The following is a 72,089-nucleotide window of genomic DNA, read 5'->3' on the forward strand; positions in this document are numbered from 1 at the left end:
ATTATGGAAATAATATAAGACATACTAACCATGCATCCTCACTTCTGTGTTCAGTTCTTCCACCTAAGGTAGAAATAAATCACTTTATGGTAAGAAGGCAAAGCACTTTAGCTCTTTTATTCTGCCTATTGTTACAATAATACTTCTCCTCACTATCAGTATTTTCAGTTGCCCATCTTGGGGCCAAAGCAGGAAAATCTAATCATCCTTTTCTAAAGAGTTTAGGCTAAGGTTGCAGAGATTGACTCCTGTCACAGAAATCCCCTTTTATTCTCTACTAATTTTGACAGCCCAGCTCTGTAGATATCTTAGTTTTGTCATTAGGTTATCAAGCCTTTGAATTTATATTCATCCCATTAACTCAACTGGGACCATAAACGAGCCATACCAAACTGTTATATATCCTGTATGCCCAGCTCTAAAAGAAGTACATAGCAGGTGATCTCATACACCTCCATAAGACAGCTAACCCTAAGATCACCATTGATTCCACCCCCACCCTACACCTGTGCCACCACATCCCTAACCACTTCCTGTCTGTAATAAATCTTTGTGTATGAATATAACAGGAAAGCCATGCCTAGAGATATGGCTCTATATCATGGCAAACAACAAAGACCCACTGCCTATCACAGCCTATTTCTTGATAAATTAGCCGAAACTTATCTTCCCCCGATAGCTCAGCTGGTAAAAAATCTACCTGCAATGCAGGAGACCCCGGTTCAATTTCTGGGTCAGGAAGCTCCACTGGAGAAGGTATAGGCTACCCACTCTAGTATTCTTGGGCTTCTCCTGTGGCTCAGATGGTAAAGAATCTGCCTGCAATGCGGGAGACCTGGGTTCGATCTCCAGGTTGGGAAGATCCCCTAGAGAAGGGAAAGGTTATCCACTCCAGTATTCTGGCCTGGAAAATCCATGGACAGTATAGTCCATGGGGTCACAAAGAGTCAGACATTACTGAGTGACTTTCACTTCACTGTTCACTTCACATCTTCCTGTCTCAGTAATGACAGCCTCAGCGAAATTGTTTGAAGAATCTTTAGATTTTGAAGTGGAATCTCTATTAAGTTTAATGGAACCACATACAGTAGGAATTGTTCTCTAATTTAAAAACACCCAACTTTTTCTAACAACTGGTTGACTAAATATGAAATATCATTCATTTCTCTTCATATTATTTAAGTCTTTTAAACTTCTCAATTAAAGGATCTCATGACTGTATTCTGTTACTCAAAATATATCCCTACCCAGAACAATTCTTTGGAAAGTCTCATATCAAACTCTGAATTTATATTTTTTTAATTTTTGAAATGAGTTAGGAATGGGGGGGGGGTGCTTCCCTGGTAGCTCAGCTGCTAAAGAATCTGCCTGCAATGCAGGAGACCCCAGTTCATTTCCTGGGTTGGGAAGGTGTCCTGGAGAAGGGATAGGCTACCCACTCCAATATTCATGGGCTTCCCTGGTACTTCAGTCAATAATCTGCCTGCAATGCGGGAAATCTGAGTTTGATCCCTTGGTGGAAAGATCCCCTTTAGGAGGGCGTGACAACCCACTCCAATATTCTTGCTTGGAGAATCCCCATGGACAGAGGAGACTGGGCGGGCTACAGGCCGTGGGGTTGAGAAGAGTCGGACACAACTGAGTGACTAAGCATAGCACAGCACAGGAATGGGGAGTTTTTCGTTACAAAAGGAGAGCACAGGGGAGTTTTGGGGAGCAGTGAAACTGTTCCGTGTCATTATCCTATTATGGCTTCATGATCTCTACAATGGATTAAAATTCAAAATAAACAGAAATATAAATAAAAAATAGTCAAATTTTCTATGTAATTACTTAGGAATTAAGATTTAAAATATTGAACTCAAAATAGCAAAATGGGAACCTTCTACCATCTTTTCACCCCACCAAAAACACCAATTTTCACAGTCATACTCCAAGAGAGCTTTGAGAAGTCCAGAAATCCAGCAGAGAAGTTCCAGCTCACCGCCTGAGGTCAGACACACTGAAGAGGGTTAGGGGAACAATTTCACATTACCTTCATCACTCCTCCCCTCAAAGCACACAGCTGGGCTCTGGAGGAAACATTCTTGACCTGCAATTTCTCTACAGAGGAAAGTGAGGGCCCGTGAGTGAGCATCTGCTCTCCAGCTTTAGGAGAACCTACAGAAAAGCCTTGCCCCTTTCTCACCTCACCCAGAATACTTAGGTGTGCTACTCAGCTGGGGAGTGGGAAACACCTGGGAACAGCAGCCAGGTCTCCAGGAGGGCATTAAAATGGACATGTTTCCTACGACCAGGGCACTGGCTCCATCAGGACTGCCCACCAGTCACTGGGGATGCCTTGCCTGCCAATCATCAAAAGTGGCCCAGGGGTACCAGCCATCACACAATGTCTGACTCTAACACCACCTCACCCTGTCACTGCTCCCAGATTGCAAGGAACAGCCAGAGTGAGGCTTTGCAGATGCCTAGTGAGCATTTGCAGAAGGCGGCCCCACTCTGCTGGCCTGGAAGAAACAAGACATGTGTAAGCAGCCAGCATTCCCCTAAGGAAAGGAAGAAAAATGGAGGCTATCAACGCCCAGACTGGCCTCCTAGGATCAAGAGAAGGCCATGAAGTTTGCATTAAATTGTCCAGAGACAGGAGAAAGGAAATACACCATTTGATTTGCAATCATTTGAATGTGACATTGTCACATACTTTTCCTCAAATACACAAAAAATATATACTATTACTGGGCACTGAAGGAAAACACATGTCACATTTTCTCAATTAGAAAGTGGTCAATGTGCATATAAGGGATGTCAAACAATGTAAAATTGTAATTTATTAATATTTCTCATAGAGCTATTTCAAAGCTGATGTTTGGGAACAAGACAATGAAATGGGGAATGCTCAGTTCAATATTTAATATTAAGTGGAAAAAGATACTAATTAAGATAGGAATTTATAAAAAGAGTAAACTGAATATTAGCAACATTGTGTGATCATAGAATTGTCAATATCATGTTAATTATATAAAGCATTTTCTTATATTTGGCATGTAATTTGTATAATCAGAAAAATATGCTGTTTTCAAAGCACAATATTTTTAAAATCCATTCATAATAAGGATTGTGATATGGATAACAGGGGGAGTATTTATAGAAGAGGAGTCTGAATGGCAAAATGTAAATTTGGTCTTACAATTTAAAAATAAATCAGTAAATTACTAACTCTCTTCAAGAATTCAGTAAGCAACAGGTATCCAACAACATGTTCTAACCCTTTCTAGCTACCCTTGAGCCTAATATTCTTATCCAATGCTTTTTATGGCTTCCCTGATAACTCAGTTGGTAAAGAATTGCCTGCAATGCTGGAGACCCCGGTTCGATTCCTGGGTCTGGAAGATCCCCTGGAGAAGGGATAGGCTACACACTACAGTATTCTTGGGCTTCCCCTGTGGCTCAGCTGGTAAAGGATCTGCCTGCAATGTGGGAGACCTGGGTTTGATCCTTGCGTTGGGAAGATCCCCTGGAGAAGGGAAAGGCTACCCATTCCAGTATTCTGGCCTGGAGAATTTCATGGACTGTATAGTCCATATGTAGGAAAGAGTTGGACACGACTGAGTGACTTTCACCTTCTTTCACATGTTTTTTATGACTAGCACATCCGTTTCCACCTGCAGACAAACAATATAACATTTGTCATATTTGAAGGTTGCACCAAAGGAAGGGGGCTGCCCAAGGCACAGGTTTGAATACAGACAGAAGATGCCTGGGAAGCACTGTGTACTTGCTGCACAGAAGTAGACAGCTGAGTCTCCAGCTTCAGTGGTTGCGATGTGCAGGGAGAGACGTTTGGTTGTCTTATTCAATAAAACAGTTAGTCTCTGGTCTTCCTCTTTGCCCTTATTTGAACGAATAGCTATAAGGAACTGGGGACCTTTCCCAGGTTCTTGCTTATACCAAGGGAAATACACTGAGTTACCATCTGTATAAGTGCAGGTGATAACAGAGCTGTTTCCTTCCTGGACACTCAGGGTAGGACTCTGCTCCACCTTGTTCCCAAGGCTGACACCTATGGAGAAAGTAGAAGTCAGAGAAAGGAGAAGGGTTGTCAGATTATTTAGCTATAGAGTTTACTTTTCCTTTTCGACAATAACTAGAAGAAACCTGAATAAATTCAGTCTTGGCATCTAAAGAATATCTACTAACACACTCTATTTTCCTTAAATCCTTAACTCACAGTCCAGCTGTAGCCACAAGAATGTGATTAAAGCTCCAATGGATGTCTTCATTGTTTTTCCCATTTAGGATCAATTGTGGATCTGCAGTCTCCAGCCAGAAGAGCTGCTTCTGTTACCAAGTGATCCCTTCTTTTCTCTAGTGGTTTCTTTCACTGTCTACCCAGCCAATAAGAAAAAGACTCTGCTTCTGCCCCAAGCCTATCCATTCAGAACCCTCTCAATGAATCCTCCACGTGTCCTGATCAGCAGAGGTGCACCACCATCTGGTGGTCACATCTCTACCTACTGAACTCTCTGGTTAAATGTCTTTCTTGTACCTGTGCCTATGAGGGACTCTGATGCATAAAGACAGCAAAGATCAAACAAATTATGTCTTAGATTGAAAATGTAAATGCACAGTAAGAATGTAGAGATCAAGATTTACACCTCTGCACACAACTGAGTCCTTTTTAGTAAGTTAGAAGGAGGCAGATGCTGTTGCTCTTCATCCAATGATGGGCCTGATATTAGTTTTGAAATTAGAAAAGCATGATGATTCACTCTTAAACATAAAAATATAAAACTTTCCTTTTCAGCCCGTATACCATGCTCTTTTGTCTACTACGGGGAGAAAATCTTTCTAAAAGGAACATGTAAGCCAAAGAAGAGTATAAGAGAAAAAAGATCATTTGATATTCCGAATGCCTATTTTTTTTAATTTTATTTTATTTAACTTTACAATATTGTATTGGTTTTGCCATATATCAAAATGAATATGCCACAGGTATACATGTGTTCCCCATCCTGAACCCTCCTCCCTCCTCCCTCCCTATACCATCCCTCTGGGTCGTCCCAGTGCACTTGCCTGTCAACTGTGACTGTAGTTAACAACACTGTACTTTTCATTTGAAAGTTACTGGGAGTGCAGACCTTAAATAACTCACCATAATAACAACAAGACAAAAACCCTGGTAATTATGTGCAGTGAAAAATGTGTTCACTAACCTTATCAGTGTTATCACTTCAAAATATATACATATATCAAATCATTATATTAGACACCTCAAACTCACACATAACTTAAAAGCAGTGAGTGACTCAGCCTTAGAGGAATTTCCTTCAGAGTATGAGTATGAGTCAATTCTACTGGCATGCTTCTGCTGCCTTGGCCATCGCTGGCTCAGAGTCTATATTCTATTATTGTTCTTCCAAACTCCACTACAATGTTGTTTCCCCAAGACAATGACATTGACATTTCCCCAATAAAATGTTCTTTCCCCAAGACATTTCCCCTCAACTTCTGTGAGTTTCCAGAATTATCTTCCTCTGCCAAAACCACTTTGATTACTTGGAATTTTCTGGTTACCTCTGTGAGAATAAAGCCAAGAAAGCCTCAATATTGCCTGTGTCTCCTAGAGAAATAGTGCAAATAGAAGATTGACCCTAAAGAACCTGTCATAAGAAACGGTCCCTGGGCAACCAAGACTACCTCATTTCCAGAAGTAGAAGCCCCTCTCCCGTGATTTGGATTCTCTGGCCCTGTGGATTACAAAGAATAATAAACCTCTGTTCCATATCTCATACCTTTAAAAATTTACACAGCTATGGTGAAGAATATCTACTCAATATATAAATATGTATATTTATTAAAATGTGTGGGTTTTATGTGTGTTAAACTTCTTGCATTGCAGGCAGATTATTTACCATCTGAGCCACCAGGGAAGCCCAGGTAATACACAAAGTTTGGAACAATTTTTTATGTAACGTTCTTAATTCATCAAAGACTAACTTCCACTTTTCTTCTGGATTTAGAAAGCAATTATTGCTTGTTATAAATTCCCTGGAGTCTCAAGCAGTAAAGAATCCGCCTGCAATGAGGGAGACCTGGATTTGATCCCTGGGTCAGGAAGATCCCCTGGAGAAGGGAATGGCAACCCGCTCCAGTATTCTTGCCTGGAAAAATCCCATGAACAGAGGAGCCTGGCAGGCTACAGTCCACGGGGTCACAAAGAGTCAGACATGACCGATCGACTAACACTACTATAAAGAATTGTGGAGAGCACTGGTGTTCTTTACTTATAAGTAATCTCACTCAGGCCTCCTATTTTAGTGCCCACCACAAACCTTCCACCCACACATACACAGGCACTCGCAAAAGCAACACCATCTTTCTCAACTATTCAAAGATAACTGGTCCTTCTTTTTAAAACTCTTCCACAGCACACATTGTGACACCTCTCGCACTAAACCTAGGTTTCTTCTTCGTCTAGTCTGTAACACAAGCTTTAATTCTTCCTTACACTTCTCACCTTCTGAAATTTTGTTGACATCAGTATGTGCTGTGATCTCCTTATCTATTCTTTTTGTGGTTGCAGGTTTATACCCTTTCTGATTTCTTTACTATCTTAGAGAAAAATGTGTATTATTAATCTACTATGTTTATACAAATTTCAGAGAAAACATTTTATTGTACAACATTTTGTATTGTTTAAAGTATACTTTGACAAGCATTTTATTTATAGAAATTTAAAAATAAAATTTGCATTTAAACCAATCCAATAAAAAATTAGCTAGATTTGAACCAACAATGCATAATTAATACATACTAGATTTATACCAACAGTGCATAACAAAAATATATTAATGTTATGACTATAGCTCATTCATAAAGCCTACAAATACAGCCTTTGAAAAAAGTAGAAGAAAATTTTCATGAAGGTGGAAGGATGAAGCAAAGAAAAATATTTTAAAGCAGCAGGCATTTCAAGGTCAATAACATTTTTAATCATTCTTAGCATAATAGCCGCTGCAGAACCAGAAAACATATGTTGTTCACTTCGGTGCTTAAAAGTTTCTCCCAAGCAACAAAAGTACTCCTAGTGAGCCAATAAACAGATGTTAATTAAATAGGATTGCACCAATATTTGCAAAGACCAGCAGTATATTTGCAGTGCAATACAGAGATTGATTGCTCTATTATTCTTTTCAATACACCATCTTCTCTTACTTCCTTATCTCTCACAACTTCAAGATTGTTACAAAATACTCAATGTTTTGCAAAAATCTATAAGGGAAAATCTGAAAAAGAATACATATACTATGTATATACATATTATACTCATGTACATAACAATTACTTTGCTGTACACCTGACACTAATACAACATTGAATATCAACTATACTTCAATTTAAAATTAAAGTTTTTAAAAGGTCATGGTTTTTGAAGGCTGTAGCTCTCCTATTTGGAGAAGGCAATGGCAACCCACTCCAGGACTCTTGCCTGGAAAATCCCATGGACAGAGGAGCCTGGTAAGCTGCAGTCTATGGGGTCGCTAAGAGTCGGACACGACTGAGTGGTTTCACTTTCACTTTTCACTTTCAGGCATTGGAGAAGGAAATGGCAATCCACTCCAGTGTTCTTGCCTGGAGAATCCCAGGAATGGGGGAGCCTGGTGGGCTGCCATCTATGGGGTCGCACAGAGTCAGACACGACTGAAGGGACCTGGCAGCAGCAGCAGCAGCAGCAGCTCTCCTATTACTTCTCCTGCATGCTCCATCAGGAAGACACTATGCAAATGACACCTTCTCTGGTGCACTCTGGCTCTCTAAAAGTATATTGTATACTGAAAGTATAATAAAACTCAGTAAAGCAAACCCCATCAAGTTGGCCTGGAACAACCTGCATGGCATGGATTTTGACTGCAAGGATGAGCAAGGGACTATTACATTGTTTATGTGGTTTAACCTTGAAATTATTTTGGTCTTTGATAAGGAACCATTGGTGTCAGACAGTTTTTAGCTTCACTAATAAGAGGTTCGGAGAAGGCAATGGCACCCCACTCCAGTACTTTTACCTGGAAAATCCCATGGACAGAGGAGCCTGGTAGGCTGAAGTCCATGGGGTCGCTAGAGTCGGACATGACTGAGCGACTTGACTTTCACTTTTCCCTTTCATGCATTGAAGAAGGAAATGGCAACCCACTCCAGTGTTCTTGCCTGGAGAATCCCAGGGATGGGGGAGCCTGGTGGGCTGCCATCTATGGGGTCGCACAGAGTAGGACATGACTGAAGCGACTTAGTGGCAGCAGCAGCAGCAATAAGAGGTTGAGTAAAGGGAACATTTCCCAGTGATGCAGTGGTTAAGAATCCACCTACAATGCAACAGACCCAGGTTCAATCCTTGGGTCAGGAAGATCCCCTGGAGGAGGGCATGGCAACCCACTCCAGTATTCTTGCCTGAAGAATTCCATGGACAGAGGAGCCTGGTGGGCTACAGTCCATGGGGTCTCAAAGAGTCAGACATGACTGAAGTGACTGAGCACTCATACAAGGGAAATGTTTACTTATTGTTCTTATGCTCGAGACATTGGTATGATTTTTGTATCAACCAGAAACTGAGAGACAAACCACCATAAACTCTGCTGGGAGCAGAGGGGATCAGAGACACTCAGCAGCCAGGGCCCATTGCTGCTCAGAGTTTGTGCTCAGCTCCCCCTCCAGTTTCTGTCACTGTGTCACTCAGGGCACAGTAGTACACAGCCGAGTCTGACTCTTGGGCTGAAGCTTTCTCCAAGTGGAAGGAGGTAGTTTCTGTATTGTATGTGGCTTCAAAGCCTTTGTTGGTTCCCTTCTCATTGGCCTTCGTGGCTTTCAGGAGGAGCTGTGGACCTTCTCCAGGATACTGGACATACCAGAAAAGATAAGGGTACCCAGAGCTTGAATAAGTGCAGTTTATAGTCACAGAAGTCCCTTCTGAACGACTCACTTGGCCATCCATCTGGGTCACTGAGTTTCCATGGGTTCGTCCTGGGCAAGTTATAAACAAAAATTTTGTGTCACCTTGGGCATATTTTTCTGGGATAAAATTATGGTTAAAGATTTTGCTGACATAATAGAAGGAAGAATCCATGTTTTAAGAGGCATTTTACTTACCAAGCATTAAGAGTATCACAGTCACTAAGCCTGGAGAAGAGCTCATCTCTGGAGTGTCACCTGAATAAAGAGATGACACCTGACACTTGTTCTTTTAAGAGGAAGAAAGGTTGAAATCACAGTGAAGTGACAAATCGAAGCCTGCATTTCACACAGGAAATGTGTTGGTGTCAGGAAGCTGCACCCTCTCGTGGACAGAGAGAGGAATGGGATGCTTATAACCTAGCCTCCCAAACATGTTCTCATCCTCAGCTTTATTTTTGAGACATATAACAGTCTTCAGATGGCACTTGGAAATCTGAACAAGTTGCTCTAACCTCTTAGGTCTATTTTGTTGTTAGGCCTCTACCTGACAAAAGTCCTTTAACAGAACATCCCTAGGGTATGTCTGTAACTAAAAAGATACCAGTTTCCTTGAGCATGTTAAAACAGTCCTTTATTCAGTGTGAGCTAGCCATAATTCATCAAATACCAGAAAAGCATTTGCGGTTGAACTTAGAAGAAGTAATAAAAAATCAAGTCATTACTGAGTGATTCTTTACTTTTCAACACTGTATCTTAATATGTAGAGCAGTAAACTGAGATTTATTACATCACAAAATATCTGTCCAATTAAACAAAAATGATGAATAAACAATCTTTGAGGAATCACTACTTTTTGAAATGCACTGTTTCCTTGGTTGGTTGGTTTAGTCACTAAGTCTTGTCCAATTCTTGCAACCCCACGGAGCCTGCAAGGCTCCTCTGCCCATGGGACTCTCAGGCAAGAAAACTGGAGTGGTTTGCCATTTCCTTCTCCAGGGGATTTTCCTGACCCAGGAATCAAAACTGGATCTCCTGCTTTACAGGCAGATTCTTTACCAACTGAGCTGTGAGGGACTAGTCCTAAATTATATCAATTGTAAGGAATTCTATCTTTTAATAAAAGCTTTTAAGGAGGAAAAGTCACATGTCTTACTAATAGTCATATATTCCTGAATATAAAAATCATTTGAAAATGAAAATATGAATCCTAGTCATAAAGAAACACCATAATTGAATTTATGAAATTCTACTTGAAATTCTACTGATATGAATATCTTATTCTCTCACAGTTTCAAGCTGGCTAAGTATTAGTCATTTGGTCATGTCTGATTCTTTGTGACCCCACTGACTGTAGCCCGCCAGGCTCCTCTGTCCATGAAATTCTCCAGGCAAGAATACCAGAGTGGGTTGCCATTCCCTTCTGCAGGAGATCTTCCCAACCTGGGGATCAAACCTGTGTCTCTCATTGCTGGCAGATTTTTTACTGTCTGAGCAACAAATACTAATCTTACTAAATCTTACTAATAATACACTCAGTAGATATCTAATCTCAAGTACACTTTTTATTACTTAATGTAATAAGTAATAAGCAAAATGTTATATCAACATTTTGATGCCAAATTTTAACCTTATTTGGCATCAAAATGTTGGTATAACATTTTGCTTATTTTAACCTTATTTGGTTAAAATTTGGCATCAAAATGTTGGTATAACATTTTGCTGGGGTCCAGCCCTGGCTGATCCAGGGAGTTCAGAGCGGGGATGGCGTCGGTGAGGATCAGGATACAATAGCTTCAATTAGATATTAATTAGAGATGTAAAGAATAATAGAATGAGGATAGCTCAGTAGGAAAATTCAGTGGAGAAAAGAGGCTGAGTAGCTTGGTTTACATGGGAGACCAATAAAACTTCAAGACAAGAAGCTTGCACCACCTATGTGGGCCGCAGGCATCCTTCCGTTCTCCCAAAGGAGAGGGGACACTGAGGCCTACCCAGTCGGATCTTAGAAGCCCAGGCAAAATTAGTAAGCTTGGTGGGTTCCGTGCTCCAGATGGAGACTCAGCCAGAGCAAGAGAGAGAGTGACATGGGGAGACCAGTCTTTCAAGGAACTGATCCCAATTCTTTATTTTCCATGGTCTACTTTTATACACTGAGATGTTATGCAAAAGTCACGTGGGGTCAGCAGTCCTGACTTTTATCAAAGTCAGGTGCTTCATACAAATGTATACAGAGGTCTTAGGGGTGTTACATCATCTTCTGGCCAGGGGCCTGCTGACAATTTATGACCCTCTCCTTGTGACAGCGGTCAGTCAACCAGGACACTTATTTCTCCAGGGGTGATTATTCTTAAAACAGATGCCACCCAAATAAAGTTACATTCATATAGGGTGATGAGAGAGTCATTTCCTAGGCAGGTTGATAGGAAATCTAGGGGTCCCCAAGGAGAGAGGGGTCTCCAAATGGAGAAAATAGCCTGCAAGTGTCAGACATTTTTATCTTTCTTAAGCGGCAGGAGGAAACAAACTAGCAATATTTTTTCCTTCTCTATACAAATTTAAATAAAGGTTTCTCTTAAAATACTGTGTTGCCATAATGACACCTGGTTTCGCCTGAAGTTAGCTATTCTTGAGCCTAGAGATAACCAATGCCTTTTTCTTATGGAAATGTTTGTCTTAAGTTATGCTAATGTACTATGCCTTTACCACAAACTCTGTCTCCAAGTTGGTTCCGCCTCTTGGCCCAGAACCTATTTGACAAACCAATATGTTATACTCAGATATTGTTCCCCTAATCTATGTAAATGAAACTATTTGTATGGTGGTGTGCCCTTCTTTAAGATTCAAGTTAATCATTTTATGGCCCAGGATAAACCATTTGGTGCCATTCTGAATTTTAAGACATTCCTTTCTTTCATTAACAGACTGCTAGTGACTATATAACATCCAGCTGAAGACTAGCAGGGGGGGTACTCTTTCTGCCCCCTTCTGATGCCTATGTCAGAAGCTTTCTCTATCTCCTTTACACGTTAATAAAACTTTATTACACAAAAGCTCTGAGCGATCAAGCCTCGTCTCTGGCCCCGGATTTAATTCTTCTCCTCTGGGGGCCAAGAATCCCGGTGTATTCGTGTGATTCAACAACAACCTTTCGGTGAGGGTGTAGTGGGTTTTAGTTAAGGAAAGAATTTACTTAGCCTAAGGTCTAACGTGATTTATATCAAAGGTTAATACTTATTTCTTCTATATATTCATTAATGTGTATAAGGGCAGGGGATGTGGAGACTTAGCAACAAACATTGGCTCAACAAATGAAAAACCCTTCACCAATACAATTTCTAATCAGCCCATTATACTTATACTAATAGTTTTCTAACTTTTCTAAGGAACCTGTTTTTAGAAGGTTTAAAGCATCTCATGCCTCTCACAGTTGGGAGGCTGTGAGCAATCACATGCGGCCGGACAAGCCTGTCAGGCAGGCTACAGAACCTTCAGAGGAGTTTGTAGGTTAAAACACCCTTGTCACACCCAGGAGTTTTTATTAACTGGAGCTCTAAGTTAACTCCTTCCCCGAAAGAGGTGGTGGGAGACAGCCCCCCATAAAGTCAGAGGTGTAGGTGAGAGCACAAAGCAGTAAAATAGGCAGGCTCTGGTTATGGGGGTAGATGCTCGAGGATTTCCACGGGGACTCCTGAGGCTCGATTCCGCCTTTGCGTATGTCAAGCCTCCTTCCTCATGACCTTTGCCATGGGCGGAGTGCCTCATGCTGGCCCCCAACAAAATAATTTTCCTCCACCGTGTCAGGAACCCTAAAGATGTGAATTTCTGTCAAAAGCCTGGACCTTGGGTTAGGACTGTTCTTTCCCAGCTTTTCAAATCATTAAAGACTTATAAATTGATATTTATACAACAGCTGATGATAGAATCAATATGTGCATGATTTAAATTTACAGATTCTGGACGCACCACAAACTTCATGAATCATTTTTTCCAGAATTGAGACTTGTGAATTTGTAATTTTGAAAGCTCCCTAAGAGGTTTTGTTGAAACCAGTCCAACAAAATTTCATTTGTGATCCATGTCTAGACAAAGCTAGTTGCCAAAGTTCAGGGAGAAAGCTCTGGAATCAGAATGGAAAAATGTTTCCATGACTATACTGTGCTAAGTCACTTTAGTTGTGTCGGACTCTTGGCGACTGTATAGACTGTAGCCCACCAGGCTCTTCTGTCTATGGGATCCTCCAGGCAAGAATACTGGAGTGCACTGCCATATCCTCCTCCAGAGGATCTTCCTGACCCAGGGATTGAACCCACGTCTCTTATGTTTTCTGCACTGGTGGGTTGGTTCTTTACCACTAGAGCCACCTGGGAAGCCCATGACTATAAAAGTTGTGTTAAATGATCTTTCTCTGTGAAGTACCAGCAGCAAAAAGAAGTCCTCTTTAGCTCACTTTTTTTAAGCTGGCTTTTTATGAATGTTCATTTTATTTAAAAAAAATTAAAAGAGACCAAAAATCCTGAGGGCTATCAGGATAAAGTTCTGGAGAAGGAAACAGTCCCTAAAGCCCCTGTAATCATTAGTCCCTAGACACATAGATGGAAGCTTAGCTCAGTTTCTTTCAGAGAGTTGACTCTCCACAGTTTCAGATCAGAGAGTTCCATGAGTTCAAAGTCAATGCGTGACGGGTTTCCCATATTCTGATTAAGTAGGGAAAGCAGATTCAGATACTGTTTGGCCTCACATATTTCTTCCTTTCTCCTTCACCTTCCAAATCGCATTGTCAGAACCTGCCTCAAAATTATGCTAGAAAGGAATTCAGGGAAAGCAGCTAAAAACTTTTATTCTGATATAAAGAGGGAAAACAATACAGGTTTGATGACCCTGAGTTGAAAAAATAAGTATAGAATGCACGGATGCAGAAAGTTCTTATCCACAATTTTTTTTTTAAATTTTATTTTATTTTTTAACTTTACAAGATTGTATTAGTTTTGCCAAATATCAAAATGAATCCGCCACAGGTATACATGTGTTCCCCATCCTGAACCCTCCTCCCTCCTCCCTCCTCGTACCATCCCTCTGGGTCATCCCAGTGCACCAGCCCCAAGCATCCAGTATCGTGCATCGAACCTGGACTGGCAACTCGTTTCATACATGATATTTTACATGTTTCAATGCCATTCTCCCAAATCTTCCCACCCTCTCCCTCTCCCACAGAGTCCATAAGACTGTTCTATACATCAGTGTCTCTTTTGCTGTCTCATACACAGGGTTTTTGTTACCATCTTTCTAAATTCCATATATATGTGTTAGTTTACTGTATTGGTGTTTTTCTTTCTGGCTTACTTCACTCTGTATAATAGGCTCCAGTTTCATCCACCTCATTAGAACTGATTCAAATGCATTCTTTTTAATGGCTGAGTAATACTCCATTGTGTATATGTACCTCAGCTTTCTTATCCATTCATCTGCTGATGGACATCTAGGTTGCTTCCATGTCCTGGCTATTATAAACAGTGCTGCAATGAACATTGGGGTACACGTGTCTCTTTCCCTTCTGGTTTCCTCAGTGTGTATGCCCAGCACTGGGATTGCTGGATCATAAGGCAGTTCTATTTCCAGTTTTTTAAGGAATCTCCACACTGTTCTCCATAGTGGCCGTATTAGTTTGCATTCCCACCAACAGTGTAAGAGGGTTCCCTTTTCTCCACACCCTCTCCAGCATTTATTACTTGTAGACTTTTGGATCGCAGCCATTCTGACTGGTGTGAAATGGTACCTCATAGTGGTTTTGATTTGCATTTCTCTGATAATGAGTGATGTTGAGCATCTTTTCATGTGTTTGTTAGCCATCTGTATGTCTTCTTTGGAGAAATGTCTATTTAGTTCTTTGGCCCATTTTTTGATTGGGTCATTTATTTTTCTGGAGTTGAGCTGTAGGAGTTGCTTGTATATTTTTGAGATTAGTTGTTTGTCAGTTGCTTCATTTGCTATTATTCTCTCCCGTTCTGAAGGCTGTCTTTTCACCTTGCTAATAGTTTCCTTTGATGTGCAGAAGCTTTTAAGGTTAATTAGGTCCCATTTGTTTATTTTTGCTTTTATTTCCAATATTCTGGGAGGTGGGTCATAGAGGATCCTGCTGTGATGTATGTCAGAGAGTGTTTTGCCTATGTTCTCCTCTAGGAGTTTTATAGTTTCTGGTCTTACGTTTAGATCTTTAATCCATTTTGAGTTTATTTTTGTGTGTGGTGTTAGAAAGTGTTCTAGTTTCATTCTTTTATGAGTGGTTGACCAGATTTCCCAGCACCACTTGTTAAAGAGATTGTCTTTAATCCATTGTATATTCTTGCCTCCTTTGTCAAAGATAAGGTGTCCATATGTGCATGGATTTATCTCTGGGCTTTCTATTTTGTTCCATTGATCTCTACTTCTGTCTTTGTGCCAGTACCATACTGTCTTGATAACTGTGGCTTTGTAGTAGAGCCTGAAGTCTGGTAGGTTGATTCCTCCAGTTCCATTCTTCTTTCTCAAGATCACTTTGGCCATTCGAGGTTTTAAAAAAAAAAATATTTTAAGGCCAGTAAAAATGTAGAAGAGAAATATTTGCATTTGAGTCACACCAGAAGTCTTGTACAACAATGAAGAAAGATATTTGTTAAATTTGGATTTTAATGCCATTATTAAAGCATAATTTTCATAAAAATATACTGCACTTATTTAAAGTAAGCTTACATAAGATTAGGCAAATATGTATGTACATATATATGCATAATCGTGAAACCATCATCACAATCAAGACAATGAACTGTGCATCACCACCAAAAATTTCCTCACATCTCTTTGTGGTCCTCTTGACCCTCTCCCCACCTTCTACTCCCATTTTCATGCAAAACTTGTTATTAATTAGTTTACATATTTTATAACATGATAAAAATGGGATAATGTATACTTTTTGCCTAGCTTCCTGCATTCAGCATAATTATTTTAAGTGGCTCAGACAGTAAAGCATCTGTCTGCAATGCAGGAGACCGCGGTTCAATCTCTGGATTGGGAAGATCCCCTGGAGAAGGAAATGGCAGCCCACTCCAGTATTCTTGCCTGAAAAATCCCATGGACCGCGGAGCCTGGTAGGCTACCGTCCATGAGGTCGCAAAGACTCAGACACGACTGAGCGACTTCACTTTCACTAAGACACCATCAGGCCCACTCACAGAACAAAAGACTGACTAGAGCTATGCGAAAAGCCCTAACCTAAGACACCGTCAAGCCCTCTCACAGAACAAAGCAGAGCCAGCCAGCTGCAGACCGGCCCATCCCCTCCTCCCTCCGGTGACAGGCAGGCAAGGGCAGCCAGAGCCCGAAGGGGGCAGTCGCGGCCCCAGAGAGGCTTCATCTACCAAACTGCAAGCAGACTTTGTTACTAACCAAAACTTCTTGGGATTCTGGACGGTCAACATCCTCCTGAGAAGGTGCGCCAGTTGTACACCCAGAAAACTGAGCGGCAGGGATGGGGGAGGCGATAAGTCGCAGCAACCACGTTCGCCAAACACCTGGTCACCTGAGCTTCTTGGACCTGGGAAGGGCACAAAATATAGGCCCAAACGAGCCTGCACCTCTGAGGAGTACCCAATTACCTGAACCTGAGCGGCTTACACCTGGGAAGTGCATACAACCCAGGGCCAGCCTCAGACAGTTCCCAGCACAGCAACCTAGACCCTAAGAAGTGTTGACAGGGAAAGCACACACGCCGTGAGTGGGAAAAACCCAGTGTGGCCAAGACACTGCGAACACACCCCAGTGTTATTTGTTTGCAGCGTCCCTCCCTCCCCACAGCAAGATTGAACAAGTGAGCCTAAAAAAGTGTCCACCACCGCCCCCTTGTGTCAGGGTGGAAATTAGACACTGAAGAGACCAGCAAACAGAAAAAGCTAAAACAGAGGGAACCTCCTTGGAAGTGACAGATGCAATAGATTTAAACCCTGTAGTTAGTACTGACTACATAGGAAGGGGCCTATATATCTGGAGAAATAGAAGCCGGATCAAGGAATTATCCGAAAATGAACTGACCCCACACTGCCCACAACAACAGCAGAGAAAGTTCTAGATATATTTTACTACTTTTACTATCATTCTTTATTTTTTTTAAATTTTAAGTCCTCTATTACTCCTTTAATTTTCATTTTTTATAATCTACTATTACTTAAAAAAAAGAGACCTTATTTTTTAAAGCAAACTTTACATATATATATATATATATATATATATATATATTATAATTTTGTGACTTTTTTTTCTTTAATATTGTATTTTTGAAAATCTAACCTCTACTCTAGATTTTTAATCTTTGATTTTTGGTATTTGTTATCAATTTTGTACCTTTAAGAACCCAATCTTCAGTACCTATTTTTACTTGGGAGAGAGAATACTGACTTGACTGGTCTCTTCTCTTTGGACTCTCCTTTTTCTCCACCAGGTCGCCTCTATCTCCTCCCTCCCCCTTCTCTTCTCTACCCAACTCTGTGAATCTCTTTGTGTGTTCCAGACGGTGGAGAACACTTAGGGAACTGATTACTGGATGGATCTGTCTCTCTACTTTTGAGTCCCCCCTTTATCCTCCTGGCTACCTCTGTCTCCTTCCTCCCTCTTCTCTTCTCTGTATAACTCTGTGAACATCTCTGAGTGGTCCAGACTGTGGAGCACACATAAGGAAGTGATTAGTGGCTACCTTACTGTCTCATCTTTTGATTCCACCTCATCTCATTTGGGTCACCTCTATCTCCCTCCTCCCTCTGCTCTTCTCCATGTAACTCTGTGAACCTCTCTGGGTGTCCCTCACTGTGGAGAAACTTTTGATCTTTAACCTAGATTATTTATCAATGGTGCTGTATAGAAGGAGAAGTCTTGAGGCTACAGTAAAAATAAGACTGAAAACCAGAAGCAGGAGGCTTAAGTCCAAATCCTGAGAACACCAGAGAACGCCTGACTCCAGGGAACATTAATCGACAGGAGCTCATCAAACGCCTCCATACCTACACTGAAACAAAGCACCACCCAAGGGCCAACAAGTTCCAGAGCAAGACATACCACACAAATTCTCCAGCAACACAGGAACACAGTCCTGAGCTTCAATATACAGGCTGCCCAAAGTCACTCTAAACCCACTGACATCTCATAACTCATTACTGGACACTTCATTGCACCCCAGAGAGAAGAAATCCAGCTCCACCCACCAGAACACCGACACAAGCTTCCCAAACCAGGAAACCTTGACACACCATGCGTACAACCCCACCCATAGCAAGGAAATTCCACAATAAAGACAATTCCACAAACTGATGGAATACAGAAAGGCCACCCCAAACACAGCAATATAAACAAGATGAAGAGACAGAGGAATACCCAGCAGGTAAAGGAACAAGATAAATGCCCACCAAACCAAACAAAAGAGGAAGAGATAGGGAATCTACCCGATAAAGAATTCCAAATAATGATAGTGAAAATGATCCAAAATCTTGAAAACAAAATGGAATCACAGATAAATAGCCTAGAGACAAGGATTGAGAAGATGCAAGAAAGGTTTAACAAGGACCTAGAAGACATAAAAAAGACTCAATATATAATGAGTAATGCAATAAATGAGATCAAAAACACTCTGGAGGCAACAAATAGTAGAATAAATGAGGCAGAAGATAGGATTAGTGAAGTAGAAGATAGAATGGTAGAAATAAATGAATCAGAGAGAAAAAAAAAAACGAATTAAAAGAAATGAGGACAATCTCAGAGACTTCTGGGACAATGTTAAACACCCCAACATTCGAATCATAGGAGTCCCAGAAGAAGAAGACAAAAAGAAAGACCATGAGGAAATACTTGAGGAGATAACAGTTGAAAACTTCTCTAAAATGGGGAAGGAAATAATCACCCAAGTCCACGAAACCCAGAGAATCCCAAACAGGATAAACCCAAGGCAAAACACCCCAAGACACATATTAATCAAATTAACAAAGAGAAAACACAAAGAACAAATATTAAAAGCAGCAAGGGAAAAACAACAAATAACACACAAGGGAATTCCCATAAGGATAACAGCTGATCTTTCAATAGAAACTCTTCAGGCCAGGAGGGAATGGCAGGACATACTTAAAGATAGAAAGATGATGAAAGAAAATAACCTACAGCCCAGATTACTGTACCCAGCAAGGATCTCATTCCAATAGGAAGGAGAAATCAAAAGCTTTACAGACAAGCAAAAGCTGAGAGAATTCAGCACCACCAAACCAGCTCTCCAACAAATGCTAAAGGATCTTCTCTGGATAGGAAACACAAAAGGGGTGTATAAACTCGAACCCAAAACAATAAAGTAAATGGCAATGGGATCATACTTATCAATAATTACCTTGAACATAAATGGGTCGAATGCCCCAACCAAAAGACAAAGACTGGCTGAATGGATACAAAAACAAGACCCCTATATATGTTGTCTACAAGAGACCCACCTCAAAACAAAGGACACACACGGACTGAAAGTGAAAGGCTGGAAAAAGATATTCCATGCAAATAGAGACCAAAAGAAAGCAGGACTAGCAATACTCATATCAGATAAAATAGACTCTAAAACAAAGGCTGTGAAAAGAGACAAAGAAGGACACTACATAATGATCAAAGGATCAATCCAAGAAGAAGATATAACAATTATAAATATATATTAACCCAACATAGGAGCACCACAATATATAAGACAAATGCTAACAAGTATGAAAGGGGAAATTAACACAATACTAGTGGGAGACTTTAATACCTCACTCACACCTATGGATAGATCAACTAAACAGAAAATTAACAAGGAAACACAAACTTCAAATGATACAATAGACCAGTCAGACCTAATTGATATCTATAGGACGTTTCACCCCAAAACAATGAATTTCACCTTTTTCTCAAGTGCACATGGAACCTGCTCCAGGATAGATCACATCCTGGGCCATAAATCTATCCTTGGGAGATTCAAAAAAATTGAAATCATTCCAAGCATCTTTTATGACCACAGGGCAGTAAGAGTAGATCTCAATTACAGGAGAAAAACTATTAAAAATTCCAACATATGGAGGCTGAACAACACGCTGCTGAATAACCAACAAATCACAGAAGAAATCAAAAAAGAAATCAAAATTTGCATAGAAACGAATGAAAATGAAAACACAACAACCCAAAACCTGTGGGACACGGTAAAAGCAGTGCTAAGGGGAAGGTTCATAGCAATACAGGCATACCTCAAGAAACAAGAAAAAAGTCAAATAAATAACCTAACTCTACACCTAAAGCAACTAGAAAAGGAAGAAATGAAGAACCCCAGGGTTAGTAGAAGGAAAAAAATCTTAAAAATTAGGGCAGAAATAAATGCAAAAGAAACAAAGGAGACCATAGCAAAAATCAACAAAGCCAAAAGCTGGTTCTTTGAAAGGATAAATAAAATTGACAAACCATTAGCCAGACTCATCAAGAAACAAAGGGAGAAAAATCAAATCAATAAAATTAGAAACGAAAATGGAGAGATCACAAAAGATAACACAGAAATACAAAGGATCATAAGAGACTACTATCAGCAATTATATGTTAATAAAATGGACAACATGGAAGAAATGTACAAATTCTTAGAAAAGTACAACTTTCCAAAACTGAACCAGGAAGAAATAGAAAATCTTAACAGACCCATCACAAGCACAGAAATTGAAACTGTAATCAGAAATCTTCCAGCAAACAAAAGCCCAGGTCCAGACGGCTTCACAGCTGAATTCTACCAAAAATTTAGAGAAGAGCTAACACCTATCCTACTCAAACTCTTCCAAAAAATTGCAGAGGAAGGTAAACTTCCAAACTCATTCTATAAGGCCATCATCTCCCTAATACCAAAACCTGACAAAGATGCCACAAAAAAAGAAAACTGCAGGCCAATATCACTGATGAACATAGATGCAAAAATCCTTAACAAAATTCTAGCAATCAGAATCCAACAGCACATTAAAAAGACCATATATCATGACCAAGTGGGCTTTATCCCAGGGATGCAAGGATTCTTCAATATCCGCAAATCAATGTAATACACCACATTAACAAATTGGTTATCTCAATCATTATCAATATGGTTATCTCAATAGATGCAGAGAAAGTCTTTGACAAAATTCAACATCCATTTATGATTAAAAAACTCTCCAGAAAACAGGAATAGAAGGAACATACCTCAACATAATAAAAGCTATATATGACAAACCCACAGAAAACATTATCCTCAATGGTGAACAATTGAAAGCATTTCCCCTAATGTCAAGGACAAGACAAGGATGCCCACTTCACCGCTACTATTCAACATAGTTTTGGAAGTTTTGGCCACAGCAATCAGAGCAGAAAAAGAAATAAAAGAAATCCAAATTGGAAAAGAAGAAGTAAAACTCTCACTGTTTGCAGATGACATGGTCCTCTACATAGAAAACCCTAAACACTCCACCAGAAAATTACTAGAGCTAATCAATAAATATAGTAAAGTTGCAGGATATAAAATCAACACACAGAAATCCCTTGCATTCCTATACACTAATAATGAGAAAATAGAAAGAGAAATTAAGGAAACAATTCCATTCACCATTGCAACAAAAAGAATAAAATACTTAGGAATATATCTACCTAAAGAAACAAAAGACCTGTATATAGAAAACTATAAAACCCTGGTGAAAGAAATCAAAGAGGACACTAATAGATGGAGAAATATACCGTGTTCGTGGATCGGAAGAATCCATATAGTGAAAATGAGTATACTACCCAAAGCAATCTATAGATTCAATGCAATACCTATCAAACTACCAACGGTACTTTTCACAGAGATAGAACAAATAATTTCACAATTTGTATGGAAATACAAAAAGCCTCGAATAGCCAAAGCAAACTTGAGGAAGAAGAATGGAACTGGAGGAATCAACTTGCCTGACTTCAGGCTCTACTACAAAGCCACAGTTATCAAGACAGTATGATACTGGCACAAAGACAGAAGTATAGATCAATGGAACAAAATCGAAAGCCCAGAGATAAATCCATGCACATATGGACACCTTATCTTTGACAAAGGAGGCAAGAATATACAATGGATTAAAGACAATCTCTTTAACAAGTGGTGCTGGGAAAACTGGTCAACCACTTGTAAAAGAATGAAACTAGAACACTTTCTAACACCATACACAAAAATAAACTCAAAATGGATTAAAGATCTAAACATAAGACCATAAACTATAAAACTCCTAGAGGAGAACATAGGCAAAACACTCTCCGACATAAATCACAGCAGAATCCTCTATGACCCACCTCCCAGAATACTGGAAATAAAAGCAAAAATAAACAAATGGGACCTAATTAAAATTAAAAGCTTCTGCACAAGAAAGGAAATTATAATCAAGGTGAAAAGACAGCCTTCAGAATTCGAGAAAATAATAACAAATGAAGCAACTGACAAGGAATTCATTTCCAAAATATACAAGCAACTCCTTCAGCTCAATTCCAGAAAAATAAATGGCCCAATTTAAAAAAATGGGCCAAAGAACTAAACAGACAGTTCTCCAAATAAGATATACAGATGGCTAACAAACACATGAAAAGATGCTCAACATCACTCATTATCAGAGAAATGCAAATCAAAACCACAATGAGGTACCATTTCATGCCAGAATGGCTGCTATCCAAAAGTCTACAAGCAATAAATGCTGGAGAGGGTGCGGAGAAAAGGAAACCCTCTTACACTGTTGGTGGGAATGCAATTAGTACAGCCACTGTGGAAAACAGTGCAGAGATTCCTTAAAAAACTGGAAATAGAACTGCCATATGACCCAACAAACCCGCTGCTGGGCATACACTCTGAGGAAACCACAATTGAAAGAGGCACGTGTACCCCAGTGTTCATCGCAACACTGTGTATAATAGGCAGGACACGGAAGCAACCTAGGTGTCCATCAGCAGACGAATGAATAAGAAAGCTGAGATACATATACGCAATGGAGTATTACTCAGCCATTAAAAAGAATACATTTGAGTCAGTTCTAATGAGGTGGATGAACCTGGAGCCTATTATACAGAGTGAAGTAAGCCAGAAAGAAAAACTTCAATACAGTATACTAACGCATATATATGGAATTTAGAAAGATGGTAACGATAACCCTGTATGCGAGACAGCCAAAGAGACACAGATGTATAGAACAGTCTTTTGGACTCTGGGAGAGGGCGAGGGTGGGATGATTTGGGAGAATGGCATTGAAACATGTAAATTATCATATGTGAAACGAATCACCAGTCCAGGTTCGATGCATGATACCAGATGCTTGCGGCTGATGCACTGGTATGACACAGAGAGATGGGATGGGGAGGGAGGTGGGAGGGGGGTTCAGGATGGGGAACACGTGTACACCGTGGTGGATTCATGTTAATGTATGGCAGAACCAATACAAGATTGTAAAGTAATTAGCCTCCATTAAAATAAATAAATTTATATTAAAAAATAAGAATAAATGAACACTAAATACATGAATTATTTGATGTCATCATTCTACTTAAAGAAATTTTGTGATAAAGACAAAGTCTCTCAGCATGAAAGACTTTGCAGAGTATGGGGAAAAAAATGATCGAGCAGATCATTACATTAAATGTAACTTTCTGAGTAAAGTCCTTATGCAAGAACCTCTTCTAGAACATAAAGGCAAATCCATGGAAAGACTCAAAAATTCCATGTTAGGTTCAGAATGCCAGACTCTGATTTTGTAAGGAATGAGTAGGAATGATTGATTTGTTTGATCCATGAGGACACAATATATCAAAGCCAAGACAGCTGTCTGGTGAAGCCAAATGATCTCCACTGAACTCTTACTCAAATGTTGAGATATGGCATTAGGGAAATATTGGCTGCAACATTTAGAAAAATATTGTGGGAAAACTTTTTGAGATTTGTAGATATTGGGGTCAGTTCATGCATTTCTTGGAAGCCATAAAATCCCATAAAATTTGTAAAAGTCAAATATGAACTAGAATACTATACCAAGGAAATATTTGGGTATTTCCAAAAGAAATTTAAACAATTTCACATCTCCATGGGTTATCAGTAGGTACTAGTAACAGTATTTTTATTCTTCACATGGGTGGAAGCAATCTTTTGATAAACCACAACACTCACCATAATTAAAAATGAACTTGATGCTGTGTTTACTACCTGTGTCGTTTCAAATTGTATCTATATAAGGAAGCAGTTTCTCTGAGATAGTTATATAAAGTTTTGCCCTCACTCAGAAATTTTACTACTCTTATTGTCCCTCTATGTTCTGAAGAAGTGGAAAGAACAAGTGGAATATTAGAACTGAAATGAATTACAGTATCAGACACCCTTGAACTACTGTGGCCTAATACATTATTAATTAGTCTTGGCCCCCATGGCCCTGCTTCCTTCCTTCACAAAGTCATACGTTGTCTCACTACCAGCTGGTCCCTGATATGCCCAGGTAATTCACAAGGGCCCACATCACACATATTCCAATCCTTCACCAACTGAACTAAATAAATAAACCCATTATAATCAGTCCTTTAATCACAGGCACAGGTTGATTTCCTAGCCTTTCATTTAATCAGTTTTTTCATGACAACCTGGGTGACCTAGTGCTGGCAAAATACCCAGAGAAAAACTGCCATTGAACTTGTGGAAATGACTTTAATATGTTCTATTTGTTATCAATTCAGCAGGTAAAGTACAAGAAATTGATCCTTCATCGCATGTGTACCAACTACTATAACATCATGCATCCCTAATTGACAAGAATTGTAAAGTTACTTACATTAGCGATATTAAACCGAGGTTCTCCAGAGAATGGTCAGAAGCAGATAGTCCACAGAAGATGAGGTTGACCCAAGATCCTTGAAACAAATATACAACTGCCTAAAGTGGATATCTCCATCCAAGACCACTAGAGAATTCTCTAAGATATCTGGAACCCACTGGATACCCACTGGATACCCACTCTAAGATATAATTTGGTTCAACAAGCCCATTGATTGTGCAACAATGTTAAAGAATTGTAGGAGATGTTATTTAGTGTCAACTCCTATAAACACCAAGTAATAAACATACCCCAATTAGTACTGCTAAAGTGAAATCTGACCAATAAAATTTGTCTTAAAAATATTAGAAAAATTCATAATGGAGTTGGTACAATTAGCTTTGCATGAAGAATATGTCTTAACTTGATTATGAGTTGGTCCAACACTCCAATGAATCTGCTCATTATCAGTTGCCATAATGTTTCTTTTGTAGAAATACAAATAAAATTTTAAAGAAATTCAAACACTTGAAATGATGAGTTATTTATGTAAAATAACTTAAAAGTTCAAAACAATTGGGTTAAAAAATAGTGAGAGTGGTGGCAGGGAAAGCGATCATACATGCCTAGTACAATATGCTCCACCTCACAAAGATGCAGACTTCTCAAAGGTTTTTTTATTGTATGACTTTATTCATATGAGGCTTCCCTCATAACTCAGAGGGTAAAGAATCTTTCTGCAATGCAGAAGACCTTGGTTCGATTCCTGGGTCAAGAAGATCTGCTGGAGAAGGAATAGGCTACCCACTCCAGTATTCTTGGGCTTCCCTTGTGGCTCAGCTAGTAAAGCATCTGCCTGCAATGCAGAAGACCTGGGTTCAATCCCTGGGTTAGGAAGATCCCCTGGAGAAGGGAAAGTCTACCCACTCCAGTATTCTGGCCTGGAGAGTCGGACACAACTGAGCAACTTTGACTTATATAAAATTCCTGAAAAGATAAAAATATAAAATCAAGGTTTGCATGGAGTTAATATATGTTAGGGTGTGATTCACTCCAGTACTCTTGCCTGGAAAACCCATGGACGGAGGAGCCTGGTGGGCTGCAAGCCATGGGGTCGCTAAGAGTCGGACATGACTGAGCGACTTCACTTTCACTTTTCACTTTCCTGCACTGGAGAAGGAAATGGCAACCCACTCCAGTGTTCTTGCCTGGAGAATCCCAGGGACGAGGGAGCCTGGTGGGTTGCCGTCTATGGGGGTCGCACAGAGTCGGACATGACTGAAGTGACTTAGCAGCAGCAGCAGCAGCAGGGTGTGATTACAAAATTACATCACAAGGGAATTTGATTAAAAGACACAACTCTCCCTTCTAACTTACATGAGAGTAAACGTGAATACTAATAACATTTTGAAAAGAAGAATAGATTTGTGAGCCTAATCCTCAAATTATATTCTTGAATAAATCACTTTCTATTTTGATTTCCCTCAAACATACAAAACTATATATGCTCCATCACTGGGCTCTAAAGAAAACCCAAGTCACATTTTCAACAAGAAAGTAGTCAGAATATATAGAAAGGACAGTCCAATTTTGCCAGAAATATAGAAATAAAATTTTAAATATAATTGTGAGAAAAGCCTCTCATGAAGCCATTAAAAAGTAAGTGTTAGAGATGAAGATAACGAAATTGAAAATGTTTATTTCAAGATACAATATTAAGTGAAAAAAATCAGAATTCTAATCATACTAGAATTTAAAAAGACAGTAAATAAAATATTAGCAATAAATTATCTGGATGCAGAATTATAAATTTTACATTTTTGTATTAGACACATTTTCTACATTTAGAACATACTTTTTACAGTAAGTGAAAAATAACATACACAATTTTCAAAACACAAGCATTAAGAACCCATCCATAATAGGAATGTAGTATTGTTCCCAAGCATTCATTTATAGAAAAGGAGTCTGAAAGCAAATATAAAGTCATTTTTAAAGCCTGAATTTTATTTTTATCTCATCTTTTATTTTACCTAATTTTTCTAAAATTATGGCAACAATGATACCACTTAAACAAGTGAGCTAAATATTTTTTTTTATTTTACTTTACAATATTGTATTGGTTTTGCCATACATTGACATGAATCTGCCATGGGTGTACATGTGTTCCCCATCCTGAACCCCCCTCCCACCTCCCTCCTCATCCCATCCCTCTGGGTCATCCCAGTGCTCCAGCCCTGAGCATCCTGTATCATGCATTGAATCTGGTTCGTTTCACATAAGATAATTTACATGTTTCACTGCCATTCTTCCATATCATCCTGCCCTCGCCATCTCCCACGGAGTCCAAAAGACTGTTCTATACATCTGTGTCTCTTTTGCTGTCTGGCATACAGGGTTATCGTTACCATCTGTCTAAATTCCATATATATGCGTTGGTATACTGTATTGGTGTTTTTCTTTCTGGCTTACTTCACTCTATATAATAGGCCCCAGTTTCATCCACCTCATTAGAAATGATTCAGATGTATTCTTTTTAATGGCTGAGTTACCTCATGTGAAGAGTTGACTCATTGGAAAAGACTCTGATGCTGGGAGGGATTGGGGGCAGGAGGAGAAGGGGACGACAGAGGATGAGATGGCTGGATGGCATCACCGACTCGATGGACGTGAGTTTGAGTGAAACCCGGGAGTTGGTGATGGACAGGGAGGCCTAGAGTGCTGCAATTCATGGGGTTGCAAAGAGTCGGACACGACTGAGCGACTGAACTGAACTGAATACTCCATTGTGTATATGTACCTCAGCTTTCTAATCCATTCATCTTCTGATGGACATCTAGGTTTCTTCCATGTCCTGGCTATTATAAACAGTGTTACAATGAACATTGGGGTACACGTGCCTCTTTTAATTCTGGTTTCCTTGGTGTGTATGCCCAGCAGTGGGATTGCTGGGTCATATGACAGTTCTCTTTCCAGTTTTTTAAGGAATCTCCACACCATTCTCCTTAGTGGCTGTACTAGTTTGCATTCCCACTAACAGTGTAAGAGGGTTCCCTTTCTCCACACCCTCTCCAGCATTTATTGCTTGTAGGCTTTTGGATAGCAGCCATTCTGACTGGCATGAAATGATACCTCATTGTGGTTTTGATTTACATTTCTCTGATAATGAGTGATGTTGAACATAATTTCAGGTGTTTGTTAGCCATCTGTATGTCTTCTTTGGAGAAATGTCTGTTTGGTTCTTTGACCCACTTTTTGATTGGGTCATTTATTTTTCTTGAATTGAGCTGAAGGAGTTGCTTGTATATTTTTGAGATTAATTCTTTGTCCATTGCTTTGTTTGCTATTATTTTCTCCCTTTCTGAAGGTTGTATTTTCACTTTGCTTATAGTTTCCTTTGTTGTGCAAAAACTTTTAATTTTAATTAGGTCCCATTTGTTATTTTTGCTTTTATTTCCAATATTCTGGGAGGTGGGTCATAGAGATCCTGCTGTGATTTATGTCAGAGAGTATTTTGCCTATGTTATCCTCTAGGAGTTTTATAGTTTCTGGTCTTACGTTTAGATCTTAATCCATTTTGAGTTTATTTTTGTGTATGGTGTTAGAAAGTGTTCTGGTTTCATTCTTTTACAAGTGGTTGACCAGTTTTCCCAGCACCACTTGTTAAAGAGATTGTTTTTTTTTCCATGGTTTATTTTTGTTTCCTTTGTTGAAGATAAGGTGTCCATAGGTGTGTGGATTTATCTCTGGGCTTTCTATTTTGTTCCATTGATCTCTACTTCTGTCTTTGTGCCAGTACCATACTCTCTTGATGACTGTGGCTTTGTAGTAGAGCCTGAAGTCAGGCAAGTTGATTCCTCCAGTTCCATTCTTCTTCCTCAAGATTGCTTTGGCTATTCAAGGTTTTTTTGTATTTCCTTACAAATTGTGAAATTATTTGTTCTAGCTCTGTGAAAAATACCGTTGGTAGCTTGATAGGGATTGCATTGAATCTATAGATTGCTTTGGGTAGTATACTCATTTTCACTTTATTGATTCTTCCAATCCATGAACACAGTGTATTTCTCCACCTATTTTTGTCCTCTTTAATTTCTTTCCCCAGTGTATTATAGTTTTCTACATATAGGTCTTTTGTTTCTTTAGGTAGATATATTCCTAAGTATTTTATTCTTTTTGTTGCAATGGTGAATTGAATTTTTTTTTTTAATTTCTCTCTCTGTCTTCTCATTGTCAGTGTACAGTAATGCAAGGGATTTCTGTGTGTTGATTTTATATCCTGCAACTTTACTATATTCATTGATTAGCTCTAGTAATTTTCTGGTGAAGTCTTTAGGGTTTTCTATGTAGAGGACCATGTCATCTGCAAACAGTGAGAGTTTTACTTCTTATTTTCCAGTATGGATTCCTTTAATTTCTTTTTCTGCTCTGATTGCTGTGGCCAAAACTATGTTGAATAGTAGTGTTGATAGTAGGCACCCTTGCCTTGTCCCTGACTTTAGGGGAAATGCTTTCAATTTTTCACCATTGAGGATAATGGTTAAAGCCTGAATTTTAAAATAAAACCTAATTCCCTTCAAGAATTCAGTAAGCAATAGTCATCCAACAGAATGTGTTTTAACACTTTCTGCGTCATATCAAACCTAATCTTCTTATTCAAACTAACATACATACATTAGTTTTCACTTGTAGACAAACACTATGAAAAATGCTATAACTTGAAGGTTGTGCCAAAGGAAGTGGGTTGCCCCAGTTACAGGTTTGGGTACAGATAGTGGATGCATGGGAAGCACTGTGTACTTGCTGCACAGAAGTAGACAGCTGAGTCTCCAGGTTCAGTGGTTGTAATGTTCAGGGAAAGATGTTTGGTGGTCTTATTCAATAAAACAGTCAGTCTTTGGCCTTCATTTTTACGCATATTTGAACGAATGTCTATAAGGAGCTGGGGACCTTTTCCAGGTTCTTGCTTATACCAAGGGAAGTAGCTTGAGGTAACATCTGTATAAGTACAGGTGATAAAACAGCTGTTTCCCTCCTGGACACTCAGGGTAGAAGGACTCTGCTCTACCTCTTTTCCAAGGCTGACACCTATGGAGAAAGTAGAAGTCAGAGAAAGGAGAAGGGTTCTCAGATTATTTAGCTCTAGAGTTTGCTTTTCCTTTTCTACAACAACTAGAAGAAACCTGAATAAAGCCAGTCTTAGCATCTAAAGGATATCTACTAGTACACTCTATTTCCCTTAAACCCTCAACTCACAGTCCAGCTGCAGCCACAAGAATGTGATTAAAGCCCCAATGGATGTCTTCATTGTTTTTCCCATTTAAGATCAATTGTGGATCTGCAGTCTCCAGCCAGAAGAGCTGCTTCTATTTCCAAGTGTCGCCTTCTTTCCTAGCAGTCATAGTGGTTTCTCACATTGTCTACTCAGCCAATAATAAAAAGGCACTACTTCTGCTCTAATCCTATTCATTCAGAACCCATTCAAATGAACCCTCCACATATTCTGATGAACAGAGGTGCACCACCATCTGGTGGTCACATCTCTAGCTACTGAACTCTTTGGTTAAATGTTCTTCTCATACCCTGGGCTTATGAGGGACTTGGATGCATAAAAACAGCATGAGAATAAACAAATTAGATGTATATCAGGAGTAAATGCACAGTAAGAATGTAGAGATTAACATTTAAATCTCTGCACAGGATTGAGTCACTGTTAATAAGTTGGAAGAAGGTAAATGCTGTTGCCATTTATTCAGGTTTGAAATCAGGAAAACACCTTCATTTACTCTCTCAAACAAAGAAAATGTAAAATCTTCCTTTTCAGCCAAATTTAACATCCCCATTTGTCTATAATGGAGGAAAAAATCTTTGTGAAAGGAATATGAAAATCAAAGAGCAGAGAAGATCATTTGATATTTCAAGGATCTACTAACTCAACCTCTGTTCCTCTAAGCTGGTCTTGCCCATGATCTTGCTATTCCCAGAGAATTGACAGTACCATCAGTCAAAATGTGGAAACTTCCTTCAGCAAAGATTGTGATGACGTAAAAGTGAAACTCCAATACTTTGGCCACCTGATGGGAAGATCTGAGTCATTTGAGAAGACTCTGATGCTGGGAAATATTGAGGGCGGGAGGAGAAGAGGACGACAGAGGATAAGATGGTTGGATGGCATCACGGACTCAATGGACATGGGTTTGGTTAGACTCCAGGAGTTGGTGAGGGACTGGGAGGCCTGGCGTGCTGCGGTTCATGGGGTTGCAAAGAGTCAGACATGACTGAGCGACTGAATTGAACTGACTGAAAGGACCAAATCTCAATGATAAAGGAGTAGGAGGAAGTTCTATGAGTTAGGAAACAGTTCAACCTGTAGATTGTGTTGATTTACAATGAGAAATCGGACATTCTTTAAGAAATCTATTCCTATTGCTAATGTGGATTATATTCTGCAAAGTATTGAGAGAAAGTAAGAATCCTCATAAAACATCAGGCTGCAGATTCAGAAAATAACCATATGTAAATTTATATTACAGATGCTTTTACTCTCTGATATCAAAAACTATGAAAGTGAAAGTTGCTCAGTCGTGTCCAACTCTTGCAACCCTATAGTCCATGGAATTCTCCAGGCTAGAATACTGGAGTGGGTAGCCATTCCCTTCCCCAGGGAATCTTCCCAACCCATGGATCAAACCCAGGTCTCCCACATTGCAGGCAGATTCTTTAACAGCTGAGTTACCAGGGAAGTCCATCAAAAGGCATGGCCTAGCCTAAATGCAATTACTAACTCACATCTTAATGAAATTTCCTGTAAAATATATATGAACTCTCAGGGCATGAATCTCTGCTGTGTTGGCTATTGCTGGCTCAGTTTCCAGACTCTATCATTTTTCTCTCAAACTCCACTACAGTTTTCTTTCCCAAAGACCTTAAGAAATTCTTCAATTCTGTAAACTTCCAGAATCATCTCCTTCTCATTTTTCATCTAATTTAATAACTTGGCATTTTCCAATTACCTCTGTAAGAAAAACAAAACAAAACAAAACAAAAACAAACTGAGGAACCCTAAATATTGCCTGTGTTTACTATGGGAGTAGTACAAATAGGTAACTGATCCAAATAGGTTAGGTAAAAATAAATGACCATGAAAAGTGAAACCAAGATTAACTAATTTATAGAAGTGAAGGCCTTTTTTTGTGATCTGTACTCACTGATCTTCTGGAGGTATGAATAAATATAATCCCTCATTCACACTTGCACCCTTAAAGATTAAAGGACAGCTAAGATAAAGAATCAGAAATCAGCACATAAATTTGTATGTAAATGTAAAATGTATGTTTTTACATATATAAACTGTTTCCATTCCAAAGTGAAAGTAGCTCAGTCATGTCTTTCTCTTTGTGATCCCCATGGACTGTAGCCCATCAGGCTTCTCTGTCCATGGAATTCTCCAGACGAGAATACTGGAGTGGGTAGCTGTTCCCTTCTCCAGAGGATCTTCCCCACCCAGGTTTTGAACCCGGGTCTTCTGCACTGTAGGCAGATTCTTTACCATCTGAGTCACCAGACGTCCTCTATTCTTTCAATCATCCTCCATAGGATATAATTCCCAAATAATTTATAGGGAGATTTGTCCTCTTCTAAGAGACAGAGAGCGGAGAAGGCAATGGCAACCCACTCCAGTACTCTTGCTTGGAAAATTCCAGGGACAGCAGAGCCTGGTGGGCTGCCCTCTATGGGGTCACGCAGAGTCAGACACGACTGAAGTGACTTAGCAGCAGCAGCAAGAGACAGAGAGGCTTTAGGTCAGTGTTTTCCCTTTCAAGTTATGATATCCAGGACAGAATAGTATAGTTTGAATATGCTCTGCTCAGCACAGTGTTCCACATGTTAAAGTTTAGTACAGGCACAGCCATCCCCTGGGCAAAATTTACTTCCCCCAAAATATTTATTCACTGAACTTTGCCTGACTTACCATAAAAAGATGTGATCTAAGAAGGCTTTTTCTAGTATCTTCATGGACTGTCAAGCAGAATGAGGACAATATTCATTCCCCCATGGACTTCAGATCCAATAATCATTTTTATAACAGTGTATTAGTGATGCTCTATAGTTATATCTTGCCTTCAAGAAATCCCCATGAAATAATGAATATAGCTGCTATTTCTAGGAAAGTCCTTAAAATATATCTGAGTGTTGAGACAGCACATTTACTTTTGGCTTTATTACTACAGAAGCCTGTGAAGGATGAACTGGTCTGCTGGTAACAACAAAGGCTCAACTTGAGGCTCCTTTCCTGCCCTAAGTGTCAAATATTTATATAAATTTGGGTTCTTCATTCAGGTGGTCAAATAGACTGGACCATAACTTTCCCACATCCAAACCTACAGTGACCTAAATGGCTGGTCTTACATTAGTTTCTCTTTGCTCAGAAATATGGCCATACAGGAAGAAAACAGGGGAAAAGATGCTAAAGAAGAAGTGAAAAAAATCCAAGTTCTTTCTTCTCCCAAATCAGTTAGTAGCTAATTGTTTTCTACTGTCATCTTGGATTAGCTTCTGTTTTGTAAAATGAAGTTGGATTAAAGAATTGCCAAAAGCTCTTCTTTTATACTATTTAATAAAGCAAATATTTATTGAGGATTGGTTTTGTGCAACGTAGAGTGACATGAGACTGGGGAGAAATCACCTGCATCATGGAACCTCAAGACCATTTTCATATCCCCATGCACTCTTGGGAGACCGAGGTTGTGACAAAGCAACACAGGGGTCTCTTCAGAAGCAGAGGCAGGGTACTTGGGGCCAGGTCAGATCTGGATTTTCTTATGAGATCAATGACAGATCAAGGTGAACCTAAATCCGAAGTAAAATGGAATAAAATGGGACTTCACTCACTGAGTATCAAGATCACCACATGGATGAGCCATAGGTAAGCAGGGGACTTATTTCCAGAGATATATTTTCATTTTTTATCTATAACATATCATATACTTCTTATCTAAAAAAAAGAAAGAAGGAAACTCAGGGACTTATGGAACCTGAAGGAGGTGGATGAACTCATTCACAGGTAAAGCAAAAAATTATTTCACAATCAGCCTAACTACATTCTGGCTTATAGCTCCCTTCTCCCAAGTCTGACTTGGGTACTCAAGATTCCCAGGCAGAGATGGCTATAGAATTTGTGGGACTCCATGCAAAATGAAAATCTGAGGCCCCTTGTTCAGAAAAACAGAAAAAAAAGTGACACTAAAAAAATATAAAGATCTTCAAAAATATTTTCTACTTAAAAAAGGCAATAGAGTTTATGCGTGCATGAGTGCTAACTTGCTTTAGTCATGTCTGACTCTATGTGGCCCTATGGAATGTAATCTACCAGGCTCTTCTGTCCATAGGATTCTCCAGGGAAGAATACTGGACTGGGTTGCCATGCCCTTCTCCAAGGGATCTTTCTCACCCAGGGACTGAACCCATGCTTCTTACATCTCCTGCATTGGAAGGCAGGTTTTTTATCCCTGGATCATGGAAAAAGCAAGAGAGTTCCAGAAAAACATCTATTTCTGCTTTATTGACTATGCCAAAGCCTTTGACTATGTGGATCACAATAAACTGTGGAAAATTCTGAAAGAGGTGGGAATACCAGACCACCTGACTGGCCTCTTGAGAAATCTGTATGCAGATCAGGAAGCAACAGTTAGAACTGGACATGGAACAACAGACCAGTTCCAAATAGGAAAAGTAGTATGTCAAGGCTGTATATTGTCACCCTGCTTATTTAACTTCTATGCAGAGTACATCATGAGAAATGCTGGACTGGAAGAAGCACAAGCTGGAATCAAGATTCTCGGGAGAAATATCAATAACTTCAGATATGCAGATGACACCACCCTTATGGCAGAAAGTGAAGAGGAACTAAAAAGCCTCTTGATGAAAGTGAAAGAGGAGAGTGAAAAAGTTGGCTTAAAGCTCAACATTCAGAAAACGAAGATCATGGCATCCGGTCCCATCACTTCATGGGAAATAGATGGAGAAACAGTGGAAACAGCATCAGACTTTATTTTTTTGGGCTCCAAAATCACTGCAGATGGTGACTGCAGCCATGAAATTAAAAGACGCTTACTCCTTGGAAGGAAAGTTATGACCAACCTAGATAGCATATTAAAAAGCAGAGACATTACTTTGCCAACAAAGGTCCGTCTAGTCAAGGCTATGGTTTTTCCTGTGGTCATGTATGGATGTGAGAGTTGGACTATGAAGAAGGCTGAGTGCCGATGAATTGATGGTTTTGAAGTGTGGTGTTGGAGAAGACTCTTGAGAGTCCCTTGGACTGCAAGGAGATCCAACCAGTCCATTCTGAAGGAGATCAGCCTTGGGATTTCTTTGGAAGGAATGATGCTAAAGCTGAAACTTCAGTACTTTGGCCACCTCATGGGAAGGGTTGACTCATTGGAAAAGACTCTGATGCTGGGAGGGATTGGGGGCAGGAGGAGAAAGGGAAGACAGAGAATGAGATGGCTAGATGGCATCACTGACTCGATGGACGTGAGTCTGAGTTACCTCTGGGAGTTGGTGATGGACACGGAGGCCTGGTGTGCTGCGATTCGTGGGGTTGCAAAGAGTCGGACACGACTGAGCAACTGAACTGAACTGAACCATGTGGGAAGCCCAGTAGCGTTTATAATGATATATTAAATAACAACATAAATTTACAATTTGCAAGAAATATTTTGGATCTTCAGTTCAGTTCAGTTCAGTCACTAGTTGTATCTAACTCTTTGCCACCCCATGAATCGCAGCACGCCAGGCCTCCTTGTCCATCACCAACTCCCAGAGTTTACCCAAACTCATGTCCATCGAGTCGGTGATGCCATCCAGCCATCTCTTCCTCTGTCGTCCCCTTCTCCTCCTGTCCCCAAACCCTCCCAGCATCAAGGTCTTTTCCAATGAGTCAACTCTTCGCATGAGGTGGCCAAAGTACTGGAATTTCAGCTTTAGCATCAGGCCTTCCAATGAACACCCAGGACTGATCTCCTTCAGAATGGACTGGTTGGATCTCCTTGCAGTCCAAGGGACTCTCAAGAGTCTTCTCCAACACCACTGTTCAAAAGCATCAATTCTTCGGCACTCAGCTTTCTTCACAGTCCAACTCTCACATCCATACATGACCACTGGAAAAACCATAGCCTTGACTAGATGGACCTTTGTTGGCAAAGTAATGTCTCTGCTTTTGAATATGCTATCTAGGTTGGTCATAACTTTCCTTCCAAGGAGTAAGCGTCTTTTAATTTCATGGCTGCAATCACCATCTGCAATGAATTAATAACAAATACTTTATTAATATCATATCCTCATAATAAGATTTGACTGGCTTGGGCTTTTCTGCATATTAATTTATTAGGATAGAAAAATTATAACTTTAACAATTTAATTTCAATTAATATAATTGAAAGCAATATCAGTTGCTATTGGTAAATGCAAGATTGTAAACAAAACTTTTAATAATTTTTAATTTTGAGAATATTTCTGTTGATGTAACTGATACTAGAGCTCTAGAGCTCTTGAGTATTTTGTATGCTGTAACAACATAATGTAAATATCTGATAAATTAGTTTTAAATATAATTTCTAGTAAATGCAGAGTTGATGTTTCCAGTGGAACAATTTTTGTAGAAAGGCTTAATTCTTCAAACCAATCAACTTCATGTAATTCTGAATTTAATGCCAAATATAAATTTATACAGTGACATTTTAATGTTTTCACTGACATTCTCTGTAACTTGTGGAGGGCATAGAAGATTAAAAGAGGCTTCATGACTTATTTATAATTAAGTGCTTATTTATACATCATATCACTGTTTACTTATAGGGGAAGTGAGTATAAATTATTTTTCTATGTTAGTAATTGTTTCAGTGGGTTAATTCAAACATGAAAATACTATTCTTTTTCATTAAAGCTATTATCACATGCAATTTCAGTTTCTACACTTATGAAAATTGGCTTTACAATGTAGCAGCAATTTTCAAAACCACAGTTTCTCATTTTCAGAGAATTCTAATATCTCTCCCACAAGCATTATTGTGATGTTGACATATAAACTTTTATTTTGTAATAACTGATCAACAAAGTTTACTGCTACCCACTTTAGGATCCTGCAGAGTCAGAGACTGACTCAACCTTGCTATCAAAGGCTGCTGTGGGGACACATGCCAGCCCATGGAGGGGTGGGGCTGAGGCAGCTGCAGTTTTTGTACAGGCTGCAGGCCGCCTGGGAGCACTGTGCCTCCACCGCACAGAGGTAGGTGGCTGAGTCTTCCAGCTGGGAGGCTGTGATGTGTAGGGTACTATACTGCTCCTTAGAATTCACTGTGGAACTCAGTCTTTCATTCTGCTTCATCCCTGAAGCTATGAAAAACAGACTGATGAGGCTGCCTCCAGGATTCTGCTGGAACCACTGCAGAGTCTTCATTGTGGCAGAAAAATTACACCTCAGAGTACAGTTGGCTCCCTCCTGGAGATTCAGGACTGAAGGGCTCTGCTCCACCTTCATCGTTCTCACCCCTGCTTGGAAAGAGAAAAACAAACACGTATGATGTCTCTGGGGAGTCATGGATGCAGTTTCCAGACCTGTAAACTATCTCAGGTAACACCCATGAGGATGTAGGACCATCTAGGAGCTCTGGGTCAGCTTACCTTCCCTCCCTCCCCAGCTGCACTCTAGGACAACCCAGACTCACAGCAAACCTGGACCCACAGAAGCCCCAGCAAGGCTTCCCACCACCTCTTCATGACTCCTTGCTCATTTACTGGGGTACCTTTGCCCCTACTCTGGAGGGTGTAGAGTCTTGGGTCCAGAGAAGTGTTCTTACTGTCAAAATGTTCCAGTTTTACTGGGACTCACCAGTATTACTGAGAACCAGTCACATCTGAGCTCTGTCATTCACTTAACAGGAAGCTCCACCCACAGCCAACCAGGGAGATTGTGCAGTAATCTCTCCAGAATTGTAGTTGCAAACAGTTCAGGAGGGTAGGAACAATATTTGTAAGGTATGAAGATATAAGGCATTTTAAAACACTTTATGTAAGAAAAGTTTGTGCAAGAGTGTGTGAGAAAGGGTGGATGTTACTTCTGAGAAGATCAGTGTCTCATTTGTGTTAAATGGAGCCTTGAAGAATCATAGGAAGAGTGAGCTTGCTCCCAAATTACTTAGAATGACAGAGCATTTAAGAATTCAGTTGTATGACAACTCAGCCTTTAAAAAGAATAAAACATTGTCATTTGCTACCATACAGATGGACCTTGAGGGCATTATGCTAAGTGAGTAGGTCAGACAAAGATAAATACCATATAAATACTCCACTCCATGTGGAGTATTTTTTTTTTTAAATCAGGCTCATAGATTGAACAAATTAGTGCCTGTCAAAGGCAGGGATGAGGGATGGAAATGAAATAGATGAATGGGGTCAAAAGGTAAAAACTCTAAGATATAAAATAAATGTTGTGGGGATGTAATGTATGGCAAGATGACTATGGTTAATAATACTATATTGCATATTTGAAAGTTGCTAAGAGAGTAGATCTTGAAAGCTCTCATCATAAGAAAAAAAAATGCAACTCTGTATGGCACATGTTACTAGATTTGTTGTAATGATCATTCCACAGTATATATAAATATCAAATCATTGTGTAATATACCTGAAACTAAGACCATGCTATATGTTAGTTATACGTCATTTTAAAAAATAATTCAGTTAAATGTAAATTCTAATAAAGGAAAACTGATACAAGCAGTATGTATGAAGACAGTGATGCATTTTCTTGAAACTGAGAGCTCTAGAAACCCAGTAGATACAGCTGATATCTGCACAGAATATTATTCTAGTAAGATCTCAGTGGATTAAAAAAACACAGGATATATGTATAATGTCCATTCTGACTTAACTTCCACTTCCCTCCTTCTCCTGCCCAACTGGCAGACAGATGCGCTACACAGCTGATTCTGAAAAGGATACACATTGCTGGTCAAATTAAATATTGTCCTTTTCTTTCCTCTTTCTATCTGTGTTTCTTACTTTTTAATCCTTTCTTCTTTGCTCCTGAGTATTCTTGCTTCTTCTAGTCTCAGGGGAGATATATGAAAACTTTCTAGGTCCATGGAATTGGGAGAATTTAATCACAAAATTTAAATATTGAAAACAGGTAATGGAGATGTTTCCTGTTGAGCTTCCATGCTCAAAGAGCTTGGTAATATTAATATCCCCATTCCTCTACCTCTGTTCAGAGAATCAACCTCATAATTGATTTAGAGAGGTAAGGACTTCAGCTTTCCTAAGTTTATAGAGAAAGACAAAGCTGAAACTTTAGATAAACTTTACACAAATTCTGTTCCCTTCTCCCTACCTTTGCTATGCATAATTTGACTGTTCTATGTTCTCTGGTGGTTTTTCAGTCATTCAGTCTTAGCTGATTTTTTATGGCCCCATGGACTTCAGGACAAGAGGCTTCCCTGTCCTTTACCATCTCCCAGAGCAGCAGCAGCAGCAGCAGAGCTTGCTCAAACTCAGAGAAAGCACCACTGAGTCAATAATGACATCCAACCATTTCATCCTCTGTCGTTCCCTTCTCCTCCTGCCTTCAATCTTTCCCAGCATCAGGGTCTTTTCTAATGAGTCAGCTCTTCACATCAGGTGGCCAAAGTATTGGGGCTTCAGCTTCAGCATCAATCCTTCCAATGAATATTCAGGACTAATTTCCTTCAGGATTGACTGGTTTGATGTCCTTGTAGTCCAAAGTACTCTCAAGAGTCCTCTCCAACACCACAGTTCAAAGGCATCAATTCTTTGGCACTCAGCCTTCGTTATGGTCCACCTCTCACATCCATATGTGAATACTGGAAAAACCATAGCTTTGACTAGACAGACCTTTGTGGGCAAAGAAATGTCTCTGCTTTTTCCCCTCCCCCCACCCCCAGATAAAGGTTTACTTTATCAGTATCAATTTTCTTTTACGGTACACTCCCAAGTTTTGACAACTTGTTTAGCACAATTTAGCTGCAAGCACTTAAAATAGTCTTTTTCTTTTTCTTTTGTTATTGAAGGATAATTGCTTTACAGAATTTTGTTGTTTTCTGTCAAACCTCAACATGAATCAGCCATAGGTGTACATATATCCTCTCCCTTTTGAACCTCCCTCCCATCTCCCTCCCCATCCCACCCCTCTAGATTACTGCAGAGCCCCTGTTTGAGTTTCCTGAGCTATACAGCAAATTCCCATTGGCTATCTATTTTAAATATGGTAATGTAAGTTTCCATGTTATACTCTTTCCATACATCTCACCCTCTTCTCCCCTCTCCCCATGTCCATAAGTCTATTCTCTATGTCTGTTTCTTCATTGCTGCCCTGAAAATAAATTCTTCAGTACCATTTTTCTAGATTCTGTATACATGCATTAGAATATGATATTTATATTTCTCTTTCTGACTCACTTTACTCTGTATAATAGGTTCTAGGTTCATCCCCCTCAACAGAACTGACTCAAATGTGTTCCTTTTTATGGCTGAGTAATATTCTATTGTGTATATGTACCACAACTTCTTTATCCATTCATCTGTCGATGGACATCTAGGTTGCTTCCATGTTCTAGCTATCATAAATAGCACTGCAATGAACAAGGGGATACATGTGTGTTTTTCCATTTTGGTTTCCTCAGGGTATATGCCTATGAGTGGGATTGCTGAGTCATATGGTTTTATTCCTAGTTTTTTAGGAAATCTCCATACCATCTTCCATAGTGGCTGTATTAATTTACATTCCCACCAACAGTGCAAAAACATTCCCTTTTTTCCACACCCTCTCCAGCATTTATTGTTTGTAGACTTGTTGATGATGGCCATTCTGACTGATGTGAGGTGATATTTGTAGTTTTGACTTGCATTTCTGTCTCTGCTTTTTAATATGCTGTCTAGGTTTGTCATAGCTTTTCTTCCAAGGAGCAAGTGTATTTTAATTTCATGGTTGCAGTCACCATCTGCAATGATTCAGGAGCCCAAGAAAATAAAATGTGTCACTATTTCCACTGTTTCCCCATTTATTTGCCATGAAGTGATGGGACTGAATGCCATGATCTTAGCTTTTTGAATGCTGGGTTTTAAGCCAGTTTTTTCACTCTCCTCTTTCACCTTCATCAAGAAGCTCTTTAGTTCCTCTTCACTTTCTGCCAGAAGGGTGATGCTATCTATATACCTGAGGTTATTGATATTTCTCCTGGCAATCTTGATTCCAGCTTGTGCTTCATCCAGCCCTCCATTTCACATGATGTACTCTGCATATAAGTTAAATAAGCAGGGTGACAATATACAGCCTTGACGTACTCCTTTCCCTATTTGGAACTAGTCTGTTGTTCCATGTCTGATTCTGACTGTTGCTCCTTGACCTGCATACAGGTCATAATAAATCTTGTAGGTCTTATTATATTAACATAGGTGTATATATATATATATATATATATATATATATATATATATATACACACACACACACATACTAACATAGGTTCTTCTGCTGTATTATATTCCATACTATGCATATACTACCCTTTATATGGCTCTTCCCCTATTGATGGTTGTTCCTACTGCCCTGCGTGTAAGGATTCAAGCCCCTCCCTTACCCAGGGAATGTACCAGACCCATCAAAGAGACATTCCAAAGGAGTGTCAACTCTGCTTAAGGGGCAGTGAAGGAGTCCAAGAGGGCACCGAGTTAGTGAACAAAATTAACTTCTGCAAGGTAGGACCTAATTTTTTTAAAAGACATATTAAAAAAATTAATCTTAAAACAGAAAAACAGAGTGAAGGAAAGTAAGCAGAGATGAAACAAAGAAATTAGGATTTACTTACAGAAAAGGATAAAACTAAAAATGAGGACATTTTGTAATCCAACACAGCAAAAGGTCAGAGACAACTATGAATAACAGCTTTAAGGAAGAATTTTTAAATGTATCATTTAAAAGGAACCTCTTTTCAAGTTTCTCTAAAAACACATCATGAAAAAGTGGGAAACCTCATCCTCAAAATTATACATAATCATTCTGTGTACCAGAAATTAGTGAAAATTTTAATCAAGGAAGGCCTCAGCTGTCTTATTTATGAACTTCACATTTATTTACTAGAAGGTTGTTACTGACTGAATCATATCACCTACAAAATTCATATGTTGAAGCTTAATTCCCAGTACTCAGAATCTGACTGTATCTGGCCTTAAGTCTTAAGATAAAATGAAGTCATATGGGTGGGTACTAATCCATGTAAGTAGTGTCCTTATAAGAAGAGGAAATTTGGACACAGACATGCAAGAAACAGAAGTAAGATTTGGCAAAAGCAGTGAGGAAGAAGTCATCTTTCTCAAACAAAGGCAAGAGGCCTCAAAGAAATTAACCCTGACAATACCTAAATCTTAGATTTATAGCATCTAGAACTATGAGAAAACAAATGTTTGCTACCTAAGCCACCCAGGCTAATGTATTTTATTATGACAGCCTTAGGAAACTATCACAAGGCTCAATTGTAATATCCTATCATATGAAATCGGAGAAGGCAATGGCACCCCACTCCAGTACTCTTGCCTGGAAAATCCCATGGACGGAGGAGCCTGGTAGGCTGCAGTCCATGGGGTCGCTAAGAGTTGGACACGACTGAGTGGCTTCATTTTCACTTTCATGCATTGGAGAAGGAAATGGCAACCCACTCCAGTGTTCTTGCCTGGAGAATCCCAGGGATGGGGGAGCCTGGTGGGCTGCCGTCTCTGGGGTCTCACAGAATCGGACACGACGGAAGCGACTTAGCAGCGGCAGCAGCAGCATCATATGAAATGTCACACACACACCCAAAAAACAACTTGAAGTCATCACTTTCCAGGTCTTGGTTTTTTGCCTGTTTGAGTGACCCAAACCTTTATTCCAGAAAGATCTGAGTTTTCAATGGTCCTGTTTTAGTTTTGATTGCTGATGTTTTCCATTAAGCTTAACCACTGGACACGAAAGTAGTAAGCGGCTCCAAACACAGTATATTTTGCTTCCACTGTATGAAAGCAATCCAATATCCTCTTGTTATTCAAGATCAATCACTCCAGCTAATAGGTTCTTTATTCTTCCATGTTGATTTGATGGCTAGAGAGCCCAAAATATCCAGTCTCATTGTCCATTGACTGGAGCCATTGTTTTGCCCTCTGGTGAAAGAATTCTTCCCATAGGGACTAAGATCTCCAGATCTACATGCATAAAGTTGCCAGCTTGGAAAACTATTAAAGTTTTTTTTTTAATGGATTATTAGGTGTAACAGTGAGAGGAACCACTCCCTCCTTTTGATTCCAGGTCCCATGTATTCCGGCTACATGGAGATAGTAACATACGATGGTCTCTGATTCAAAGCACATGCTGAACCCTGTTACACACAGAGCCATCCTATCATGTTGTCTTCCAACTGGTACTATCTAGAAAGTGAAAGTCACTCAGCCGTGTCCAGCTGTTTGCAACCCTATGGACTACACAGTCCATGGAATTCTCCTGGCCAGAATACTGGAATGGGTAGCCTTTCCCTTCTCCAGGGGATCTTCCCAACCCAGGGATCGAATCCAGGTCTCCCACATTGCAGGCAGATTCTTTACCAGTTGAGCCACTAGGGAAGCCCAAAAATACTGGAGTGGGTAGCCTATCCCTTCTGCATCAGATCTTCCTGACCCAGGAATTGAACCGGCATCTCCTGCATTGCAGGTGGATTCTTTACCAGCTGAGCTACCAGGGAAGCCCTAGTTAATTACTGGAAAAGTCCAAATTGTTAACTTCATCAATAAAGTAGCTCAAGATTTTCATTTTATTCCTAATATAATTTATTATTGTAGATGGCATTGAAACATGTAAAATATCATGTATGAAATGAGTAGCCAGTCCAGGTTCGATGCACAATACTGGATGCTTGGGGCTGGTGCACTGGGACAACCCAGAGGGATGGAATGGGGAGGGAGGAGGGAGGAGGGTTCAGGATGGGGAACACATGTATACCTGTGGTGGATTCATTTTTATATTTGGCAAAGCTAATACAATTATATAAAGTTTAAAAATAAAATAAAATTAAAAAAAAGAAAACTTCTAAAAATCATACAATCATATAAATAACAATGAATTATTAATAAAAAGAAAGAAGGGAGGGACCCAGGGAGGGAGGAAGACCACTTTGATTTCACAGGCAGAGTTAGGGTTGGGAGGTTGGATTATGATCTCCCAGCTGCTTGGGGTCCTTGGTGTAGGACTTCTTTTTCTTCAAACTCAGCTTGAGTTCAAAATTAAAGGAAACACTTCAAATCAAAAACTTCTCCTAGGTAAAGTGCCCCCTGTAGTCCTACAGGATGTGTGGTTTAACCAATAACAGTGAGTCACCTGGAAAGAGAGGTAGAAGAGAGTGTGATCCAAAAACAGAAAGGAAGGGTGGGAGGGAAAGAGACATTAAATGAGCATACATTTCTTGTGCTTAATTGTGTTTTTCCAATACCCCATTTGCTTTCCTTATATTTATCCAGCAATCACTTAAACACATTTAGTACAAACCATATCAGTAGGTCCTAAAATTATTATTATTTTCAGACTCACCATTTAACTAAGATAAACCATGGTTACAATCTACTCATTCTCTTTATATTTTGAGAGCTCCTATGTATCTCTTTACACATTATGCTGCTGCTGCTGTTTAATCATGAAGTCATGTCCAACTCTTTGCGACCAGTGGACTGTAGCCCACCAGACTCCTCTGTTCATGGGATTTTCCAGGCAAGAATACTGGAGTGGGTTGCCATTTCCTTCTCCAGGGGATTTTCCCAACCCAGGGACTGAACCCGAATCTCCTGAATTGGCAGGTGGATTCTTTACCACTGAGCCACCTGGGAAAAACCCCTCATACATTATAGTGTAGGCCAAATAGGCAACGAGAAAACTCCCTCCTCCTCCTTCTCCTCTTTCTCTAGAGTATTCATTATGTTCCAAGTCCTTAAGAACACAAGGACTATAAAAACTTCTTATACAATTCTTCCCATCCTAGACAAAAAGTTTACATGGATCACAAATTTATACTGGTTCCAGTATCATCCTAGTATTCATTAAAATTCTTATCAATATTCTAGCAGAGTTTGAATTGCTAATCTTACTACCTGATTAATTATGACAATTTTAACATATAAGAATCAAACTGAAACATTTTAACAGTGAAATCATACAAGAACAGGGTGAAAGCAAGGCAGGGGGTAAAAAATGTCCATAGCTGGAAGAAAGTAGCAAAGCAGTTATATTCACAAATTTCTGATGTAGATTTACAGAATTTAAGAGAATACCAAAAGAATGAGAAGCTACCTTTATAACTGAGAAAAAGTCTTTAGATATGATGAATTTAAATCTCCATTCTCCTTAGGTACTATTCTTAAAGAGTTGCCAGAACTAATATGGCTATAACAGTTTTCTAATCCCTGTAAGATTCTAATCAATTTCTTAGTGTTAACCAACTTCAGAAGTCCTCCTAAGTTAAATAAATATTCAGAGAAAATATTCTAACACTTTGTGACCAACACAGTGAGACCCAGGGGGAAAAAAATTCCAGAAAATTGCCTGTGACTGACCAAGTTAAGGAGGCAAATTTTCAGGGAGAGAACGTGAGCAGTTCATCTTTAGTTTTCTGTCTTGAGCGAGACTCAAAGTGGTAAATGAAAACCCATACAGTTAATCCCTTAAAACAGTCAACCTCAAGGCAAGTCCTTAAGCATCTGATTAGTACATGATAAAAACATCATTCTAAGATCTTAACTATTTATTGTTATGTGGTTTCTAAAGCAAGTAAAAAGTTCCCAAAATAAAATTTACCAGACATGGAACTGTAGGCTTATATAAAAGTACCTCTGCCTGCTCAGCTCTCTTTGCCTCATTTGCAATCATATAGCAAAAGATTGTTTAAAATAAAACAAGAAGCAATCTTGAGGGTCTGAAAACTCCACTACCATGAGTGGTTTGTATTCAAGTCCTCCTGCAGTCCCAGGCACTGTGGCACTCAGTGCACAGAAGTACTCAGCTGAGTCACTCCAATGGGCTGAGAATTTCCTCAGGTTGAAGGAAAAATCGTTGCTCTTAAATTCAGCCACGAAGCCTCTAATGCCTTGAACCACGGTGTTCCCTGCAAAATACATGAGGAGCAGCTGGGGTCTTTGCCTGGGGTACTGGATGTACCAGAAGAGATAGGGAGTTGCACTGTAGGAATAGTTACACTTCAGCTCCAATGAGGTTGCTTCAGAGACCAAAACAGGGTCATCAGGCTGGGTCACTGACTGGCCTCTGGAATCTCCTGCAAAATCAATGTCATGTCAGTAAAAACAATGCAGACATCACTGTGAAAAGAATTGTACTTGTAGTAAGAGTCTGTAGAACTACAGACCACTAAGAAATTTTACTCACTCAGGGCAAATAGCATCCCCAGTATTGAGATGAGCAGCAGCAGCATGGCTGAGCAGTGGAAACGCTGTGAAGTCTTTTCTGAATGATCTCTCCTGAGCAGACAGGAAAGTGGCAGGAAAAAGTAGTTTAAGGCTGGACAAGGTCCTTGCTAAGATAAAAATGCAAAAGCTGCTAAGATGAGCCTGCAGCTTTCTGATGTTTGATGTCTGATTCCTCTCTCTTGTCTCTGCAAAGAACTCAGCAAGCTGCAGGGAGGAAGGACTGAACAGAGGAAGCTGAACAAGATCTTTAGTTTGTGCACATCGCCCTCTGAAGGCCAAATGTAGAACAAAGATCCCAAGGCCCCACGGAGAGCTAATCAGTGTCTTCCTTTTATTTTCTGAGCTATATCAAAAACTTGTCTTCCCAATATGTTTTTACCATCCCAAATTTATGATGGTGTGTTAGTCCTAGAGTCTACAGAAAGTGAAGAAAAGAAAGTGAAGTCACTCAATTGTGTCCGACTCTTTGCAACCTCATGGACTGTAGCCTACCAGGCTCCTCTGTCCATGGAATTTTCCAGACAAGAGTACTAGAGTGGGTTGCCATTTCCTTCTCCAGGTGATCTTGCCCACCCAGGGATCGAACCTGGGTCTCCCGCATTGCAGGCAGGCACTTTACCGCTGAGCCATCAGGGAAGCCTATAGAAATTAGATGTCATATAAAAGTAGAGTAACAAGTTACTTCACTGAGAAATCAGTTTATAAAAGGTATCTCAGAGTTGGAATTTGAGTCTATGAGAATCTTTGGAATTAGGTTAAATGCCTCAGACACTTCTGTCATGGCAGTGATGGAAGAAGGCAGAGATGTTTTCTTTGACTAATGCTCATGAGTCCACATGATGCTTATGAAATCTTTTAGATGTAAAGACAGGGCCCAAAACTATAAGACATTGATGAAGAAAATTGAAGGAGACACAAATAAATGGAAAGATATATTGTTCTCATGTATTGGAAGAATTAATATTGTTAAAATATTCATACTACCCAAAGCAATCTATAGGTTCAACACATGCAGGCGTGCTCAGTGCTGTCCAAATCTTTGCAACCTCACAGATTGTAGCCTGCCAGGCTCCTCTGTCCATGGAATTTTCCAGGCAAGAATACCGGAGCAGGTTGTCATTCCCTGCTCCAGGGGATCTTGCCGACACAGGGATCGAACCCACATCTCCTAAATTGGCAGGCAGATTCTTTACCACTGAGTCACCTGGGAAGCCCATAGTTTCAATGTAATCCATATCAAAATGCCAATGGCACTTTTCACAGAAATAGAAAAAATAATCTCAAAATTTTTATGGAACTAAAAATGATCCTGAATATCCAAAGCAATCTTGAGAAAGAATAGCAAAGTAGGAGGCATCACACTTCCTGACTTCAAGCTATATTACAAGCTATAGCAATAAAACTGTTTGCTGCTGCTGCTAAGTCCCTTCATTCGTGTCTGACTCTGTGCAACCCCATAGACTGCAGCCCACCAGGCTCCTCCGTCCATGGGATTTCCCAGGCAAGAGTGCTGGAGTGGGCTCCCATTTCCCTCTCCAAAAACTGTTTGATATTGACATGAAAACAATCACACTGATCAATGGAAAGGAATAGATAGCCCAGAAAAAATTCACATATATATGACCAGTTAATTTACAATAAAAGAATATACAATGGATCAAAGACAATGCTTCCAATAAATGGTGATGAGAAAACTGCACAGTCACATGCAGAGGAATGAAAGAGAGCCCCTATTATACTCCACAAAAAAATCAACTCAAAATGATTTAAAGACTTGATCATAAGACCCGGAAACATAAAACTCATAGAAGAAAACATTAAGCTATTTTCAATGACATATATGCACTATGAAAGCATTAAAGTAATGAAATAAGTCAGAGAGATACAGACAAGTATTTAATGATATTACTTATATGTGGAATCTTAAAAAAGAAAGAAAAAAAAAAACCTTATGGAGAACAGATTGGATATTGCCAGAGGTAGTGGTCAGTACTTGGGTGCAATCTCAAAATCTGCGGAATGATCTCTGTTCGTTTCCAAGGCAAACCATTCAATATTACAGTAATGCAAGTCTATGCCCCAACTACTAATGCCGAAGAAGCTCAAGTTGAATGGTTCTAAGAAGACCTACAAGACCTTTTAGAACTAAGGCAAAAAAAAAAAAAAAAAAAAGATGTCCTTTTCATCATAGGGAACTGGAATGCAAAAGTAGGAAGCCAAGAGATATCTGGAGTAACCAGCAAGTTTGGCCTTGGAGTACAAAATGAGGCAGGGCAAAGGCTAACAAGAGTTTTGCCAAGAGAACACTCTGGTCATAGCAAACACCCTCTTCCAACAACACAAGAGAGACTCTACACATGAATATCACCAGATGGTCAATAGCGAAATCAGATTGCTTATATTCTTTGCAGCCAAAGATGGAGAAGCTGCATACAGTCAGCAAAAACAAGACCAGATCCACTGCTTTGGGTCTAGAATTTTGGTTTTGTCCTCTCCCCACTTTACCTTCTAGAGGATTCTGTCCCTAATTAGGTTAAAAAGTTGGTTCTGCCATGAAAATATTAAGATCAGGGCGACATGGCAAATCTGCTCCATGCAGTGATTCAGGAATGCAGGCTCCTTCCTTCATGGTGCTTTTTTCATCCCCTAGGGTATTGCCTTGACTCTACACATGGACATCACCAGATGGTCAATACCAAAATCAGATTGATTATATTTTTTTGCAGCCAATATGGATAAGCTCTATACAGTCAGCAAAAATAAGACCAGGAGCTGCCTGTGGCTCAGATCATGAATCCTTATCACCAAATTCAGACTTAAGTTGAAGAAAGTAGGGAAAACCACTAGGCAATTCAGGTGTGACCTAAATCAAATCCCTTACAATTATACAGTGGAAGTGACAGATAGATTTGAGGGATTCAATATGATAGACAGAGTGCCTGAAGAATTATGGAAGGTGGTTTGTAACATTGTACAGGAGGCAGTGATCAAAATCATCCCCAAGAAAAAGAAATGCAAAAGGCAAAATGGTTATCAAGGAAGCTTTACAAATAACTGAGAAAAGAAGAGAAGCTAAAGGCAAAGGAGAAAAGGAAAGATATAGCCATCTGAATGCAGAGTTCGAAAGAACAGCAAGGAGAGATAAGAAAGCCTTCTTAAGTGAACAATGCAAAGAAATAGAGGAAAACAATAGAATGGGAAGGACTAGAGGTCTCTTCAAGAAAATTAGAGATGCCAAGGGAACATTTCATGTAAACATGGGCACAATACAGGATAGAAATGGTATGGAACTAACAGAAGCAGAAGATTTTAAGAAGTGGCAAAAATACACAGAAAAACTATAGAAAAAAGATCTTAATGACATAAATGACCAGGATGGTGTGATCATTCACCTAAAGCCAGACATCTTGGAATGTGAAGTCAAGTGGGCTTTAGGAAGCATCACTATGAACAAAGCTTGTGGAGGTGATGGAATTCCAGCTGAGACATTTTGAATCCTACAAGATGATGATGCGAAAGTGCTGCCTTCAATATGCCAGCAAATTTGGAAAACTCAGCAGTGGCCACAGGACTGGAAAAGGTCAGTTTTCATTCCAATCCCAAAGAAGAGAAATGCCAAAGAATGTTCAAACTACCACACAATTGCACTCATTTCACTTGCTAGCAAAAGAATGCTCAAAATTCTTCAAGTGAAGCTTCAACAGTATGTGACCTGAGAACTTCCAGATGTTCAAGTTGAATTCAGAAAAGGCAAAGGATCCAGAGATCAAATTGCCAATATCCATTGGATCATAGAAAAAGCAAGAGAATTCCTGAAAAATATCTACTTCTGCTGCACTGACTACACTAAAGCCTTTAACTGTGTGGATCACAACAAACAGTGGAAAATTCTCAGAAATGGGAATTCCAGACCACCTTGCCTGCCTCATGCAAAACCTGTATACAGGTCAAGAAGCAACAGTTAGAACTGGACATGGAACAGCAGACTGGTTTCAAATTGCGAAAGGAGTACATCAAGGCTGTATATTATCAACCTCCTTATTTAACTTCTATGCATAGTACACCATCAGAAACACTGGGCTAGATGAAGCACAAGCTGGAATCAAGATTGCAGGTATAAATATTGATACCTTCAGATATGCAGATGACACCGCCCTTATGGCAGAAAGCAAAGAGGAACTGAAGAGCCTCTTGATGAAAGTGAAAGAGGAGAATGAAAAAGCTGCCTTAAAACTCAAAGCAGAGTCATTACTTTGCCAACAAAGGTCTGTCTAGTCAAAGCTATGGTTTTTCCAGTATTAATGTATGGGTGAGAGAGTGGGACCATAAAGAAGGCTGAGCACTGAGGAATTGATGCTTTTGAACTGTGGTGTTGGAGAAGACTCTTGAGAGTCCCTTGGACTGCAAGATCAAACCAGTCAATCCTAAAGGAAATCAGTACTGAATATTCATTGGAAGGACTGACGCTGAAGCTCCAATACTTTGGCCACCTGATGTGAAAAGCTGACTCATTAGAAAATACCTTGATGCTGGGAAAGATTGTAGGCAGGAGGAGAAGGGGACAACAGAGTTTGAGATGGTTGAATGGCATCACCAACTCAATGGACATGAGTTTGAGCAAGCTCTGGGAGATGGTAAAGGACAGGGAAGCCCGGCATGCTGCAGTCCTTGGGGTCGCAAAGAGCCAGACATAACTGAACAACAACAACAACAAAGTGGTCAGAGATGTTGGGAGAAATGAATGAAAGTGGCAAAAAATAAGACAGAGTCCATATTGATGAGAGTAGTGCTGCCACGTGGAAAGAAGTAACTCTGGTTAGGAAGGCTTTGCCTTAAGCTCCAAAGGAAATACAATTACAGAAATCTCTGTGGCTAGAGGAAATACAGCCATACCAAAAGACCAATCTCTGGGACTTCCCTAGTGGTCCAGTGGTTGGCTCCACACTACCAGTGCAGGGGCCACAGGTTTGATCCTTGGTCAGGGAAGATCCTGCATGTCACAAGGCCAAAAAAAAAAAAAAAAAAAAAAAAGAAAGAATAATCTCTGAATATCTGAGAATGGAGAAATTCTCTGTTTTCTATATGACTAATGAGGCCCTCTGACAAAAGTCAGAAAACTTCTTTTCTTTGATTCCAGGAGAATGAGCCCAGTCCTCTCCTGGGGATTTTCATTCATGTGTTCCTTCCTGTCAAGGCTGACTTTCATGTAAACGATTTAGTAATCTGTCAGTTTATAAATTTGTAGTCTGTAATTGTGGCCTTCTGATTCCTAGTCCTGACTAGTTACCTCTCATCTCATCCAAATTTCCTCTTAACTAAAAAAGTAGAAATAGAAAGAGAATAAACCAGAATCCTTAAGAGTAAAAATATTAGGGATCATGTAGAGATGAGAGATTTATACATATTTCCAGAATACAGAAAGTAAATGGGATCATATTGAGGATGAAAGTTAGGATAGGAAAAAAAAAATAGTAAAGAATAAGCTATGAGGAGGAATTCTTGCTGGCTCTTAGCAGTCACTCTATCTCCTCTCCATATTGCTGGGTACTGGCAAAACCCGGCATACTTAAATTCAATGTCCATGGGACTGTTTGAAGCCTTGGAAAAGTGCTATTTCCTCTGCACTGGAAGAATGCAAGGAAATTCTCCAATTGTCTATGGTGGTAGAAGAAACATCTCATAGTTGAACAAAAGAGGAGAAATAGAATATTCTCCTTTAAAGATGATGACAGGACTCTAAGACATATATTGATTGCCAGAAAGACTAATGAGTCTTCACAGACAGCTCAGAACACCAAAAACCATGGTTCATTAAAAACAAGCAAAAATGAAGACATTGAAAACTTAGGAAAGAGAAACTTGAAAACAAAACAGCTCTGGTTTAGGTACTGAAAAGACCTAGCCTTTCAGTTGCCATATGCTTTATCACGCTCTTGTGAACTGATGGAAAATTCTTAGTTTTTAAATTTTAGAAAAAAAAATTAAGTTGAAGCACAACTGAAAAATATAGTTGTCAGCACACCTAGCCTAGAGGAAATGCTTTAAAAGTTTTTCAAGATTGAAGGGAAATATATCATGTCAGACACAGTATCAGAGGAAAATTCCCTGGTATCGGAGGAAACTGCATCTTCAGGAATGAAGGAAGAATACTAGAAAAGGTAAACAGCTGATAAATATAAGACCTCTTACTTATTCTTCCATTAAGCCTTAAAACTCATATAACTATTTAAAGCAAAAGTTATAACATTCTGCTGTAAGATTTTCAGTGTCTGTAAATGTAATATATATGGACAATTATAAAAAACATCAGTACTGGTGGATAAAGAGACATATTGTACAAGATTTCAACATTTTCCATGAAACAGAGCAATATTAACTCTAACTGGGCTTCCCAGGTGGCTCAGTAGTGAAGCATCTGTCTGCAGTGCAGGAGAAGCAGGTTCGATCCCTGAGTCAGGAAGATTCCCTGGAGAAGGAAACAGCAACCCACTCCAGTATTCCTGCCTGGGAAATCTCATGGACAGAGAAGCTTGGCAGGCTACAGTCCATCAGATCGCAAGAGTTCAACATGACTTAGTGACTAAGCAACAACAACAGTAAGTTTAACTAGACTCTGAGTAATAGCCATGTATGTTGTAATCACTAGGAAAAGTGTTAAAAAGTATTAAAGTAACCAAAAAAAAATTCAAGAAAAAAGGGGCGAGAAAAACAACAAAAAAGATGGATCAAACAGAAAATCAATGATAAAGCAGTATACCTAGGTCCATGCAAAGTAATCTGTAACAACATGCAGCTGAATTTCTGGGGTCCATGGTGAAGGGAGGGATGGATAGCATAGGGCAAAAGAACCTTTGGGGGATCGTGGAAAGATTCATCACCTTGATTGTGATGATAGTGTCACAGGTGTATACATGTGTTAAGAGTGATCAAATCATAGGCTTTAAATATATGCAGTTTATTGTACCTCAAATCACAAATTAATAAAAGGCAAATGTCATACCTAATACATCCAGTTCTTGTGCTGATCAATTTGTATCCCTTCTACAGTTCCCAACATGAATCCAAGATGACCTAAAAAATAACTCTTCTTCCTGTTCCAATATCCAACTCTTAAGGACAGTATATCTTGAAATTTTTTATATTATTGTCCTTGAGACTCTCCACCACCTCAAGGTGGGGATGCAGGAAGAAAAGCTGGCAAGATCATCTTAGAGTCAGATCTATCACTGCTCAAAACTGCTGCCTTATGATCCAGCAATCCCACTGCTGGGCATACACACTGAGGAAACCAGAAGGGAAAGAGACACGTGTACCCCAATGTTCATTGCAGCACTGTTTATAATAGCCAGGACATGGAAGCAACCTACATGCCCATCAGCAGATGAATGGATAAGAAAGCTGTGGTACATATACACAATGGAGTATTACTCAGCCATTAAAAAGAATACATTTGAATTTGGGAGAATGGCATTGAAACATGTATAATATCATGTATGAAACGAGTCGCCAGTCCAGGTTCGATGCACGATACTGGATGCTTGGGGCTGGTGCACTGGGAAGACCCAGAGGGAGGGTATGGGGAGGGAGGAGGGAAGAGGGTTCAGGATGGGGAACACAGGTATACCTGTGGCGGATTCATTTTGATATTTGGCAAAACTAATACAATATTGTAAAGTTTAAAAATAAAATAAAATTAAAAAAAAAAAAACACAAAACTTCTGTTTAAATTAATGTCCAGTCCCCTATTTGCTACTGGCAATGTGATGTATATACATCTACACAAGTACCTACAACATTAATCTATGTTAATACCTAAGACAGGTGTCTCAAGAAACTGCATTTGAGTCTTGGTTCTGCTACTAACTTGGCTTCCCTGGTGGCTCAGAACGTAAAAAATCTGCCTGGAACATGGGAGACCCAGGTTGATTCCTGGGTAGGGAAGATCCCCTGGAGAAGGAAATGGCAACCCACTCCAGTATTCTTGCCTGGAGAATTCCATGGACAAAGGATCCTGGCGGGCTACAGTCCATGGGGTTACAAAGAGTCAGACATGACTGAGGGACACACTTCTGCTACTATATATGATCATGAATAAGCAACTTATTCTCTTTGTGCCTCAGTATCCTCATTTATGAGACTGGCATGGAAACATATATACCAGAGTTTGAGAGAATTAAATGATTTGATGCACATTAAAGACTTAGGAACAGCATGTGTAGCAAGGAGTAAGACCTCTATCAGCATATAAGCTCTAATCGGGCAGCAAATTTTGTATGTTCTCTGTACTGTCTCTTAGATTATGATCTGATACTGAGTAGGCACAAATACGTCTTTATTGAATACATTTTCTTAATGAAAAAAAAAAGGTAGCCTTTTTGTGGTAGCAGTAATGGGTTTTCCAACCCTTTCATTAACAAACATGTGAAGAGATTTTACTATGATGCAGTCACTATTCTAATTACAGTGAATGTAACTATTGTGCATTAATATGTATGGAGAACATCAGTCTATGTCTAACATGCAACTCCCCCAAAATAAACTGTAAGAAATGTTCTGTTTTTACTTGCCATATGTGTATTCATACATAGGACTCCCTCCTCCCCCTTTCATTCTGACATTTCTTCTTTTCTTTAAGAGGGTAATGTTTCTTGGGATGAAGTTTCTCTAGAAATCACCCCTTCTTGCCCTAGATACCAGAGAGCCATTGAGTATTTGCAATCTTGTCTATTGCAGGTGTATCTTTAAATACAATATTTCCCTAGATGATCTGGGGCATAGTAGGGGGTTGGAACTTTATGCAAGGATAACATATAGACAATTTCATTCATTGCAGATCTTATGCTTGTAAAATTACAAATTGCATCCCTGATTAAGGAACCATGGTGACAGACTCTCATCATTAAGGCATCTTGTATGAGGCATGTTTACTTATTTTTCTGCTGTCTTCTTAGAGTTGATTTGGGGGACTTTCACACCAGCAAGAGTTCGGGGGTAGGTATTGGGTTGCAACACAGTAGCCTGCCTCCTGGTTCCTAAACCAAAGTGGATCATAAGGTCAGACACTCAGCATCCAGGCCCCCCGTTGCTGTTCAGAGTTTGTGCTCAGCTCCCCCTGCAGATTCCATCACTGTGGACCTCAGAGCACAGCCGAATCTGTCTCTTAGGCTAAGGCTTTCTCCAAGTGGAAGAAGGTGGTTTCTGTATTGTATGTGGCTTCAAAATCTTTGTTGCTTCCCTTCTCGTTGGCCCTCTGGGCTCTCAGAAGGAGCTATGGGCCTTCTCCAGGATACTGGACATATCAGAAAAGGGCAGGGTACTGTTTGGTTTCATAGGAGCAGTTCACAGTCAGAGACTCCCCCTCTAAGAGTGTCACTTGGCCTTTTAGCTGAGTCACCGAGTCTCCATTGCTTCCTCCTGGGGGAAAGAAAAAAAAAAAAAACCCAGTTCTGGTTACCTTGGCATAATACAAGGCTCTACCCCTTAGTGAAAACTGTGGTTAAAGATTACACCACCATAATGAAACAAAAGACTCCAAGCTCTAGGTACCATTTTACTTACCAAACATTAAGAATAGCACAATCACTGATCCTGGAGGAGAGTTCATTCTTAGAGTCTCTGTTGTCTTTGAGTCTTGATTGCTTAGTGTGAGAAAAAGTTAAGATCACAGTGAATAGATGACGGTGAGGTCAGAATTTCAGCAGGAAATGTGTATGTTTTCGGAAGATGCACCCCCTTGTGGGCAAAAGGCTATACTCAGAGGAATGCTAACCTGTTCTCATGTCAAAAGTCAGTCATACAGCTTCATCTCTGGCTTTATTTTTATGACACCTGTTAGCTTTCACAATGTTGTTGTCATTTAGATGCTAAGTCATGTACAACTCATTTGTGACCCCATGGACAGCAGCCCTTCAGGATCCTCTGTCTATGGGATTTCCCAAGCAAGAATACTAGAGTGGGTTGCCACTGCCTTTTCCAGGGGATCTTCGCAACCCAGGGATCAAACCTGCATCTCTTGCATTTGCAGGCAGATTATCACTGAGCCACCAGGGAAGCCCAGCTTTCAAAATAGTCCTTTGTAAATCTAAAGAGCATTTGGCATTTTTCACATGCCTATTTTTTCCCCCAGCACACAGCCTAACATGGAAGCTCATACCACATTTCTGCAAACTGTTCAATTTTTTTTTTTCTTTTCTAAATTTTGGCTGAATTGGGTCTTCATTGTGGCATGTGGGCTTTCTCTACTTGTGGCTCACTGGCTTCTCTTCTTACAGAGCATGGGCTCTAGATTGTGAGGGCTCTGTAGTTGCAATGCAGGGGTTTCTCTAGGCATGGGACACAGGTTCCCTAGTTGCCCCAAGGCATGTGGGATCTTAGTCCTCAGACTAGGGACCAAACCCATGAGCCCAATACTGGAAAGCAGACTCTCAACCACTGGACCACCAGGGAAGTCCCACTTTTTCTTACTTAGCCATTTTTGGCCTCTTTGTGGTCCACTGAAATGTCATACCAGCACGTTTTACAGAAAAACCAGAGGAACATCAATAAGACAAATCTAGTCATTAGCAGACACAACCATTCTACCTCAATGAAACTATGAGACATGCCATGTAGGGCCACCCAAAATGGATGGGTCATGGTGGAGAGTTCTGACAAAACATGGTGCCCTGGAAAAGGGAATGGCAAACCACTTCAGTATTCTTGCCTTGAGAACCCCATTGAACAGTATGAAAAGGCAAAAAGATATGACACCAAAAGATGAACTTCCCAGGTCGGTAGGTGCCCAATACATTTACTGGAGAAAAGTGGATAAATAATTACAGAAAGAATGAAGTGGCTAAGCCAAAGGAGAAACAACGCCCAGTTGTTAATGTGTCTGGTGGTAAAAGTAAAGTCCGATGCTGTAAAGAATAATATTGCACAGGAACCTGGAATCTTAGGTCCATGAATCAAGGTAAATTGGAAGTGGTCAAACAGGATATAGCAAGAGTGAACATCAACATTTTAGGAATCAACGAAATGAAATGGACAGGAATGGGAGAACTCAATTCAGATGACCATCATATCTACTACTGTGGGCAAGGATTCCTTAGAAGAAATGGAGTAGCCTTCATAGTCAACAAAAGAGTCCAAAATGCAGAACTTGGGTGCAATCTCAAAAATGACAGGACGATCTTGATTTGTTTCCAAGGCAAACCATTCAATATCACAGTAATGCAAGTCTATGCCCAACCACTAATGCCAAAGAAGCTGAAGTCGAACAGTTCTATGTAGCTCTACAAGACCTTCCAGAACTAACACCAAGAAAAACAGATGTTCTTTTTATCATAGGGTACTGGAATGCAAAAGTAGGAAGTCAAGAGCTACCTAAAATAACAGACAAGTTTGGCCTTGGAGTACAAAATGAAGCAGGGCAAAGACTAACAGTTTTGCTGATAGAACACACTGGTCGTAGAAAACATCCTCTTCCAACAATGCAAGAGACAACTCTACACATGGACATCACCAGATGGTCAATGCTGCAATCTGATTGATTACATTCTTTGCACCTGAAGATGGAGAAGCTCTGCTGCTTCTGCTGGTAATTTGCTTCAGTCGTGTCTGACTCTGTGCAACCCCATAGATGGCAGCCCACCAGGCTCCTCCATCCATGGGATTTTCCAGGCAAGAGTACTGGAGTGACATTGCCTTCTCCATGGAGAAGCTCGGCTGCTGCTGCTGCTTATCAGTCTGCAAAAATAAGACGGGAGCTCACTGTGGATCAGATCATGAACTGCTTATTGTGAAATGGAGACTTAAATCAAAGACAGTACGGAGAACCACTAGGTCATCCAGTCGGTCAGTCATTTCAGTTGCTCTGTCATGTCCGACTCTTTGTGACCCCATGGATTGCAGTACGCTGGGCTTCCCTGTCCATCACCAACTCCCAGAGCTTGCTCAAACTCATGTCCATTCAGTTGGTGATGCCATTGAGTCAGTGATGCCACAATCCTCTGTCGTCCCCTTCTCCTCCTGCCCTCAATCTTTCCCAGCAACAGGGTCTTTTCTAATGAGCTAGCTCTTCCCATCATGTGGCTAAAGTATTCAAGCCCCAGTTTCAGCATCAACCTTCCATGAATATTCAGGACTGATTTCCTTTAGGATTGACTGCTTGGATCTCCTTGCAGGCCAAGGGACTCTCGAGAATTTTCTCCAGCACCATAGTTCAAAAGCATCAATTCTTCAATGCTCAGCTTTCTTTACAGTCCAACTCTCACATCCATACATGACTACTTGAAAAACCATAGCTTTGACAAGACAGACTTTTGTCAACAAAGTTATGTCTCTGCTTAATATGCTGTCTAGGTTGGTCATAGCTTTTCTTCCAAGGAGCAAGCGTCTTTTAATTTCATGGCTGCAGTCACCATCTGCAGTGCTTTTGAAGCCCAAGAAAATAAAGTCTGTACTGTTTCCATTGTTTCCCCATCTATTTGACATGAAGTGATGGGACTGGATGCCATGATCTCAGTTTTGTGAATGCTGAGTTTTAAGCCAACTTTTTCACTCTCCACTTTCACCTTCATCAAGAGGCTCTTTGGTTCCTCTTTGCTTTATGCCATAAGGGTGGTGTCATCTGCATATCTGAGTTTATTGATATTTCTCCCAGTAATCTTGATTCCAGCTTGTTCTTCCTCCAGCCTAGCATTTCTCATGATGTGCTCTGCATACAAGTTAAATAAGCAGGTAGCCTTGACATACTCCTTTCCCAATTTGGAACCAGTCCCTTGTTCCATGTCTGGTTCCAGCTTGTCTTCTTGACCTGCATGGAACAATAGACTGGTTCCAAATTGGGAAAGGAGTACATCAGGTTTATATATTGCAACTCTGCTTATTTAACTTATATGCAGACCCTGATGCTGGGAAAGATTGAGGGCAGGGGGAGAAGGGGACGACAGAGGATGAGATGGTTGGATGTCATCATTGACTCAATGGACATAGGTTTGGGTGGACTCTGGGAGTTGGTGATGGACAGGGAGGCCTGGCGTGCTGCGGTTAATGGGGTCACAAAGAGTCAGACACAACTGAGCGACTGAACTGAACTGAATCATACTGCAATATATAAGCATGTCAAATCAAAACGTTGTACACTTTAAACTTGCACAATGTTATATGTCAATTATATCTCAGTTTTTTAAAAAAACTGTTGGAAGAGATAAATACATCTTGAATTCATTCACAAAACAATATTCACTCCTTGCTCACTACATTGCAGCAAGGATAACAAAATTAAAACACAAATTATATCATGTCGATGTGGAGTTTTCATTCAGCCAACAGCTTTGTCTTTATACTTTGAATAAAATCCATACTCTTCACAAATATTTGAATGCTATGGCCCCAGACTACTTCTTCTATCTTTTCTTATACTCCTGATGCTCACCTCCATTAATTAGCCAGCTTTGCTCAAATCTTTCTTATCCTTCAATTCTCAGATTAAAAAATCATATTTCAACTGATAAATGGATAAACAAAAATGTTGCATATCTCTACAATGGAATATTATTCTGCCTTTAAAAAGAATGAAATTCTGAGACATGCTACAAAACAGGTGAACCTGGAAGACATCATGCTAAAGTGAAATAAGCCAGGCACAAAAGGGCAAATACTATATGATTTATTCCATTTACATGAGACCTATAATAGGTAAATTACTAAATTATATGACACAATCTGTATATCTTAAACTTTGATTCTCCTCTTCTAACTATATGCTGAAGTACTGAGGACCATAGAACATGCCCAAGCTAGTTTTCTGAAGTTTCATGTCCTAATGCTGGGTGAGTGGACATAGTAGTGTGAAGGAATATTTCTGGAAGCAATTCTTACAGTAGGATTGACTAGCAAAAACTTAACTATACACAGAAGTCACTGTGAATCACATTAATATATCTCATTTGATGCAAACTAAATGTGTCCTCAACTCAATCTCACCCCTATAACCTGATTTCTAAAAATGTCTGAAGCTACTCCAATACTACCTGAAACAAGGGGAAGTGTGATACAGAAGTAGTGAGCATGGGAAAAGATTGTTTTAACCAATTGCCACTAAAATAGCTTGCTTTTAAAGTTTTTCACATATAAAAAAGTGACCACATTATAGGACCCCTTCCAGAACTTGGCCTCCATCAGGTCTCTGTCAGATCTCATTGAGTCTCTTACAAGGTCTTTCTAATTGTCTTTAAGGCTTAATCTTGTCCCAGCCTTCCTCAATGAGTTATTCCTCAGGGCACAGACTGTGAACCTTCTAAAATTATAAATTAGATTAGATCACCCCAAAACCCTTCAAATGCTTCCTGTTACATGTAGAATAAAATATAAATCTAACCATAATGTTTTAAGTCCACATAAGACTGAGCTCCTGATTACCTCTTTGCCATTATCACCCACCTCCCTTTTTTCACTACTTTATGGGAATATCATAATATATATCATAATATCCCAGCCATCTTTCTTTCACAAATAAATCAAATTTCCTCCTGCCTTAGGACCCTTACTGCATTTGAAAACTCTTCCTTATCCCAGATCTTAACACCACTTTTCACCCCCCCCCTTTTTTTTTTGAAATTCAAGACACAGTTGGAGTTTTTAGAACATTGAGCAACTAAGCACACAACCACTGTGATTCTTTTTAATTTTATGCTGTTTTATTAATGTCACTTAAGTTTTGAAGTCATTTGTTTGTTTTCTTGTCCTATCTCCCCATAGTAGAATAAAAAATCCATATGTGCAGGAAACTTGTCTGTATTGAGGAATAAGGTATCTTTAACCATGAGACCAATGCCTACCATCAGTTCAGTTCAGTTCAGTTCAGTCGCTCAGTCGTGTCTGACTCCTTTTGCGACGCCATGAATCGTAGCACACCAGGCCTCCCTGTCCATCACCAACTCCCGGAGTTTACTCAAACTCATGTCCATTGAGTTGGTGATGACATCCAGCCATCTCGTCCTCTGTCGTCCCCTTCTCTTCCTGCCCCCAGTCCCTCCCAGCATCAGGGTCTTTTCCATGAGTCAACTCTTCGCATGAGGTGGCCAAAGTATTGGAGTTTCAGCTTTAGCATCAGTCCTTCCAGTGAACACCCAGGACTGATCTCCTTTAGGATGGAGTGGTTGGACCTCCTTTCAGTCCAAGGGACTCTCAAGAGTCTTCTCCAACACCATAGTTTAAAAGCATCAATTCTTTAGCACTCAGCTTTCTTTTCTTTTTTTAATTTTATTTTATTTAACTTTACAATATTGCATTGGTTTTGCCATATATCAAAATGAATCTGCACAGGTATATATGTGTTCCCCATCCTGAACCCCCCTCCTTCCTCCCTTCCCATACCATCCCTCTGGGTCGTCCCAGTGCACCAGCCCCAAGCATCCAATATCGTGCATCGAACCTGGACTGGCGACTCATTTCATATATGATATTATACATATTTCAGTGCCATTCTCCCAAATCATCCCACCCTCTCCCTCTCCCACAGAGTCCAAAAGACTGTTCTATACATCAGGGTCTCTTTTGCTGTCTCGTATACAGGGTTATTGCTACCATCTTTCTAAATTCCATATATATGCATTAGTATACTGTATTGGTGTTTTTCTTTCTGGCTTACTTCACTCTGTATAATAGGCTCCAGTTTCATCCACCTCATTAGAACTGGTTCAAATGTACTCTTTTTAATGTTTGAATAATACTCCATTGTGTATATGTACCACAGCTTTCTTATCCATTCATCTGCTGATGAACATCTAGGTTGCTTCCATGTCCTGGCTATTATAAACAGTGCTGCAATGAACATTGGGGTACACGTGTCTCTTTCAATTCTGGTTTCCTCAGTGTGTGTGCCCAGCAGTGGGATTGCTGGATCATAAGGCAGTTCTCTTTCCAGTTTTTTAAGGAATCTCCACACTGTTCTCCATAGTGGCTGTACTAGTTTGTATTCCCACCAACAGTGTAAGAGGGTTCCCTTTTCTCCACACCCTCTCCAGCATTTATTGCTTGTAGACTTTTGGATCGCAGCCATTCTGACTGGTGTGAAATGGTACCTCATAGTGGTTTTGATTTGCATTTCTCTGATAATGAGTGATGCTGAGCATCTTTTCATGTGTTTGTTAGCCATCTGTATGTCTTCTTTGGAGAAATGTCTATTTAGTTCTTTGGCCCATTTTTTGATTGGGTCATTTATTTTTCTGGAATTGCGCTGTAGGAGTTGCTTGTATATTTTGGAGATAAGTTGTTTGTCTGTTGCTTCATTTGCTATTATTTTCTCCCATTCTTAAGGCTGTCTTTTCACCTTGCTTATAGTTTCCTTTGTTGTGCAAAAACTTTTAAGTTTAACTAGGTCCCATTTGTTTATTTTTGCTTTTATTTCCAATATTCTGGGAGGTGGGTCATAGAGGATCCTGCTGTGATGTATGTCGGAGAGTGTTTTGCCTATGTTCTCCTCTAGGAGTTTTATAGTTTCTGGTCTTAGGTTTAGATCTTTAATCCATTTTGAGTTTATTTTTGTGTATGGTGTTCGAAAGTCCTCTAGTTTCATTCTTTTACACGTGGTTGACCAGTTTTCCCAGCACAACTTGTTAAAGAGATTGTCTTTAATCCATTGTATATTCTTGCCTCCTTTTCAAAGATAAGGTGTCCATAGGTGCGAGGGTTTATCTCTGGGCTTTCTATTTTGTTCCATTGATCTCTATTTCTGTCTTTGTGCCAGTACCATACTGTCTTGATGACTGTAGCTTTGTAGTAGTGCCTGAAGTCAGGCAGGTTGATTCCTCCAGTTCCATTCTTCTTCCTCAAGATTGCTTTGGCTATTTGAGTTTTTTTTGTATTTCCATACAAATTGTGAAATTATTTGTTCTAGCTCTGTGAAGAATACCGTTGGTAGCTTGATAGGGATTGCATTGAATCTATAAATTGCTTTGGGTGGTATACCCATTTTCACTATATTGATTCTTCCAATCCATGAAGATGGTATATTTCTCCATCTATTAGTGTCCTTTTTTATTTATTTCACCAGTGTTTTATAGTTTTCTATATATAGGTCTTTAGTTCCTTTAGGTAGATATATTCCTAAGTATTTTATTCTTTTCGTTACAATGGTGAATGGAATTGTTTCCTTAATTTCTCTTTCTGTTTTCTCATTATTAGTGTATAGGAATGCAAGGGATTTCTGTGTGTTGATTTTATATCCTGCAACTTTACTATATTCATTGATTAGTTCTAGTAATTTTCTGGTGGAGTCTTTAGGGTTTTCTATATAGAGGATGATGTCATCTGCAAACAGTGAGAGTTTTAATTCTTCCTTTCCATTTTGGATTCCTTTTATTTCTTTTTCTGCTCTGATTGCTGTGGCCAAAACTTCCACAACTATGTTGAATAGTAATGGTGAAAGTGGGCACCCTTGTCTTGTTCCTGACTTTAGAGGAAATGCTTTCAATTTTTCACCATTGAGGATAATGTTTGCTGTGGGTTTGTCATATATAGCTTTTATTATGTTGAGGTATGTTCCTTCTATTCCTGTTTTCTGGAGAGTTTTTTATCATAAATGGATGTTGAATTTTGTCAAAGGCTTTCCCTGCATCTATTGAGATAATCATATGGTTTTTATTTTTCAATTTGTTAATGTGGTGTATTACATTGATTGATTTGTGGATATTGAAGAATCCTTGGATCCCTGGGATAAAGCCCACTTGGTCATGGTGTATGATCTTTTTAATGTGTTGTTGGATTCTGATTGCTAGAATTTTGTTAAGGATTTTTGCATCTATGTTCATCAGTGATATTGGCCTGTAGTTTTCTTTTTTTGTGGGATCTTTGTCAGGTTTTGGTATTAGGGTGATGGTGGCCTCATAGAATGAGTTTGGAAGTTTACCATCCTCTGCAATTTTCTGGAAGAGTTTGAGTAGGATAGGTGTTAGCTCTTCTCTAAATTTTTGGTAGAATTCAGCTGTGAAGCCATCTGGACCTGGGCTTTTGTTTGCTGGAAGATTTTTGATTACAGTTTCAATTTCCGTGCTTGTGATGGGTCTGTTAAGATTTTATATTTCTTTCTGGTCCAGTTTTGGAAAGTTGTACTTTTCTAAGAATTTGTCCATTTCTTCCACGTTGTCCATTTTATTAACATATAATTGCTGGTAGTAGTCTCTTATGATCCTTTGTACTTCTGTGTTGTCTGTTGTAATCTCTCCATTTTCATTTCTAATTTTATTGATTTGATTTTTCTCCCTTTGTTTCTTGATGAGTCTGTCTAATGGTTTGCCAATTTTATTTATCCTTTCAAAGAACCAGCTTTTGGCTTTGTTGATTTTTGCTATGGTCTCTTTTGTTTCTTTTGCCTTTATTTCTGCCCTAATTTTTAAGATTTCTTTCCTTCTACTAACCCTGGGGTTTTTCATTTCTTGCTTTTCTAGTTGCTTTAGGTGTAGAGTTAGATTATTTATTTGACTTTTTTCTTGGTTCTTGAGGTATGCCTGTATTGCTATGAACCTTCCCCTTAAGACTGCTTTTTCAGTTTCCCACAGCTTTTGGGTTGTTGTGTTTTCATTTTCCTTCATTTCTATGCAAATTATGGTTTCTTTTTTGATTTATTCTGTGATTTGTTGGTTATTTAGCAGCGTGTTGTTCAGCCTCCATATGTTGAAATTTTTAATAGTTTTGCTCCTGTAATTGAGATCTAATCTTACTGCATTGTGGTCAGAAAAGATGCTTGGAATGATTTCTATTTTTTCTGAATTTACCAAAGCTAGATTTATGGCCCAGGTTGTGATCTATCCTGGAGAAGGTTCCGTGTGTGCTTGAGAAAAAGGTGAAATTCATTGTTTTGTGATGAAATGTCCCATAGATATCAATTAGTTCAAACTGGTCTATTGTATCATTTAAAATTTGTGTTTCCTTGTTAATTTTCTGTCTAGTTGATCTATCCATAGGTGTGAGTGGTGTATTAAAGTCTCCCACTATTATTGTGCTATTGTTAATTTCTCCTTTAATACTTGTTAGTATTTGTCTTACATATTGTGGTGCTCCTATGTTGGGTGCATATATATTTACAATTGCTATATCTTCTTCTTGGATTGATCCTTTGATCATTATGTAATGACCTTCTTTGTATCTTTTCACAGCCTTTGTTTTAAAGTCTATTTTATCTGATATGAGTATTGCTAGTCCTGCTTTCTTTTGGTCTCTATTTGCATGGAAAATCTTTTTCTAGCCCTTCACTTTCATTCTGTATGTGTCCCCTGTTTTGAGGTGGGTCTCTTGTAGACAGCATATGTAGGGTTCTTGTTTGTGTATCCATTCAGCCAGTCTTTGTCTTTTGGTTGGGGCATTCAAACCTTTTACGTTTAAGGTAATTATTGATAAGTATGATCCCGTTGCCATTTACTTTATTGTTTTGGGTTCTAATTTATACACCGTTTTTGTGTTTCCTGTTTAGAGAACATCCTTTAGTATTTGTTGGAGAGCTGGTTGGTGGTGCTGAATTCTCTCAGCTTTTGCTTGTCTGTAAAGTTTTTGATTTCTCCTTCATATTTGAATGAGATCCTTGCTGGGTACAATAATCTGGGCTGTAGGTTACTTTCTTTCATCATTATTTATGTCTTGCCATTCCCTCCTGGCTTGGAGAGTTTCTATTGAAAGATAGGCTGTTATCCTTACGGGAATTCCCTTGTGTGTTATTTGTTGTTATCCCTTGCTGTTTTTAATATTTGTTCTTTGTGTTTGATCTTTGTTAATTTGATCAATATGTGTCTTGGGGTGTTTCACCTTGGGTTTATCCTGTTTGGGACTCTCTGGGTTTCTTGGACTTGAGTGATTATTTCCTTCCCCATTTTAGGGACGTTTTCAACTATTATCTCCTCAGGTATTTTCTCATGGTCTTTCTTTTTGTTTTCTTCTTCTGGGACCCCTATGATTCGAATGTTGTAGCATTTAATATTGTCCTGGAGGTCTCTGAGATTATCCTCATTTCTTTTAATTCGTTTTTCCTTTTTCATCTCTGTTTCATTTATCTCTACCATTCTATCTTCTAATTCACTAATCCTATCTTCTGCCTCTGTGATTCTACTATTTGTTGCCTCCAGAGTGTTTTTGATCTCATTTATTGCATTATACATTATATATTGACTCTTTTTTTATTTCTTCTAGGTCCTTGTTAAACCTTTCTTGCATCTTCTCAATCCTTGTCTCCAGGCTATTTATCTGTGATTCCATTTTGATTTCAAGGTTTTTGGATCAATTTCACTATCATTATTTGGAATTCTTTATCAGGTAGTTTCCGTGTCTCTTCCTCTTTTGTTTGGTTTGGTGGGCATTTATCCTGTTCCTTTACCTGCTGGATATTCCTCTGTCTCTTCATCTTGTTTAAATTGCTGAGTTTAGGGTGTCCTTTCTGTATTCTGATAGTTTGTGGAGTTCTCTTTATTGTGGCGTTTCCTCACTATGTGTGGGTTTGTACAGGTGGCTTGTCAAGGTTTCTTGGTTAGGGAAGCTTGTGTCAGTGTTCTGATGAGTGGACCTGGATTTCTTCTCTCTGGAGTGCAATGAAGTGTCCAGTAATGAGTTATGAGATGTCTGTGGTTTTGGGGTGACTTTGGGCAGCCTGTATATTGGAGCTCAGGGCTGTGTTCCTGTGTTGCTGGAGAATTTGCTTGGAACTTGTTGGCCCTTGTGTGGTGCTTGGTTTCAGTGTAGGTATGGAGGCATTTGGTGAGCTCCTGTCAATTAATGTTCCCTGTAGTCAGGGTTTGGACTTAAGCCTCCTGTTTCCAGTTATCAGTCTTATTTTTACAGTAGTCTCAAAACTTTTCCTTCTATACAGCACCATTGATAAAACATCTAGGTTAAAGATGAAAAGTTTCTCCACTGTGAGGGCTGCCCAGAGAGGTTCACAGCGTTACACAGAGAAGAGAAGAGGGAGGAGGGAGTTAGAGGTGACCCAAATGAGATGAGGTGGAATCAATAGAGGAGAGAGCGGGCTAACCAGTAATCACTTCCTTATGTGTACTCCACAACTGGATTGCTCAGAGATGTTCATGCAGTTATACAGAGAAGAGAAGAGGGAGGAAGGAGACAGAGGTGGCCAGGTGGATAAAAGGAGGGAATGAAAAGGAGAGAGACAGATCCAGCCAGTAATCAGTTCCCTAAGTGTTGTCCACTGTCTGTAACACACAGAAATTCAGAGTTGGGCAGAGCAGAGAGGGCTTAGGGAGGAGACACAGGCGACCTTGTGGGAAAAAAAGGAGAGTCCGAAGGGGGAGAGAGCAGTCAAGCCAGTAATCTCGCTCCCTAGTAAAAAATGGGTACTGAAGATTGGGTTCTTAAAGGTACAAAATTGGTAACAAATACCTAAAAGCAAAAATTAAAAATCTAGAGTAGAGTTTGGAATTTCAAAAATACAATGTTAAAGAAAAGAAGAAGAAAAAGAAAGAGAGAAAAAGAAAAAGAAAAAAAAAACAATGTCACAAAAATTATAAAGAAAATATAGGTACAAAATTGATAACCCAATACCAAAAAGCATAAATTAAAAATCTAGAGTAGAGTTTGGAATTTCAGGAATACAATGTTAAAGAAAAGATGAAGAGAAAGAAAGAGAAAAAAAGTCACAAAAGTTATAAAAAAAATATATAGGTACAAAATTGATAACAAATACTAAAAAGCTAAAATTAAAAATCTAGAGCAGAGTTTGGAATTTCAAAAATACAACGTTAAAGAAAAGAAGAAAAAAAAGAAAAGAAAGAGAAAAAGAAAGAAAGAACAAGGTCACAAAAGTTATAAAAATATATATATGAAGTTTGCTTTTTTTTAAAAGGGTCTTTTTTTTTGCAAAGTAATAGTAGGTTATAAAAGTGAAAATTAAAGGAGTAATAGAGGACCTAAATTTTTTTTAATAAAAAAAGAAAGAAAGAATGATCATAAAAATAGTAAAAATATATATAGGACTTTCTCTGATGTTGTTGTGTGTATGGTGGATTCAGTTCATTTTCGGCTAGTTCTTTGTTCAGGCTTATATTTCTCAAGATCTATAGGCCCCTTCCTATGTAGTCGGTACTAACCACAAGGTTTTAATCTATTCCCTGTCGCTTGCAAGGCTGTTCCCTCTGTTATAGCTTCTTCTGTTTCCTGGTCTCTTCAGTGTCTGATTTCCTCCCTGATACAAAGGGGACAGTGGTGGACACCTTTTTTTTTTTTTTTAAGGCTCACTTGTTCAGTCATGCTGTGGGGAGGGAGGGACGCTGCAAATAAATAAGACTGGTGCGTGCTTGCAGTGCCTCAGCCACACTGGGCCTGCCCCCACTCACAGCACGTGTAGCCTCCCTGCCCACACTGCTCAGTCTCTTGGCTGCTCCGCCAGGAACCATCCACAGCTGGCCCTCGCCTGCTTGCACCTCCCAGGTCTAAGCCACTCAGGTTCAGGCACTCGGGTAGTCCTCAGAGGCACAGACTCGGTTGGGCCTGCGTTTTGTGCCCTTCCCAGGTCCGAGCAGCTCTGGTGATGAGGTGTTTGGTGAGTGAGGTTGCTGAAACTTATTGACTCCCTGCCGCTCGGTTATCTGGGTGTACAACTGGTGCACCTTCTCAGGCGGATGTTGACTGTCCAGAACCCCAAGAAGTTTTAGCTAGCAAAGAAGCCTGCTTACAGTTTTGTAGATATTGTCTCTCTGGGACTGCGATTGCCCCCTTCCGGCTCTGGCTGCCTGTCACTGGAGGGGGACGGTCTGCAGGCAGCTATCTTTGTACAGTCCTTTGTTCCGTGCACGGGTCTGGAGGTGTCTTAGGTTAGGGCTGACTTTTCACGTGGTAGATATCCCACAGTCTGGTTTCCTAGCCCAAATTATTTCGCTCAGGTAGCACTCAGGGTATTCAGGCCAGATCCTTACTCTAAGCAATGCAGCCCGTGCTGTGCCTCCCTGCCCAGCCCCCGCCTGCTAATGGCGGATGCAAGCATCTGCGCTGCTTCTCTGCTGGGGGAGTTAACGTAGGGCTCGTAATCTGTGGGTTTTAATTGTTTATTTATTTTTCCTCCCTGTTATGTTGCCCTCTGTGCTTCCAAGGCTTGGCACAGACTCGGCAGTGAGAGTGTTTCCTAGTGTTTGGAAACTTCTCTCTTTTTAAGACTCCCTTCCTGGGACGGAGCTCCATCCCTCCCTCTTTTGTCTCTTTTTTTTTGTCTTTTATATTTTTTCCTACCTCTTTTCGAAGACAATGGGTTGCTTTTCTGGGTGCCTGATGTCCTCTGCCGGCATTCAGAAGTTGTTTTGTGGAATTTACTCAGCGTTTAAATGTTCTTTTGATGAATTTGTGGGGGATAAAGTGTTCTCCCTGTCCTATTCCTCTGCCATCTTAGCTCCTCCCTTGGCGCTCAGCACTCTTTAGATTCCAACTCTCACATCCATGCATGACTATTGGAAAAACCATAGCTTTAACTATATGGACCTTTGTTGGCAAAGTAATGTCTCTGCTTTTTAATATGCTGTCTAGGTCGGTCATAACTTTTCTTCCAAGGAGCAAGCATCTTTTAATTTCATGGCTGCACTCACCATCCACAGAGATTTTGGAGCCCCCAAAAATAGTCTGTCACTGTTTCCCCATCTATTTGCCATAAAGTGATGGGACCAGATGCCATGATCTTAGAAACAGATTCAGGGATTAGATCTGATAGACAGAGTGCCTGATGAACTATGGACGGAGGTTCGTGACATTGTACAGGAGACAGGGGTAAAGACCATCCCCATGGAAAAGAAATGCAAAAAAGCAAAATGGCTGTCTGAGGAGGCCTTACAAATAGCTGTGAAAAGAAGAGAAGTGAAAAGCAAAGGACAAAAGGAAAGAGATAAGCATCTGAATGCAGAGTTCCAAAGGATAGCAAGGAGAGATAAGAAAGTCTTCCTCAGCGATCAATGCAAAGAAATAGAGGAAAACAACAGAATGGGAAAGACTAGAGATCACTTCAATAAAATTAGAGATACCAAGGGAACATTTCATGCAGAGATGGGCTCAATAAAGGACAGAAATGGTAAGGACCTCACAGAAGCAGAAGATATTAAGAAGAGGTGGCAAGGATACACAGAAGAACTGTACAAAAAAGATCTTCATGACCCAGATAATCATGATGGTGTAATCACTCATCTAGAGCCAGACAGCCTGGAATATGAAGTCAAGTGGAACTTAGGAAGCATCACTATGAACAAAGCCAGTGGAGGTGATGAAATTCTAGTTGAGCTATTTCAAATCCTAAAAGATGATGCTGTGAAAGTGCTTCACTCAATATGTCAGCAAATTTGGAAAACTCAGCAGTGCTCACAGGACTGGAAAAGGTCAGTTCTCATTCCAGTAACAAAGGACAATGCCAAAGAATGTTCAAACTACCACGCAATTGCACTCATCTCAGACTCTAGTAAAGTAATGCTCAAAATTCTCCAAGCCAGGCTTCAACAGTACGTGAACCATGAAATTCCAGATGTTCATGCTGGTTTTAGAAAAGGCAGAGGACAAGAGATCAAATTGCAGATACTCATTGGAGCATAGAAAAAGTAAGAGAATTCCAGAAAAACATCTACTTCTGCTTTATTGATTATGCTAAAGCATTTGACCTTGTAGATCATAACAAACTGTGGGAAATTCTTAAAGAAATGGGAATACCAGACCACCTGACCTGCCTCTTGAGAAATCTGTATGCAGGTCAGGAGACAACAGTTAGAATCGGACATGGAACAACTGACTTGTTCCAAATAGGAAAAGGAGTATGTCAAGGCTGTATATTGTCACCCTGTTTATTTAACTTATATGCAGAGCACATCATGAGAAATGCTGGACTGGAAGAAACACAAACTGGAATCAAGGTTGCCGGGAGAAATATCAGTAACCTCAGATATGCAGATGACACCACCCTTATGGCAGAAAGTGAAGAGGAACTCAAAAGCCTCTTGATGAAAGTGAAAGTGGAGAGTGAAAAACTTGGCTTAAAGCTCAACATTCAGAAAACGAAGATCATGGCATCCGGTCCCACCACTTCATGGGCAATAGATGGGGAAACAGTGTCAGACTTTATTTTTCTGGGCTCCAAAATCACTGCAGATGGTGACTGCAGCCATGAAATTAAAAGACACTTACTCCTTGGAAGGAAAGTTATGACCAACCTAGATAGCATATTCAAAGCAGAGACATTACTTTGCCAATAAAGGTCCGTCTAGTCAAGGCTATGGTTTTTCCTGTGGTCATGTATGGATGTGAGAGTTGGACTGTGAAGAAGGCTGAGCACCGAAGAATTGATGCTTTTGAACTGTGGTGTTGGAGAAGACTCTTGAGAGTCCTTGGACTGCAAGGAGATCCAACCAGTACATTCTGAAGATCAGCCCTGGGATTTCTTTGGAAGGAATGATGCTAAAGCTGAAACTCCAGTACTTTGGCCACCTCATGCGAAGAGTTGACTCATTGGAAAAGCCTCTGATGCTGGGAGGGATTGGGGGCAGGAGGAGAAGGGGATGACAGAGGATGAGATGGCTGGATGGCATGACTGACTCGATGGACGTGAGTCTGAGTGAACTCCAGGAGTTGGTGATGGACAGGGAGGCCTGGCGTGCTGCGATTCATGGGGTCGCAAAGAGTCGGACACAACTGAGCAACTGATCTGATCTGAACCCTCTAAAGATTTGGTCTGAATGAAACAAATATTTCAAAGGATAAATTTCACTGGGCTCCTTATTCCTCATCCATTTCCCACAGTTCCAAAAGGTGCTCATCCACTGTAGTCAGTCTCGTATTCATGGAGCTCTGAGAATAATCCAT

At 39.7% G+C, this 72,089-nt stretch overlaps 5 gene segments (V, D, J or C); all 5 read right to left on the minus strand.

Annotated features, from left to right (window-relative positions):
- Positions 1 to 2,418: 2,418 nt before the first annotated feature.
- Positions 2,419 to 4,280, minus strand: LOC129620768 (T cell receptor alpha variable 13-1-like). The segment is given in 3 exon segments: positions 2,419 to 2,546; positions 3,776 to 4,060; positions 4,229 to 4,280. Coding segments are annotated over 3 exon segments (465 nt in total).
- A 4,400-nt stretch (positions 4,281 to 8,680) lies between these two features.
- LOC129620769 (T cell receptor alpha variable 9-2-like) lies at positions 8,681 to 9,118 on the minus strand. The segment is given in 1 exon segment: positions 8,681 to 9,118. A coding segment is annotated over 1 exon segment (438 nt).
- Positions 9,119 to 29,526: 20,408 nt separating this feature from the next.
- Positions 29,527 to 30,081, minus strand: LOC129620770 (T cell receptor alpha variable 13-1-like). The segment is given in 2 exon segments: positions 29,527 to 29,861; positions 30,030 to 30,081. Coding segments are annotated over 2 exon segments (387 nt in total).
- Positions 30,082 to 36,684: 6,603 nt separating this feature from the next.
- LOC129620442 (T cell receptor alpha variable 22-like) lies at positions 36,685 to 37,553 on the minus strand. The segment is given in 2 exon segments: positions 36,685 to 37,325; positions 37,502 to 37,553. Coding segments are annotated over 2 exon segments (429 nt in total).
- An 8,175-nt stretch (positions 37,554 to 45,728) lies between these two features.
- LOC129620771 (T cell receptor alpha variable 8-3-like) lies at positions 45,729 to 46,291 on the minus strand. The segment is given in 2 exon segments: positions 45,729 to 46,135; positions 46,246 to 46,291. Coding segments are annotated over 2 exon segments (453 nt in total).
- Between the last annotated feature and the right edge of the window lie 25,798 nt (positions 46,292 to 72,089).

The sequence above is a fragment of the Bubalus kerabau genome, chromosome 10, assembly GCF_029407905.1.
Source record: "Bubalus kerabau isolate K-KA32 ecotype Philippines breed swamp buffalo chromosome 10, PCC_UOA_SB_1v2, whole genome shotgun sequence".
Classification (NCBI taxonomy): Eukaryota; Metazoa; Chordata; class Mammalia; order Artiodactyla; family Bovidae; genus Bubalus; species Bubalus kerabau.